The 63882-nt window shown below is 36.5% G+C and overlaps 4 protein-coding genes and 1 long non-coding RNA gene across 7 annotated transcripts; 4 read left to right on the top strand and 1 right to left on the bottom strand.

The window, feature by feature from the left end:
* Window positions 1-1571: 1571 nt before the first annotated feature.
* On the top strand, window positions 1572-3829 carry LOC141431611 (uncharacterized). Its single transcript, XR_012451734.1, has 3 exons — window positions 1572-1835; window positions 2531-2612; window positions 3532-3829. It is a non-coding gene; the product is annotated as an uncharacterized lncRNA (long non-coding RNA).
* Window positions 3830-10021: 6192 nt separating this feature from the next.
* Window positions 10022-26620, top strand: LOC141432085 (kelch domain-containing protein 3). The gene is made up of 5 exons (XM_074093476.1): window positions 10022-10390; window positions 11716-12181; window positions 14858-15053; window positions 21717-21884; window positions 22883-26620. The coding sequence occupies exons 1-5, from the start codon at window positions 10148-10150 to the stop codon at window positions 22944-22946; spliced, it is 1137 nt and encodes a 378-aa protein (XP_073949577.1). The 5' UTR covers window positions 10022-10147; the 3' UTR covers window positions 22947-26620.
* Window positions 26621-27820: 1200 nt separating this feature from the next.
* LOC141432084 (DDB1- and CUL4-associated factor 13) lies at window positions 27821-31618 on the bottom strand. Its single transcript, XM_074093475.1, has 5 exons — window positions 31422-31618; window positions 30396-30940; window positions 29417-29583; window positions 28744-29044; window positions 27821-28091 (listed from the first exon to the last, which is right to left on the bottom strand). Exons 1-5 carry the CDS (start codon window positions 31498-31500, stop codon window positions 27840-27842), a joined length of 1344 nt encoding a protein of 447 aa, XP_073949576.1. The 5' UTR covers window positions 31501-31618; the 3' UTR covers window positions 27821-27839.
* Window positions 31619-34119: 2501 nt separating this feature from the next.
* Window positions 34120-51565, top strand: PH4alphaEFB (prolyl 4-hydroxylase subunit alpha-1). Of its 3 annotated transcripts, none has more exons than XM_074093487.1 (12): window positions 34120-34329; window positions 41712-41909; window positions 42302-42447; window positions 44073-44229; window positions 44944-45128; window positions 45677-45816; window positions 45936-46060; window positions 46828-46981; window positions 47309-47533; window positions 48406-48465; window positions 49072-49237; window positions 49849-51565. In XM_074093487.1, exons 2-12 carry the CDS (start codon window positions 41722-41724, stop codon window positions 49965-49967), a joined length of 1665 nt encoding a protein of 554 aa, XP_073949588.1. In that variant the 5' UTR covers window positions 34120-34329; window positions 41712-41721; the 3' UTR covers window positions 49968-51565. The 3 variants fall into 3 exon arrangements, with proteins under 3 accessions (XP_073949588.1, XP_073949590.1, XP_073949589.1); XM_074093489.1 differs by lacking the exon at window positions 34120-34329 and adding an exon at window positions 37213-37556; XM_074093488.1 differs by lacking the exon at window positions 34120-34329 and adding an exon at window positions 37214-37561.
* Window positions 51566-52990: 1425 nt separating this feature from the next.
* LOC141431755 (prolyl 4-hydroxylase subunit alpha-1-like) lies at window positions 52991-63243 on the top strand. The gene is made up of 9 exons (XM_074092932.1): window positions 52991-53113; window positions 53650-53858; window positions 55029-55174; window positions 56895-57048; window positions 58145-58329; window positions 59192-59331; window positions 60928-61049; window positions 62773-62926; window positions 63217-63243. Exons 1-9 carry the CDS (start codon window positions 53093-53095, stop codon window positions 63241-63243), a joined length of 1158 nt encoding a protein of 385 aa, XP_073949033.1. The 5' UTR covers window positions 52991-53092.
* Window positions 63244-63882: the final 639 nt, after the last annotated feature.

Consider the following 63882-nt stretch of genomic DNA (forward strand, 5'->3'; position numbering starts at 1 on the left):
CAATGTACATAGAAATAAATAAAAAATACGGCGTTACCATTACAACTAACGCAAATTTTATAAAGCCTAGATCAAATCTGGTAAAAATTCCCATAGATAACCGTATGTATGAAAAAAAAAGTAATGTCATATAATAAAGTGAATTTTAGTTTTATAGAATTCTGACGATACTGATCTTAAATCTGTCCTATACTGAGTCTATAGAGCTAAACATGAGATGTGGAAGTAGAAGTACCCCTGTTGACGAACAATCTTTCCAAAAGTGTATCTTACATGCCTCTCTAACACTGACAATAAGGTGCAATTTATATAGCATAACGAATTTGGATGTGGTTTTTTTTTATTCGACTGGATGGCAAAACGATCAAATGAGTTAAGAGATCACCACCGCCCATAAAAATCTGCAACGCCAGGGTATTGCAAGACGCGTTGCCAACCTAGAGGCCTATGATGGGATACCATCGTGCCAGTAATTTCACCGGCTGTTAACTCACGCACGCCGAAACAAACACAGTGCAAGCACTGACTGCTTTAAAGCAGGATTAGCGAGGAAGATGGTGGTAGCAATCCGGGCGGACTTAGCACAAGGTCCTACCACCTAGTTGTGGAGCATGCTTGTGACTTTCGACTGTACAAGCTATAAATACCCTCAAAGAATGGCCAAAACCTAAATCACAGGTTTACCAATTTAGGAAGTAGTATCTTGTTACAGTGGACAATGTAAAAGATGTTTTTGGAAATAAAGTAAGTAAATAAGTAGCATAAGATGAATCTCTCCGTTTGTCTCTCACTTTAAATACGCTATGCATGTAGCAGGACGTGAAGCACATGAACTCGCCACAATTCTCTTGTGCCATCCTGCACCTACAGATTTAAATTTATTTAACTTCAAAATATCCATCTTACTTTAACTTACTGTGCGTGCAGTCATTGGAAACCTAATAATAAACGGTGTAAGTTAGAATTTTTCTGTGTGAACTTCCCTTTACCACATTTTTCGACTTATGTACAAATATGTAGCATTTTGTAAAATGTAACGTAAATCGTAAACGAAAGATGTAACGTAACGTTTTTAACAAAAATCGTTTATGCATGGTGAATAACGACATTTTGAACATAATAACAATCCAATTCTGGAAAAGATATACTTATCGTATGAAAAAACAACAGTTAAAAATAATCAATTTAACTTACATACCCTTAAATCAAACAAGCCTTTCGCGACGTTTTTTTCGAAAAAAAAACCTCCGCGTCACTTTTGATGGCTGTTTGTCAACAAACGCTGAGATTTTTTTTTTTTTTTGGAATTTTATGGCCTGGTTACTAGACCTTTAAGCCAAGTCTTTATTTTCATGTTGTCATATCAGTTATTTGCTCATTGGTAACACCATTTATTAAACGTCACGTAAGTCATTCACTTCACAACTTTTAATTTTCACATCAGAGTTACTAATCGTTGATCGGAGCATCAGAGTATGTTTCACATTTCACTGTAATGTCAAAGGTCTTTGAAAGTATTTTTAATATATTTAAAGATTGGTATAAAACAGTCCACATTTTTCAACAATCACTGAGGCGGCGGGAGGGGTCGTTAGCTGATGATAACACTTTAACTTCACTAGCCAGGATTAACCTATCCAAAGAGTATGCCGGACAGGAAAAAATCAAATGGTCTATATCGCCGATACCTCCGCAGTTGTTGCATTTATTATTATGTACAATTCCAAGTCTGGTCAGATGTGCAGGTGTCTTAGTATGGCCAAAACGAAGACGATTGATTGTGGTGATAAAATCACGGCTGGGTGACTTGAGCTTATTATACCATGGTTTGACTGGTAAGTCTTGCTGAATGCTTCCATACCATTTCCCCTTGACTTCCTGATCCTTCTTCCAAAATTCTTGCCACAATTTTTGTATGTCATGTTTAATGGCGGCATAACAATCAGTAACCGGAATATTTACAATTAATGACACATCTATCGCATTGATTCCATCATATGCAGCCTTATCAGCTATTTCATTGCCTGTTATTCCTTTATGTGACGGTATCCACATAAAAGAAATTTCCAATCCTTTTCTTTTATAATTGTTAATGATTTCTATTTTAAAAATCATGTATGATGTTTTAAAATGAACTTTAAAGCTTTCCAGAGCTTTAATTAGACTTAAAGAGTCAGTAAGAATCAAAAATTTATGGTAACTATTAGTAAATGCAATTAACTTGAGTGCTTCTAAAACAGCATATGCCTCCGCAGTAAATATACTACAATTACTATTCAGAACAAAGCTTTGAACAAATTTATTTTGAGGGTTATAAACAGCACTAACGAACATAATTTTCTCCCTTACTGCCATCTGTATAAAGTTTGTAGTAATCTTCATTTTCACTTAAAAATTCTAACATATCCTGATTAGAGGTGATGGAAGCCCTAATTACTGAAACTTGAGGGAATAAAAAACTGAATGAATGTGAATAACATGGCCAAGGTGATATTGCATACAATGATGGGAATTTCTTCCTCATTTCCAGCAGGATGCGAGAGACTTTGGGAGCCTGGCCATTGAGAAGATCGCACCTGTAGTCATAGGATCATGGCAGTCTAATTCACAAGGTATTATTTTAATTATATTTTGATTGTTTGAAGCTAATAGCTTCACACTATGTCTTTCTGCCAGTAGTAATCTTCTCAATACAAGAGGCATGATTGTTGTTTCAACCTCCATTGCTCTAATGGGAGTTGAGCAGAAAGCTCCTGAAATCACCCTCAAAGCCTTATTCTGAATAATGTCTAGTCTATGTACATAATTACTATCTAAGTAAGCTAAACAACTATAGTCAAAATGGCTTCTAACTATTGCTTTATACAAAATTGAAAGTATCTTTGGGTCTGCCCCCAAGATACTCCCGCTAGACACCTCATAATATTTAGCCCTTTTGTGGAGTTTTGAGATATATATTTTAATATGTTTTTCAAAAGTTAAGTTATTCTCAATAACTATGCCTAAAAATTTATGATGGTTAACTTGGGAAATTACTCATTATTGAATATAATATTATTAGAAGGAGAGTCCTTACTAAAAATCATAGAACTGCTTTTAGTTGGATTAATTTGTAGGTGTAATCTGTTATGGTAAAATAAATGTAGTTCCTTAAGAGCATAGTTAATTTTATGGATGGCTATGTCTACATCATTATTGACACATATATAGGTATCAGCAAGGTAAATATTTACAAAATCTGTATTTACATATTTACAAATCTCACTAGTATACAATTATATAGCAAAGGTGACAGAATTGCACCTTGCATAGTGCCTTTAGACACAGATCTTGGGCCATGTATTATATTATTATGTTTCACATATAATGTTCGGTTAACTAGAAATTCATGCACCCACTTGGCAACTAACCCGGTATTCCCAAGTTAGTTAACACCTTAACTAATATTCCAGGATGAACATTATCAAATGCTCCTTTGACATCCAAAAAAACACATGCAACACTAACATTACTATTTTTTGCATATTTCAGATCTGTTATAAGGGATAAGAAGCTGTCTGCGCAGCTCCTACCTCGTCTGAATCCATATTGCACATGCGGAATAATGCTATTTGATTCAACAAACCAGTCGAGGCGACATTTTACCATATTTTCAAAAACTTTACCAATGCATGATGACAAGGAAATAGGCCGATATGAATCAGCACAATCTGGGGACTTATCTGGTTTGAGAACTGGAATCACGCACTGGGTTTTCCACGGCTGAGGAATTATTTGTTTTGACCATAGTGCATTGAATATATCTAATAAAATATCTTGTACAGTTGAATCCAAGCTTTTAATTAGTATGTAGGGAAAATCGTCTAAACCAGGGCTTGTATTTTTACGAGATTGAAGGCTTAGTAAAAATTCATTTCTTGAGAAAGGTTCTAACAGAAACTTGGATTTCTCATTATTATTATTAAGATTAAAGTATACATCTAGATTGTCGAAACTAACTGTGCTGTCCTCTGACAACTTATCTAAAAAGGATGCGATAAACTCATCGTTGTATGATTTGTTTTTACTTTTTATTCATACCTTTAAACATTTTAATGTAATTCCAAATAACGCTTATTGGTGTAGTTCTATTAAAATTGTCGCAAAGTCTTTGCCAGCCATTCTTTTTTTCCTCAGCAATAGTCCTTTTTTTAATAGCATCAATTTTTTTGTAATGTATGTAATTTTCAATAGTAGGAGTAGCTCTGTAGCACTTTAAAGCCTCATAAGAGTTGACAACACTCTGTTCACATTTATCATTCCACCAGGGTGCCGGAGGTTTACTTCGAAAAGTTGAAGTTTTAGTAAATTTAGGTATGCATTCTTGCTTAAGTGTGTTGAGTCGAATACAAAACTGATTATATGATTCCAAAGGGTTCTCATTGTCCACAGTCAAATCGTTAAACATATCAATTGATAATTTTTTAAACTTTTCCCAGTCTGCCTTGTTATACAAAAACTTGTCAACAGGAGGGTTTATTTGATATCTGTCTATTGAGAGTGTTATGTCTGTTATAGTTGGGAAATGATAACTTCCCATGTTGTCATCATGTACTGACCACTCACAAAGAGGGGCAATACAAGGACTGATTAGACTAACGTCTATAGCAGAAGGATTGCGATTAGGATAATTAAGAGTTGTAAAGCTGCCATCATTTAATATACATAAATTACACTCGTCAATCATGTCGAACAATTGTTGGCCACGACCCTTAGTGGAAACGCAGCCGAAAGCTATGTGGTGAGCATTAAAGTCTCCTGCTACAAAAATGGGTTTAGGTAGGTCATTTATTAATTTCCGTAAATTATTAATACGCATAAGGCCTCCAGTTGGTGGACAATAGACACATAATATTGACATATTACCACTTTCAACAGACAGCGATAAAGCAATTGCTTGAATGTCCTCATAAAAATCAGTTTGTAATAATTTACACTTAAAAAATGATTTTATCAGGATGGCTACACCTCCATGTTCATTTTTCGCATTTTTATAAAATATATTGTAACCAGGAATGTTAAAAGTTTGATTTTCTTAAGCCATGTTTCATTCAGTAGGCAGATATCTATATTATTTTCTTTTAAAAACTTAATAATTAAAGGTTTTTTGTTTTTAACACTTTGAATATTATGAAGAGCGATTCTTAACTGTGAATTATGAGAACTAGAATCCATTTAAGATAAATTTTTAAAAAAGCATCTCTTTAATTGTTGTGGTAGTAACGGGAGTGTCATCAGCATTATTAGCCAATTGGATTAATGTACGAACAATAGCCATAGTCAGATCATTATTACCTAATAGCTGAGTTTTAACATCAGCAACAGAAGTGACTTTCGTTTGGTTCTGTGTCTTATTTACAGTGGTATATAAAGGCTTATTTACATCCGAATTTACATTTTGTACAGTTTGCTGAGTAGTTTTTAACGGGGGAAAGTCCACAGCGTTTTTGGTATTTACAATAGAAGAGTAAGTAATTTTACTCTTTTTCTCCATCATTTTTTGCATTTTTATTGGGCAAGTCCTTGAAATAGCCATATGTGGCCCGCTGCAATTTACGCAAGAAAGCTCGTTTGGTTTATCGCATTCTTTATAGTGGTGATCACCAGCACAACAACTGCAGCGCTGTTTGCCGCTGCAGATCTTGGCCGAGTGATTAAACTTAAAACATCTGTAACATTGCTGCAGAGGAGGAATATAATCGAATACCCTGTACGAGAACAGGTCATATTGAACATTGTCAGGCAATGAATTTGACAGAAACGTAATGCTCACAGTTTGCAAAGGCACTCGTTCTTGACCTACCTTTTTCGAAAAACGTCTGACTGAAATTATTTCATATATCGACGACAGCTTGGAGTACAAGTCCTTGTTAGAAATGTTCACTGGAACAAATCGAATAATTCCTGTTTTTCAATATGAGCTGCGGGATGAAAGCTCGCATGCCATTTTTTTCCAGAAAAGCCGTGTTGTTAATAAAGTTGTTGGCCGTGTTAAATTGTTTAAATACCACCACAATCTTACTAGCATTTATTCTGCGAATAGCCACTACACCTTTGATTCCATTTGAGAATATGTGGTTCAAATAAATTGGGCTTTTGTTTCCTAGTCTTTCGTTCGTACTAGATTCGACGAATACTTTAAATTCCGTGGAAGCCGAGTTTTCCGGATAGAGTCTCTTATAATCAGGTTTGTGATAAGGTAAGTAAAGATTGTCCTCACCGCCTCCACCACTTTTCTTTTCACTGTCCATTGTCCTGCTCCGTTTTGTGCCGGGGCGAGGGGATCGCCATACCCGCCCTCGTTACCCCACATTTTTAATTACGCCACTTAATATTAGATATTTACAACAAATGAAAAACGTAAAACACAAATTATACAATATTATGAATTTTCTTTTCAAAAAATTACAATTTGACGCCCTTCCCTTCAACCCGCAAAGAATTTGATGACAATTATTTCAGCACATCGATGTTGCCCTATTAGATATTAATTGCCATGTAATACTAAGCTATTATCTAATTAAATTTGATCGTTCATTAATGTAGGATTTCAATGATTTCAAAGGTTAGGGTCTGGTTAGGCCAGAAGATAGGTACATTAAAATCTCATCAAAAACATAAATGTGAAATGAGAGCCTAGTTGAATATTAAAAATTTGCGTCGCTATTGCCTTCGCCGACAAAAGAGTTGATCTATGTCGCCAAGTTATTTTGGGCCACGTGGTTGCGCTTTCTAATTGTCAACTACGAACTTCGGCTCTAGCACTGCGGTGTGGATGTGGAAGGCGGGGGGGAAACACCTTATTATTTTTCGAAGAAAGCTGTCATGGAGGTTTGCATTGCAACCGATCTTTTACCGACGACCACATCCTTTCTGTCAAGAGTGTAACAACTTAGAAGAAGTGAGAAGAAGTTTATTGATATGGACCTCCGCAAAGTAACGTCTGATTAAAAAATATTTAAACAATTTAAGTAGGTACAAAAAAACGGAACCCTTATAGGATCACTCGTGCTTCTATCTGTCTGTCCTTTCGTCTATCACAGCCAATTTCCTCCGAATGGGAAAGACGCGTGACTTTATGTGTGTATGTATGTGTATAAAAAAAATTGTAACGTATTTTTTTGCATAACACAACGTTTCGTCGAATGATTGAAATGTCGAAAATTGTTTGGTCGAAATTGTTTTTTATAATATTTCTTGGTCGAAAAATTGTTTAGTATAACATTTGTATGGTATAACATTGCTTTTTCAAATGTATTATAGGTATAAAATTGTTATTCCGAATATTGTTACCACTAATTTTGTCTGGAAAACTATTATGAATTTAACGACTCTGAGACGAAGTCGACGGAGCTCCGCTTCGCGGACAACCAGATGGCCTAGTGGTTAGAGAACCTGACTACGAAGCTTGAGGTCCCGGGTTCGATTCCCGTGTCGGGGCAGATATTTGAATGAAAAATACACTAACGTCGATAAGCCAAAGGCAACTAGAAACACAGGGAAGCTTAAAGTTCCATCTTACAGACTGGCTAAAACCAAAAAGTCGTTTCTGGGAAGTTGCATACGTTATTATAATAAATTTCTAAAAAATATTACAAATGATACAGATACCAAATACAGATCTACTTATTGTCAAGAAGAGAAGACATTATTATCTAATGCGTATTATAAAGTTAGTGATTATATCATGGACAGGCATATTTGGAAATAATTCCGATCCGCATTGGCGATTCCTTCAAATAGCGAACCTACTGTGTTAAAATAAAGTTGTGTTAAATACTTGTGATGTATAGATATAATTTAATAATATTGTAAATCTGTTTAAAAAAATATACCTCGTTGAGTTTCTGGCCGGATTCTTCTCAACAGAAGTTTTTCCGAACCGGTGGTAGATTTTTTTTGACATTCATAAGTGCTTGAGCCTAAATTGAATAAAGATATTTTGACTTTGACTTTGACGTTTTGAAATTTCGTAGGTTGTCACTACTTATTTTCTGCGTAGTGATGTGACTGAATCAATTTCAACGTTGATAAATTTAAATATCGTCACTACTTTAAAAAAAAACTTACTTACCTCAAAATAGATAATTCTTCTGATTGAACTTTATGAACATTATGTCAAGGTTCAATTTTGTTGACATTATTGATTTTAGATACGAGATTTTTCAAAGTAGTGACAATATATAAAAATAAATATTAATAAAGTTTTTTCTTGTAATGGAAGAGTGGAGTCTCCTGACAAGTATTTTACACTTACTAGGAGATTCCAACCGTTGTACCGTGAACCATGTACTTTTAACATAATAAATATTTTTCATTTTTTTTCATCCACAAATAAATCAACAGATTCTCAGAGAGAAGTCAGAGAAAAGTCCAAAAATAACAATAAGTATTTTAAAACCGAGATGAGTTTATCATTCGAAAGTACCGTAAGCACAGCAGTACACCTACAAACTAAATATAATAATACAATCATAGGTTAATCTATGATTAATGTTCATAGTTTGAGTACAGGCCCTACTAAAGTCAAAGTCAAAATATCTTTATTCAGTTTAGGCTATAACAAGCACTTATGAATGTCAAAAAAAAAATACTGCCGGTTCGGAAAACCTCTGTTCAGAAGAATCCGGCAAGAAACTCAACGAGGTATATATGTTTTTAAACAGGGTTCATATGTTGCATAAAATTGAATCTCATAATTTCGTTTCTCATAACAACCTTGAGCAGAATCATCATATCACCGAATTACTTTTCGCATAAGTATATTTTTTCTCATACTATCATTTCTCATATAATTTTGTAAAGCAGAATATTAACATCACATAATATCGATGAGAATAATATTTATATGTTCGAATAGTTGCTACGCAGAAAGACATATCTCATAATATTACTTTGCATAAAGATAATAAAAAGCAATTTTAGACAAATCTAAATTTAAGTGAAGTGGCAGAAAATTATAGTTCGCTTATTGTTCTGAGAAGTATCAAAATAGTTGTTGTTGTTGTTTCTTTAAAAAAAATATGGCTCTGTCCATTCGAGGACAATTTTGCCAGTAGTTTTTGCCGTTGTACGGTAAAAAAATTCTAGAAAACGAAATATGAGAGGTAATAGGTGAGAGGTAATGGTGGATGAACGATGACAGCGCGAACCGCGAATATAGTTGTTGTTGTTTCTTTAAAAAAATATGGCTATGACAATATGACAATGTTGACAGTCTCAAAAATGATACCAGATTAGTTTCGTAAAAAATGCATGGACAGTTGCGGTCCCTTTGACACTTACACTATTTAATACGAGAGCGAGAGAGACGGTACGATTCGAGTTGCGAATTTCGTAGTAGCCCTGCAGTCTATATCGTATTCTCGCAGTGGCGATAAACTACTAGTGTAGCCAACCCTACAGTTTTAACTGTAGATCTAGTTTTTTGGAAATTCTGTCAGTTTTTAGTTTTGGCCTCGACATCTACAACTTTTTATTTAAGATGCTGGCGTCATCCATTTTATTTGCTACGTAATCCGTAACTGAGTCAGCTCCAGTAAAATTTACTACTTATCGGACTGAAGGTAATTGTCAAAGTGTACCTTTATTGTAATAATAATACCTAAGTATAGACTATTTTTAAGGCAAGCTCCTCAAAAATCGCTAGTTGTACATTGTCTGAGGTGCTGGATTAGCATGACAAAACTATTTTTAGATAACACTAAACTTGACGTAGAATAAATGTATCTTTTGAGACTTTTTACATTTAATTTGATTAAAACTTTTTATGATTACATGTTTTTAATTCTTTCCCTATGATGTATTTTATTTATTACTCCGTATATCATTAAATATTACTAAATAACAAAAAGATGTAGTTTTACTGTTTTTATTTGCTATTTACAGTTTTCTAGTTTTTATCAAGCATATCTACAGTTTTACTCTATGATGGGGTTGGCAACACTGTAAACTACAAAAAAAAAAGTAACTGTCAGTGTCAATGTTATTGTTATTAATTGTTGTCAGTGTCAGCCGTCAGGTCAACATTTTCGTATAAAATTCCGAAATTGATCAATAATATTCGCTGAGTAGAATAGATTTGCGTTAGTCGGTGTTTGAAGTCAAAATGAAATGGACCGTTCGACTTGAAGGCGGGCCGCGGCGAGTTAATCACGCCGCGGTCTGCATCGGAGACAAAATCCTATCATTCGGAGGATATTGTTCTACCGAGGACTACAAGGATTGGGAGCCGATTCCTATCCATGTACTAAATACGGATACCCTAAGATGGTCAGCGGTTAACTATAAGCAGCTAGATGTTGTGCCATTTCAGAGGTACGGGCACACTGCGGTAGCTTACGGCGATAAGGTATGTGTTACCTATTTATTTTTAGATGACTACCCTGGCTGGCTATTAAACGGGACGAAAATCATAAAGGTTACCATCCATTCGGATATTCCCTGCTTTCGATTTTTCTACCCACGTTTCCCCTCATGGTATAAATTTAATTTTAGTGTCTAAATTGTGTGTACTTTTTGAAATGACAGTTTATTTGATCAAAATACCTACATTGATACATCTAAATAAATATTACCTCTTTACAAATAAAATTAAATACCTACTCATTTATAAAACATAAAACAATATCAATAAAAGCAAATGCCGCATAAGTTGACTATCATAGTTTAGGTAATAATTAACTGTGTAAATAAACCTGTCTAATAAACTAATTTCAATAGATAGTATCTATTAGATACAGATGACAAACTTTGATACAGAAGCAAAATAATGTGACATGCACATTATAACCACTAGCTTTTGCCTACAACTCTGTCTGTGAAAAATCTTTAGTTCCCATAAACGAGAACTGTGCAATTTTATCCTATGTAGTTCCCTGTGGTCTTAAACAATCTCCGTACCAAGTTTTATCTAAATCAGGGCAGCAGTTTAAGAGTCAAGAAGTAGCAGACAGTTACTTTTGCATTTGTAATATTAGTAAGGGTGTTGCCCAATACTCAAGAAGTTTGCCAGCTATTGTACTGTTAAGATTATCTAGATAGACAAAGTTTCTGTTTCCTTCATAAGCTTGCTTCTTGCTAGTAGGCTAACTTGTTCCCATCATATCATTTTTAATACAAATAGGCTGCAGAGGATTTATTTACATTAGTGTAGGTACACTTATGTCAATGTCTTCACAATAAAAATGTGCTACATGAAACCTAAAACTAAACCAGAATAAAATTAAAAATTGAATGTCTTACAATAAACATGTCATCAAAAACACTTGACAACATTTCTATTTAAACAATTTTAAATTTGCATGCAAAACAGATGAGTTTGCAGTTGATTTTCAACAAATAGTGAAGGAATATATTATAACTGTCATTTAATCTAATAGTTATGGCAATTCAAACACCATTATTTGCCCAGTAGATGTGAAAATTATTGTGTTCAGAATAATAATGAAGCATACATGAATCCATAAACTTTAACTACATAAATTTTAGGTGTTAATACATATACCTATAAAGAGCAGGTGACCTTTGCTTGGCTTGGCATTTGATCAAAAAAGTAGATAACTTCATCACAATGTTTGAAAAAATCATTGATGATGAATAAAAATTTGTTCAACAAATCTTCTACTTAATAACAAATTCCCTTTTCTTATTTTAATTTTTTTTTCCTCTTTTCAGGTGTTCATGTGGGGCGGTAGAAATAATGCTGTAGCTTGTGACACACTGACAATATTTAATACTAGAACATTAGAATGGTCCACACCCCCTGTATCAGGAGTAATTCCATATGCCAAAGATGGCCATTCTGCATGTGTCATAAAAGATAAAATGTACATTTTTGGTGGTTTTGAATATCTTACTGACCAGTATTCACAAGAAGTTCATTGTTTGAACCTGAAGTCTTATGAATGGCAGTTTATTGATGCTAAAGGTACACCACCGTCGCATAGAGATTTTCATACTGCTGTGGCAGTTGGCGATAGAATGTACATATTTGGTGGTAGAGGCGATTTGAATAGCCCCTACAACTCACAAGAAGAAATCTATTGCCCACAAATATACTATTTAGATACTAAAACGGAAGTATGGGTAGCACTTAATCCTACCAGTGTTTGGCCGGAAGGAAGACGGAGTCACTCTGCATGTAAGTATTATAGCTTTGACTGAATTGCTTTCATAAAAAAACTATAATATTTGGCCCACTTGTGCCCATGCACTTCCTATTTCAGCATATTTATTTTAAAGTTATCTGAAATCGAGTATTAGATATGTTCATTTCAGAGGTAGTGGAGATAAATATAAAAAATATTATGTTGTATTACATACTAGCTGTTGAGTATAATACAATACAATACAATGACTCTTAATTGTACACCCCCATCCCCATGTTAAATTTACAAATTTCCAGGTAGTTTTAAATTATCCTATGTTAATTCTGATTAGTTATAAGTTATAATGTATCTGTGTGGCAAATTTTATCCAAATTCTTCAGCCATTTTCACATGAAAGAGTAATAAATACGAGTATACATACAGACAGACGGACTCACAAACTTTCACACTTAATATTAGTAGAATAGGATGTAATTGTTGTAAATTAGGAAATTAAAATAAAATGTACAGTCAAGGTCATAAATATAATGACCTTGATGTATGTGTTACCAAGACGTTAAAAATATCTAGGTACCTACACTTTTATGTCACTAACCATTAGGTCAATGTAGACATATATTTGACGCTACACTTGATAGATATTTATGTCCTTGAATACCTACATTCTTATGTCCTACTTTATTTACATATTGTATGTGTGGTATATGTTATGCCTATCCAATTTATTAAAAGTGTAAACAAACCGATTTTATCAAAATTCTTGTATAAACACTCACTTGTATCAAATCAATAACACATTTTATATATAATTCGTGTCTTAACTAGATTTCTAATCACTTTTTTCACAAAAAATCACTTGATTTCAATATTTATTTTTCATTTGAAAAATCTTCGTCGAAATCTGAAGTTTTTTCTTGATTGAAACATGTGTATAATCTGTAGTAGCATAGACTAGCATAGATGGTGGAAAATTTCACATTTTAAAAATCGATTAATGCGCCGCGTGGATGTATAAGCGAATTTTATTTACTTTCCTTAAAATTAAAAAGTAGTTACTGCTATTATAATTGAATAAACAGTCTTTGGAATGAAATCAAGTATTGTAAATAATAAAATAGACAAAAATACTTTGATCTATTCAATTAATAAATTAATCGATTTACTGAACAGAAAAAAAAAGAAAACATCTATTCTTGAACAATGGATAAAAATATTGGGATTATAGTTTTATGTATGTCACGAAATGGTCCCAAATCAGCAATCTGCCGGTCTTCCGAACGGCGCTGGTCTTCCTTTGGGACCAAACAGATTAATTATTTTGCAATAGGTTCTAGGTTTTCACATCATTGAATGTCTGTGGTCGGATAAATGGCGTCTTTGTTTACACTTTTCATAAATTGGATCGAAAGACAATATAACTTAATTTGTCTTAACTTGTATCATTAACACAACATTAAACAATTTCAATGAACCTACTTTATTTGCGTACGTCATCACATCAATGTCATCATCATCATTTCGAGCTATGTGCGTCCCACTGCAGAGCACAGACATCTCAGAATGTGAAGGACTGCGTCGTAGTTCCCAGACGGGCCCAGCATGGATTGGGCTCTTCACACTCTTGTGGTAAATTTCGAATGTAATTTCGCATGTGAAGGGGTCTTATCAAACTACTCGTAAACCAAATGACATCTAAATCAAGTTAGCGGTTTAAGCGTGAGGCTGCCACAGACAGACAGACAAAGTTATTTTCGAATTTTTAATATTAGTTTGAATTAATGACACACGGTATCTTCGAATTCTTTCGGAATATTTCATTTTGGCATTTTGGGGAAGGTTTTTTCAGATTTACTTTATTGTAGTTGACCAATGTTGCCATATATTGATCTATTTTTAATGTGTAGGTACCGCGTTGCAGACGTGATTATATTATGACTATAAAATTCCGATGAAAAACCTTCACAGACATATTATGCAGTTTAAGAACCTTTGCACACCGCGTTTTATAAACACGCCTTCAACGCGAACGCGCGTTTGTATCGATGTCGGCGGCCGATCGTAAAATCCGCCAGATCACGAAATCCCTAGGCATATCGTGAAATGGCGCCATTTTATGAATTGGATAAGGGACATCCGCCATATCGTTCAAAACTCACCGTTTAACGATTTGCCTAGAGACATGTAGGCAGATCATGAAATTCCTAGGCATATCATGAAACGCCGCCATTTCATGATTTGGCCAGTTTAGACAGATCATGAAATTCGTAAGCATATTATGAAACGCCGCCATATCGGTTCTGGCACTGCGCCGGCCGCTGCCACAACGCATTGTGTTGCATCGTTGTGCTCATGCGTTGTGATCACAATTCATACTAACCACTCCTCGCTTCGCTCGTCGCTCCTAAGTTATTATTTTTTTCGGCAAAATCACGAGGTGCCCGGTATAAAGCTAGGAATATCGACGAATGCATTGTTCTAATCGATCTGCCGCATTGTTTCTCAGGCACATCGTGATACCTATGCGTGGCCAACATTTCGTGATCTGGCGGATTTTACGATCGGCCGCTGACATCGGTACAAACGCGATACGCACGCGAGTCGTATAGCTGCTCTATGGAAAAAAAACGCACTATCGACGCGCTTTTCTACAGTACTAGTTTCGTAATAATTATTTAGATTTATTGTGTACTTATTGTTTATTATTCTAGGGTACTACAAGGGCTACATGTACATCTTCGGCGGATATAATGGCAACACAAAGACTCATTTCAATGATCTCTTCAGATATTCAATACAAGATAATTATTGGGAACTAGTAAATGTAAAAGGCGTGCTGCCGACGAAAAGGAGACGGCAGGCTTGCATCGTTCATAAGGACAAAATGTTTTTATTCGGTGGCACAAGGTAAGGTGTTGTTTACCTTCTATTCTAAAGCTTTTAGGCGGAACTTTTAGTCGCCGATGTTGCCATATACACTACGCATATACACGATGATTTCAAATCGGTGATCAGGAATTGAAAAATATTAATAACTTGATAAATTATTGCAGTTTAGCAGGTGAGATTCTCACGCAAATAGCTCACTGTTAATTGCAACTAATGATGTTGTTAAAAACAATAACCACGTGGTCATCCTACATTAATTATTATTGAGGTCAAGTAGATACCTATAGGGAATTCCCCGTAGGTATGTCTTGTATCTTACGTCAATATTCACGACTTTGTTATGCATTTGATTTGACAATGACATCTTATTTTTAACCGACTTCAAAAAAGGAGGAGGTTCTATGTTCCAATGCTTGTATTTTTTTTTATGTATGTTCACCGATTACTCAGTCAATTGTGAACCGATTTTCAAAAATCTTTTTTTATTCGAAAGAAAACCTCTGAGGTGGTCCCTTTGTCACCAAGTCAAGGTGTGATGATGGGATCCTAGGGAAATCGAGGGCAAACCTCAAAATTTATACGCACTTCTATGGCGATTTTGGCATTTTTAACCGACTTCAAAAAAGGAGGAGGTTCTATGGTCCAATGTTTGTATTTTTTTTTATGTATGTTCACCGATTACTCAGTCAATTGTGAACCGATTTTCAAAATTCTTTTTTTATTCGAAAGAGTATTCTTCTGAGGTGGTCCCATTGTCACCAAGTCAAGATCTGATGATGAGATCCTAGGGAAATCGAGTGCAAACCTCAAATTCTATAGGCACACTTATGGCGATTTTGGCATTTTTAGCATTAAGATAAGCATTTACATTCAGAAAGTATAATTTGGTAACCTGGATCTGATGAAGAAGACCGTAGATGACCAATGGAACTTGTCAAAGCTAAGTAATGCTTGCTCGTCTATAAACGATCATGATTAATAAACCTAGATAAGCGACTAAGAAAAAGCTTTAAGTTAAGGATTCTTTTGAACTGATCTGATGCAGAAGCCGGAAGGTAGGTACGTAACGGAACTCTGTTATAAAACAATGTAACTAAGCCGTGTTTGGGCTTAATGGAATCGTTCTGAGATGAACTTTGGCTTCAAATCACTAAAAAGTGAGAAATAAAGAATTTTTTTAACATAAAAGTAAAACCGACTATAAAAAATAAAAAATAACAAAAAATGCAACCGACTACAAAACCCTTCAAAATATTTTTCTAGGTAGGTAGGTACCTACTAGCTCGAAGTCGGTGACTCAGCACGACCCAGCAGGAGGGATTTGAGGTTGGCATTTATGTAGGTGAGGTAGACAACTATTGTTCCACTCCTGCTGGCTCTTGCTGAGGCACCGACTTCGAGCTAGTAAGTACTACCTACCTAGAAAAATATTTTCAAGGGTTTTGTAGTCGGTTCCATTTTTTGTTAATTTTTAATTTTTTTGGAGTCGTTTCTACTTTTTTGTTAAAAAAAATCTTTAAATTAGTCATAAACTAAGTAGATATAAAACTGAGGTTGTAAGCTCAACACTAAACCATTAGTGGTAAAAAATTAGAAATAAAAATTAATAACGTATAAAAAACCTTTGTTCCATGTTACTGCGACTCAAACATGACCGATATCAATTACCGAATTAGAATAATAGGTACGTGATTTGATTACCTACCGATAGAAAAAATCGCGTTTAAAAAAATACCGTTCGATGATAGATCTTTTATAAAAAAATTAATTGCGGCCCCGCAGTGTATTAACATTGGGATATTCTCGCGACGTGTAAATAAGGCTTTAGTTGAGCTCCTATCACGTGCATGCATTTTGTTTATATATAAACGAGTTTGCTAGAAATGACATTGAATTTATCGACAGACGTAAGCTGTTTTGGAGGTCAAGTTAAATTAAACTTGGCAAGGGCACGACTGTGCCCCATGATATATTTTAATTTTCTTCCTGTAGCCAGAAGAATGTGTCCCATCATTGTTCCAAAGCTTTTTTTTATTTTCGCCTCTACACCTGTCTGTCCTTCAGCGAAGAAGGTCTGCGTTAGAATCTTAATTTAAACAGAGAAGGCGTCACAATATCCGTCTCATAAAATAACAGGAACTTAACAGAGTGTTGAAACAGATAGGTACCTCAAGGTACGGCCTCATGTAGCCGCTCGACGCTCGTTTCCAGCGACAAATCTGGTCACGTGACCCTATTTTGAATTTCCCGCGACTCAAAAAAGTAGCGTCAAGTCGCCGCGTGGAACAGCACCGTCAAGATGGTTGCTTTCAGAAATGATCTTTGTCTTGGAAGCTGATTTTCTTAACCTTCTTTGGTGGCAATCGTGGCAGTGGTATCTACAAATAAAAGAAGTTGAACTGAATGAAAACAAAAAACTAACAAACAGTGTTTTTTTCGAAATTGAAGAGGTTTTTTTCCAGCGATAAAGCTCAACATTTTCAGCTTTGTTGCTTTAATAATATGTCATGTGAACAAATTTATCGCTGCAAACGAGCGTCGAGCGGCTACATGAGGTTAAAAAAAACCTTTATTGCCACAACTTATAATTAGGGTTTATTCAAATTATTTTGCAAATTATTTGCTCTCAAACTATTTATCCCATATTTTTATTTAGGCGAAATGTTAATTCTCAACTCAACGTTTCGCACTGATACCATTTCCCAACTAATGATTTGATAAATTATTATTATGCAAATTATTACCTGGTTTTTTTTTAAGATGTCATTTATGTTTTCGTCAACTATATTGATTGGCATACGTTAATTTAGCAACATATTGAATGGCATCCAAGCTCCGATCAACGATTAGTACCATCCAAGCTACTTTCCTAGTGGCAGTTATCCTGGCTGCTATAAAAAAACCTAACATCGAAGGCTAAGGCGGGAGCGAAACGGAGCTGAACCTAAACTATCCAAGAAGCTTCTGCTCCGAACCGGAGGGGGGCTATAATTCCCTGTGCATCGCCGCACACGGTTGCACCTGTAGTCTACGGATTTTTCAATCCATAGGGAAATAAAACCGGATAACTCACGTCTTACATCGAGTTTAGCTCGACATGTTACGGGCTAATTAACAAATCTGAAAGTAGCTCTGTCTATCTGTCCCTTTTCACGCTTCAACCACTTAACAGATTTATACAAAATTCGGTATAGAAATAGTTAGTCCCGAGGTAGGACACAGGCTACTTTTGATCCCGGAAAAATTCATAGTAGGTACCCACAGGAATGCGAATTCTACACAGACACAGACGGACTCGCTGGCAATAGCTAGTTTAACTATAAGTGAATCTCACGGTAGTTTCATGTTCAAACATTTCGCAATCCACTTGCTTATTTTGTTATTTTAATAAGGCATGTTCATCGTGTGATGTGTCAGGAAGTCCACATCGCGCTGTTGTTTGCGTTTTCCATACATTAACATCCAGTTTACGCACAAACGATTCCGTTCGTAATCACTCACATAATTAAATAATATTCACCGAGTTGCTACGAATCACTACGGAAATAGGTGTTGATTGCCTTGACTTTTCAAGTACGTAATGGTTAATTGACCGATTTTGAGGTTCCGTATTAGTACCACTACCATGAGTTTACAGTGACCGTACTCGATAGCGACTTGTACAGCGCCTCTACAAATAATTTACGCCGTCGCTAACGAGAACGGTCACTGTAAACTCATGGTAGTGGTACTGGTTTCTCCATCTCTCCGTCTGGCCTCTCGCGTGTCTGTCTGTCAGAGACCTTTTATCTCGCATAATTTGACCTACCCACGACTAATGTAACTAATAATCTACGCAGTGTGAGGTCATTTTATAATCGTTGGCTGGGTCCTCCTTTATTTTTTACTTACATTTTATCTTTATTGTTTGTTGTCGTGGGAACTATGGCCCAAGCCCTCTCATTCTGAGAGGAGGCCTGTGCCCAGCAGTGGAACTTATATAGGCTGGGATGATGATGATGTTGTTATAGCGTCGACAGAAATACGCATTATGTCATTGTATAATTTTCAGCGATATAATCAATTATGGTTCTTGACAGACAGATAGACGGATAGTGTAGCGACATTAATTAAGAAGGTTCCGTTTTTGACCCTTCGTGTACAGAACCCTAAAAATATATTGACCTATTCTATTAAACTGGCTGTAGTAAATAAGAAAAGAAGTTACTTATGTATCGTTGCGATCCAGATCCAAATTTCTGGTATTATATTTCAAGATATTTTGTAATCGGATCATTCAAATATTATAGTAGATAATGTTGCGAAGTCACTTAGTTTATATCTTTTTGTCGAATTTGCGTCTTCACGAAGGCTACGAAACTTTGACTCTCTTCTCTACCGGATTTACTTACTACGCTCATGACACTAAATACTGTTCAGTTTAAAATTTATACCTCAAATATTTTGACAATGTTCTTTTATCAAACGATGGTGACAAAAATACGATGATATGTTTAAGATAGCAAACTACAGCTGTGTTGACTCTATTTGATAATACTTTCGAGATGTGTTTTTAAAATAATAGCATGTAGAGTCTTGTTGATACAGTTCTATAGGTAGTTCCCAAAACAATAGAATATGTACAAAATACAGACATTAGGTACGAAACTGTTACCGAATTTAATGGAAACATGCGGAATAATCTGAGTTGGAATAGACATTTTTTAACTAACGCGTTTAGGTTTATTAACTTTATCTGTATGTAACCCTGTATCTATGTATGTTACGGAATCTTTGAACTTGATTTTCATCCACTTCTTATTGTGGTATTGACGCGAAATTTAGCAATTATAATGTAGTTCTGATGACATGGAATAATATTATGGTACAGTCAAGGGCAAAGATATCGACACGGCCAAAGTTGCAAAAATATGTATACACGGCCTTAATATTAAGTGCATAAAGTCGTGTGTAGGTACATATTTTTGCAACTTTGGCCGTGTCGATATCTTTGCCCTTGACTGTACTATTGAGCTTATCTGATGATGGAGCCGGAAGCTAGGCACGTAAGTAGCCGTAGATATAATCGAAACCAATAGTGTATTGGTACCTACCAATTCTGTGCAGTGTGCCGATAAAAACTTTCTACAGTCGCGCATGCATAGTCAAATTGCGTTTTATAGTTTGATTGAAGTAGGTACTTAATACTAACTTTTGATACCGCATTTACACGTTTGGTGAATGATGAAGTAAGACGGAAAAAAGTAAATACCTAGTAGATTGTACAACAAGAGCATAAAACGAGCCATTTTACCCGTGTTGTTCATATAGCCACACGAGCCGGTACGGCGAGGGTGGGTAGACACGTCGAGGGGAAAATGGGTGTAATGCTTGAGTTTCACACTTTGCTTTTCACTTTGATGGCGAGGAAATGAAATATCAACAGTGGAAACAATTGTTCACTTACTATGGTACCTTTTATTGTTCATGCATTACTATAATAATTATATTTTTTTAGTTTTATTGATCTATTTTGATTGATTTTTAGTTTTATATAAATTAAAAATTATCAAAAAAAAATATTTAGAAACTTCTTTGTTTGTGGCTATTTACACCTGATTGCCTTGGTCTTAGACGAAGATTTTACTTTATGCACTAGAACATAAAAAGTCATTTTATGTCGCCTAGATTCAGCATAAATACGAACTTTACGAGCATGATAAGTGAAAAAGATTTTTTTAAATGACCTTTTTTTACTCTACCATATGACTATGTCCTGTGCGTTTGCTAGCGCTTACTATAAGTGAGGACCCAGCTTATATAAAATAATAAAAAATATCATGGGACAATTGACACCAATTGACATAGTCCCATTTTAAGCAAAACTTGTGTTATGGATACTAGGCAACGGATAAATATATTTACCTATTATATGTATAAATACATACTTAAACACATAGTAAACGGCCATGACGCGAGAACAAACATTCGTATTATTCATACAAATATCTGCTCCGGCCGGGGATCGAACCTGGGACCTCAAGCTTCGTAGTCAGGTTCTCTAACCACTTGGCCATCCAGTCCAGTGGCGTAGCGTGGGTATCAGCCGCCCGGGGCGGAAGAAAATTTTGCCGCCCTCTCTTATTTGGGGTTCTCATTCTAATCGGTTCGAATCGTAGGTGCGACATTTTTTTTTATGGAATTATCATCATCATCCCAGCCTATAAACGTCCCACTGCTGGGCACAGTCCTCCTCTCAGAATGAGAACACTTGGGCCGTAGTTCCCACGCGCGCCCAGTGCGGATTGGGAACTTCACACATACCATTATTTTTTTATGGTATTATGCCGCCCGGAGCGGACCCCCCACCCCCTTGGTTTTTAAAGTCTATTATAATCTACAGACGTATTGTTCTCTACTCAATTCAATCCGTTACAAACGTGCGACCCGTAAAAAAAGTTCAGAGGCCAAACGTGCATGAACTACCTATTTTGCTTCATTTGGAATTTCCAACATTATATACCTACCTGCTTAGTTATTTGCACACGACAATAGTCAATTTATGTAAATAGCAAATACGCTCACGTTTGAACTTGAAAACAAAATACAAGTTTTCTAAAGAATGTTTAATTTGAATAATCCAATTCTGCACCAACTTGATAGATATAATAAAAAATTAACCAAACTTTTTTTCCTTTTCAGCCCAGAGGCAAAGAAAAGTATTAGACCTGATAATCAAGATGACAATGAAACGTTGCTGGACAACAACGATCTCTATATTCTAGATCTAGCACCGACACTAAAAACGTTGTCGATACTAGCAGTGCTGGAATACAACCTGGACCAGTCCTCACTACCCCGCGATATTATGTGAGTTATATTCTATTTTAGTATTATAAGTTGATTATCACCTCATACCCGATCATCAAGCTATCGTGCCTACTTGTAGTCTCGTATAGGCACCTAACTGAGGTTTGTATAAACAGAGTCAAAATTTTATAAATAGAATTAAATGATCTTCCGTTTCATGTACGTACGTACATATATCGAACCGTGAATCGCTACCACAGTATAACAAGTTTCCCTCAACTTGTTATACTGTGTCGCTAACTTCCAATTCCTCTCCGTCACAGTTTGTCCAAGTCACATGACATGATATAAAAATTTATATGCAGCGAAGGTACCCTGTTTCTTTCTCTAATAATTATTTTCATTTTACCCGCGTATTTTACCAAATATCCGTGCAATCCGTTTCTATATACCTATCTAGGCTGAGGGTATAAAATGACAAAAATTAGGCCCATCAAACTTCGAAGGTGGAAAAGTTTAATATCTCAAAAACGGCTGAACCGATTTTGATAAAACATATCTAGGAACCATTGGAAAACCTGCTTTCCTCCTTGCAAGTATACCAACCAGGTACCGACCCAATATACTTGCAAGACTTGAAAGTATTTTTCCATTAAAGTAAGTACTACTACGTCAAAATTCCAAAATGCAAAATTATATCTTATATTCATACACATAAGGTTCAGATTGTGCTTATACGTGAAATAAAATACTTTCAAAGTATTTTACGTCTTGATTGGAATATTTTGAATCTTATCTGTATAACAACAAGGAAGCAAGTGTTCGACTCGTTGCGTTGGACAGAAAATACTTTGAAAGTATTTTGATACTTGCTTTCTGCACCTGGTATGAGAAGGTGGACGTACTTTTAAGCCCTGGTACGCGATTTAGCAAGTATAACCCATCCCTATCACCTCGGCCGCTCCGAAATATCTGATGGCGACTGTACCTGTCCTGTTTGCGGCAAACATGGCCAAACAACTAGAACATCGGATTTATTCAAAAACTTGTTTTTTCAGATTGGACATCCGGAGCATGTCGACGCCGAATCGCATCAGCAGGCCCATAAACCAAGCGGGCTAACACATTTCAGTGTCACCTTTGTCTTCACTTTTTGGGAGCACTATAACTAGATTCCTAGACTTAGAGCCTGTTTCACCACCTATTTAGATTGATAACTTTTATGTAGCAAATTCGCACAAAACAAACGGACGGCACCACACATATCTGTCACATAACATTTATTAATGAGTGGTGAAACAGGCCTTTAGTGTACCATCAGCCAAATGGTCTACCACCCTAAAGTTGATAATCGTTTGCATGTCACAAAACAATAATGCCAATAGACGTATCTGTCAACTTGAAAGTTCGACTTTAGCGACATATTCATTTGATAGGAACTTGTTTAAAAATTGATAGACCACTTATTTGGCTGATGGTACCTACAGATATATTGAATAATGTTTTGCTATCGTATTTTGTCGGAAAAGTTCGTATTTATCTTGCTTACTTAATGGGGAATGGATCAAAATTTTAGAAACGCTTGAAACTTTTTTTTATCGATAGGAATAACCTTTCTAATTAACAGAAAAAATATCAGATTTTTAAGTAGCATCAATAATTAAAAAAAATGAAAGACTTCTTTACCGCCACATTACGATAGTCCGGTCGGTTACGGGTTGTTCCATAGCCCAGAACAAAAAATTAAAAAAAAAGGAGTTGTGTGTCTTTGACTCGTTCGTTTTGACAGGTGACACTTTACCGGCCCGGATAATACCATCATGGAAATACCGACCCCGTTTTTCATGTACACGCCCATAGAAACTGACATGAGCTTCTATGGGTGTGTACATGAAAAACAGGGTAATTTTTTTTGGGTCAGGTCAGGGTTTTTTAAAGTTTTTGTTCTGGGGTATGGAACAACCCGTAACCGACCGGACTATCCTAATTTGTCTTCAAAGAAAACTCTTTATTTTTTTAATTAATTAAGGCTACTTAAAAATCTGTTATTTTTTCTGTTATTCAGAATGGTTATTCCTATCGATAAAAAAAGGTTTCAACTGTTTCCAAAATTTTCATCCATTCCCCATTGGCTTCAGTAAACTTCAGTAAGCTAGTTAAGATCGCTAGATAAAAACGAACTTTTCCGACAAAATACGGTGGCAAAACATTATTCAATGCATCTGTACTTATTTTAATGTATTTTGCCCACGACGAACACGAACAGTAGATATATGCATAGAAACTGCCGCCCGGTGGAATCTCAAACACTGATGATATTCTGAAGAAGTACTTAACCTGAGTGCATTAACGAACTGAGCTGTAACGAGTCGAAGTTACGGAAATGATAAAACAAGGTGTATAATACCGACACGAAAATCTATACAGCTAAATATTTTTAGAGAATCCACTCGTCAGAATTTGTCTCAAATGTGTCCTTCGAAGATCAGTGTTATCAACTCAGGTAAAAAAAATCCGTTAGCTCTTATGAATTATTGTGCTAAACCATACATAACGGAAGACCACGATTTAATGGCAGCATTTCTAGTGTAAATCTGCAAATGAAATCTTATTTACTTACGTCATATGTTCTCAATCTCAACCTTATTTTGCCCACCGATTCCTTTTTTTAAAGCTGCCCATCGGTATATTTGATAATTATAGGCCTCCGAAATGTATCTAAGCGGACGTGTGCAGTTAGAGTTGCTCATACTATTTTTAATAGGCCTCTGGTGCAAACCGCGTCAGCAACCGTAGGCCCTAAAAGCCTTCAATGCCCACAAGGGCACGTTATAACCCACATTGAAGACCTATGATTTACATGAATTTATTTGTAACTTTAAGAACTATTACACTGTTCAGTTTATTGCATTGTTGGGCGTTTTCTAATCTCCATTGTTGAGAATTTGATCACGCAAATATTCGTTTCGTCGTGGGTCTTATGTACATTTTTATTTCCATGTGTTTTTTATTTTTATTAGTAAAAAACAGATTATCACCTAACTGTAAAGGGGTCACGGTTTAATTAGTTCGGCGATACGAGAAAATAACTGGTGGAGTAGAAACATCGCTTATACATTTATAGATTCAGTACATAATGGTTTTACATCGTATTTTATCGGAAAAAGTTCGTACTTATTTGTCGCGCTATCTCAATTAGTTTTTCATTTTGACATTTGACACTAAATAGTAAAGTTCCATATTAATGGATATGAAAATGTCAATTGTTTAATACAATAATTGATTGACACTTCGGGTGCCGTCATGCTCCGATTGAGATCCGACTTTTACCGATAGAAAACCGTTATGCACTACATTCTGTATCAAAAGCATCAAAAGTAGCTGCATAGTTTTGTACTTTGTCGTTTTACAGCAACGTACTTAACACCGTACAAATTTGGCAAATGTTTTAAAACGACACATTGAAGTTTCTGAATATTAACAATATGAATCATACTTATTGTTATGCTTGAAAATGCAAAGATTTTTTATACAGAAAAATCTCTCGCTACCTACAGAAAAGTTCATTTAGATAGGTTACTCGAGACGAACGTTTTTAAATTGTAACTTACAGTTACCCTCAAACTTAAAACCAATAACTAAGTCCGGTGAGGTGCATTCATTCAGTTTTTTTTTTGTAAATGTACGTCCTGATAACTCGTGCTTTTATGGCAAATTATATTAGAGCACGAATTATTAGCTTGTGCATTATCGACTTAAATATACTGTAACTACAACAAAGTACAGAAGTCTTATTGAGCGAAACCGACACGCACTTGGCCGATTTTTAACTTAACTTGGAACTAACGCGACGTGACCCCCAGGTTCGAAATGATGCTTTAATTCGTAGCGATTAGATTTTTTTTTCTTAAATGGCGTCGCCAGCCGGTGGCCCATGAGGGGGCAAATTGATATGGAGAATGAGAAAAGTATGAATTGTCGGTAAAGTCGAGAGCACATGAAGCTCTTCAGTTATAGTACGAACCTTACATCTACGACGATTGTAATAGCTTTGGTTCGGTTGACATTTGGCAACTTCTAGCATTTGGCAGCTGCCCCTCCCTGCCCCTCCCTTGGCGACGCCCTTGTAGCTATTCATAACAGATTTTGTAATTACTGCAGTATGTAAGATTAGGTAACTATAACTTTCCTTGTTTTGTATAAGTAAAATGACAAATGTTTAACCTCTTAACTGCCTGAGTCATCTAGTCGTGAAAGCCAATGGAATGCCTTACGCCTTTCACGATACGGTCCTCTATACATGACCTGATGAATAAAATTAATCCTTCTGCAATGGAATTAAAAATGAAGTTGATTTGTCGCTGGTTTTTCTGTGGCGTACAGAGCACGTCACTTCGTTTGTTTTGTGGCGGTGAAGAGGTTAAAAGCAGTACCAAGGAATGCTATTTATCAATATCGGCAAAATAGATATTGGGTGACATTACTTACCGGCCGTACAATACCGACATGATATTTCGTGTACACGCCCATAGAAACTTGTCAGTTTGACACCAGTTTGTATGGGCGTATACACGGAATATCGGGTTGGTATTTCCATGTCGGTATTATTCTTGCCGGTAAATAGTGTCACCCGATACATTGTAACATCTTTGAGCAGACAAAGTCCTCAATATGTAGGTAGGTAGGTATGCATTTATCTTTTTTGGAGTATGTTGTATGCGCTCATGTTTTGTGATAATTATAATGATTATAAATAACTATCTATCCAATCCGCATAAACTTATGATTTATATAACTGTAGCGAGTTTTCATTTCTAATTCTTAAAAGATTCCTGACTTTTCCTGACCACTTTGTCAAATTAAATTACCTGAACAAAACTAAAGGTGCGGACATACTATTTAAAACCCGACGTCACACCACGCTTGCATACGCCATCCGCGTGTCAGTACTAATCAGTCACATATATTATAGTCAGGTGCAGGGTGCAGATAGAAACATGCGTTGGACGACGTGGCGTGGCGTCGCGTTGTTATAATATTTGTTATGTTTCCGCCTTTATACTTCTACTTCAGGGCAGACAGCCAACCAGCGTACAGTGGGGGAGCAGAGGTGAGAGCGTTCTCTGTTCTGTTCGTTCCGTGCGCTGTCCAGGGCCCGTTTAAAGGTCTCTCTCTACACATTACATCGTATCATGCCATGACCGTAATAGGAACGTGTCAGACGGAGTGTCGAACGCATACAATGGCACGCGACGGTGACGGTTGGTTACGAAAACCAAAATGCCTCTTCTCAATACCTATAGAAAAAAACCATACCTATGTTAAGAATTTTTCGTAGTATAGGATTTGAGTTTTTTTTTTGTGGATTGTTTTGTTTTATGTAGATTTTGGTACATCTCATAACTTTCAAGTCGCAAAATGATGACGTCGCTCCTAGTCAATATCTATTAAGAAAAAAAAATGTTCTAAGTATTTTTCCGCCGGCTGCTACCGTGGCACACTTGCTTCGTTCGCTTGGCTCGCGCGCTGTAAAGTCACAGTTCGTCCTAACGACTGCTCGCTTCGCTCGTCGTCGTACCTAACGGAGCTACAAGTGGATACAACGCAGTACTAGGAGGTACTTTTCTAAGTAAGATGTAGTCATTTAGAGATTCAGTTTTTCTGCGACGAAGCATATTTGCGATGCAGCTCTATGCGATGTGGTCATTTTGCGATCTGGTCACTCTATTAATGACCACCTACTACTATCTACTATGAAAAAGTGATGAACAATAAGTCAATAAAACTTCAGTTTTCCCTGACTTTTCAACTTCTCTGACTTTTACTGACTACCTTGAGCTTCCCTACCCTCCCGGAAAGTGGACACCATATCATTAACATTATAATATAGAAAGGTAAATTGAAAAGGGCAATGCAAGGCGAAGAATACTGACATTGGGAGTCAAATCCACATTGGAATTAGGGCTTAAAAAAAATTGTATCAAATAAAACACTAGTTAAAAACGCGTCTATATTTTATTCATGTTCCTTAACAACATGCTTTTGACGTTCAGCCACATGAGGCACCGCGCCCGGCTTGCTGTGAGCTCGTCGGTTCGCATCCTTCCTCTTGTTCTTTTGTTTGATAGTCTTGAGTTCCTTCTGTGCATTGAGTATGTGCTTTGGCACATGCCTGTGTCGAGCTATCCGCCGTATTTGCGGATGATTTGCGAATTTTTCCTTCAGAGCTTCAGAATAGTTCAAAGCTGTCCTTTCACGTGGTTTCAACTGAAATTATTTAATTATTTATTTAGCAGATGATTAAATGATAAAAGTGATTAGGGAGACTAGTTGTATTGTATTGTTTTTCATAAAAAGTAAATAACGGGTTTTGGCCAGACGTCTTTCATTAACTATAATTATTCTATTATATTATGGTACATTATTACTGTTATAGTAATTTTGAGCAACCCAGAATAAATATTAACATCTCTCACTCTGTACTTTTTTATAGAAACAAGATTTATACTTATTAATCTATCTAAGTTAGCTGGCGCGGGCGCACTTGTACATATCATACTATCATACTATTTTTAATAGGCGCCCATTCGCTCCGCTCCGTGCAAACTGCGTCAGTAAGCGTAGGTCCTTATACCTTAAAATTAGCAATTGTTGTATGTTTACTTCATTTGTTTCGAGATCTCGGAAACGGCTCTAACGCTTTCGATGAAAACACATGTGAGCGTTTTCGGGGGGCGTATCTTAAGTTACGTACGTAAACAACTACTATCTAATTACACTCAAACCAGTTTGCTAATGTCGTTCGAAACTCGAAACAAAAGATCAGTTTTCTATTTCTTTCTCATATTAATCTTCAGGAAAATGGACGAGTCCTAAGTGACATTAACATTCCAGTTCTACTGTAAAATGATGTACTTACAACGCCAAGTTTCTCAGAGGCTCTAGCCTTCCACATCCTTATATTCATTTCGTCAGAACCCGTCAACACATATTTGTCGTCTAAGGACCATTTAACACAAGTCAACCTCTGCATTCTCTTTGTATGATACACATCACGAGAGTGACCTTTAAGACTTTCAAATATTCTAACAGTTTTGTCATAACTGCCGGATACAAATTCTCTACCAGTAGGTGAATAGTCGACGTCAATCACAGCTGAGGTGTGGTCCATGTGGACATTTACTGGTTGCTTTAGTCTTCTCATGTCAAATGTGTATAAACTGAAAGGGATTACAATTATATTGATTTCTTATTATGTATGTGCTTATTATTATTTTATATGGATTTGATTTTTAATTTTGTTAATTTCTTTTTTCAAGCCCACATTGCAAAAACAGAGGTCATAAGTTTACCCACTAAGTATTTGTGTCTGTCGTGACATCACAGATCACAGCTCCACTGACTGATGGACTGAGGACTGATGTTGATGCAGGTTTTTTTAATCAAAAGCTAGTTTATTTAAGATTGTTCTTAGTTACATTTTATTAAAATCGATTCAGCATATTTAATGCATTGAAATTTGAAATGACAATGTCAGGAGTTTTTCAACTTATTTTCTTCTACATTGAAGTGGTTTTTAACAAAAAACTTACTTGTAATCTTCATTGGCCACAGTGAATATAAAAGCTTCCATAGGGTTCCAGGCCAGGGTATTTGGCCTCAACTCCATCACAACTCGCCTCAACGGCCCAGATTCACGACAATCATACAGAATAACACTTCTGTCACTAGCACATGAGGAGAGGATGTTAGTTTCTACCTGAAATGTAAAATTTTTATTTAAAACCAACTACAAAGACCTTGAAAATATTTTTTTAGGTACCTACTAGCTCAAAGTCGGTGACTCAGCACAAGCCCGCGTGGAACAATTGTCCTCTACCACACCTACGTACTATGGGTTTCAATCCCTCCCTTTTTTGAAGTCGGTTAAAACGAAAATTCTATACTGACTGACTCAACAATGCTCATTCCAGGTCTCAGCATACTTATAGAAAAATGAAATTTTGCATATTGAATGTCTAATATATTTTAACTCTATGGCACCCTAGAGTCCATAAAAGAAAAAGAGGTAGGCAATTTAAAAGGTGGACCAATGAAATCGAAGACATAACCAGAAAGACCTGGACCAGATTAGTACACTAAGGAAGTGTGAAGAAAAATGGGGGAGGCCTTTGCCCAAAGGCACACAGAATCGGTTATCCTAGATTAAGGGAAAACTATAGATATAATGTATAACCTGTATTTCTGACATAAGGCTAAATAAAAATATAGTTTTTAACAGCAAATACAACCAAATACAGATGAGGGTGAAGTTGGGGCACCAGCTAGTAAAGGCTAATTCTGTTACTACCTAATGCAAAACAGCTGAGTACAAAAATAAAAGTACCTAGTATCTATTATCAGTGGTGTGTAGCGCTTAAGAACTATATTCCCACTGGGTTGCCTTGCCACTATTTTTTAGATCATGACAAGTTGACCATGGTTGCGAACATTATTAGCAATCAAAGTAACTAATAAATGAAAATTACTCTTCATAAATAACATTTGAAGGTAATTTAAAAAATTACCCACCTGATTGAATGATACATGCTGAAGACTGTCTACGCCCCATTTAAAGACTTTTATGGGTTCATTTCTTGTTTTTTCCCAAAGCTGGCAATGTTCGCCACATGTAGCAAAAAGAGGTTTAGACCTGTGATGAGTTATCCCAGACACCACAGACATACTCAAGAGAGTGCTAACTGGATCCTCATCTTCTTCATCTTGTACTTCTGCTTTCCAAGTCTTGATGGTTTTATCATCACCAACACTGGTGAAAGTTTTGCCGTTTGGAGTAAAGCAAATGCTTCTTACCCAGCCTTCATGAGCTATAAACTGTCTTGTACACTTTTTTGTTGCCAAGTCCCAGAGACGTATTTCGCCATCGAAAGCCCCGCTAGCTAGAACTGCGAGTCTGCTGGGATGCTTGGCCATGCTTGACACACCATCTCTGTGGCCGTCAAGACTTCCTATAAAAGGTTTCGCGAAAACCCTCTCTAGTTTGACGGCATTGAGTGCTCTTACATATTCACGTGGAGCTTCGAGCGGATGTAAAGAAGGATCATAATTCCTTGGCACTGTAAATTAAGAACTTGTAAATTTATTTTATATTTAATCTATACTAATATTATAAATGCGAAAGTGTGTGTGTTTCTTTGTATGTTTGTCCGTCTTTCACGTCGAAATGTAGCGACGTGATTTTTGGACATAGGCTACTTTTTATGACGGAAAATTCACAGGCTCCCGAGGAAATAGCGCGCGATAACCGAATTCCACAAAGCTAGTAATGTTAAGTGTAGTAAAGCTAATAGTATTATAAATGCAAAAGAGATTGTTTGTCGCTTCACGTACCCAACTGATTGTAGTGAAATTTGATAGACCCTGACAAGAACATAGAGATTTTATCTCGGAAAATTATATAGTAGCAAAGGGGGCACGATAAAGAAATTCTTCACGGGCAACAGCCAGTATTAAACAATTTTTATTGTAGTGTAAAATGTTTCAAAAAACTTAGATAAACACAAGCACATAACCTAGCAATCAAAACATGATTCATACATTTCTGAATATCCTTTTTAGTCGCACGAAGATAATCTTCTGGGTTCCGGCTGATAACTTTTATTTTAACCTTAGACATACTGGCTTATTATAGTTATGAAACAATATAAATCACAAACAACAATTCCCAGGTGGAAATTTCAGATTTTACCAAAGGATTTTACACAGACAGAGACTAGACAGAGATCAAGTGTCAGTGTCAATGTGAGTTGTCAAATATTCGTGGAAACTGTTTAAGAACAATAAAAAACTTTGCATTTATTTATATGCACTTTTTATTATTACTAAACTGACATTTTTGAAACAAAGTAAAGAATCAGTAATCACAGAAGATAAACAAATCGCCTGTAATTTACATACCGACAGTAGGTGCATAGATGAGAGTGTGTATAAAATAGGTGGTAGGTACTATATAGGGTTCTCTTTTGTCACATTTCACAATCATAATCACGTCTTAAATTAGGTTAAAATCATTCTTTAAACATACATAGACGTTCTATCTATACTAAAATATGCATGTTTTGCAAGGATTGTTTAAATTTTTGAGGAAACGGCGTGTCCTATACTAAACAAAAATCCACTCTTAACATTAAAAATTTGAGTTTTTATTTATAAACAAACAAAATAAATAATTTATACAATTGTATAATAATAAACAAAAAACAAATAAAAATAGAACTAAAATTAACTTACTCTAATCCTAAAAATCTATTTACAAATATCACCCAAGTCGCGCTATTGGGCAGGGTGTCCTTAAGTACGTTAGTACTATTATAATATATTCTGTGCCTTAAGGCTGGCTGCGTTTCCTCGTTGTATGGCAATGCCAATACGTTGACTGAGGAAAGAGCCAGCCAAAGAGTATTGTAATGTAAAGGAATGCAGCCCTATGGTCACCAGTGGAATGGGAAAGCCTCTTTTTTAAAAATCTGAAGTTTTTTTGCTTCGTGACCCCACGGACCAAGCGTTTCAACAGCAAAAACCGCAAACAAAGACTACAGTATATATAGGGGCCGCAAATATGAAATTATTTGCCAGGGGTGGCATCTATTTGGCAAACTTTTTAATATTGAAAATACAAACCGAGACATGGATGCACAGAAAAACCAGAAAAAGAGACCAGCGCTGGGAATCGAAACCAGGTCATCAGCAATCCGTGCTGCGTGCTATAACCCCTACACCACCGCTGGACAGGAATCTAGACACGAATTTTTCCTACGCATACATATCTCAGGTTGCTTATTTCTACTACGCTACTTACGCTATGTATGCATAGGAAAAATTCGTGTCTAGATTCCTATCCAGCGGTGGTGTAGGGGTTATAGCACGCAGCACGGATTGCTGAGGACCTGGGTTCGATTCCCAGTGCTGGTCCCTTTTTCTGGTTTTTCTGTGCATCCATGTCTCGGTTCGTATTTTCGATATGGTTTCACGGGATACCCGTAAAAGTAACAAATTTGGAGTTGAAATAAAAAATACAAAAAGACTCCAAAAAACCAATCATAAACTTTTTAATGTCCAAAACTGATTACGCATAACAGGTTTCGCATAATTTATTTACGCCGAATCTTAAACTTGCCGAAATTTATTTCGGCGTAATTCTGTATAAGATGAATAATGGTTTACCCGTATTTATTTTAGCATAATATTAACATGGCCGAATGTTATTATGCATAATCTTATTTAATGATATTATAACGGATAACTCACGTCTTACACCGAGTTTAATTCGACATGTTTCGGGCTATTTCATAGCCCTTTCTCTCAGGAGCACGCGACTCGGCGGCTGCCTCAACACGCACACTACGCGCCACCGCTCTCCCAGAGCGCTCTTTCAGAGCGGTGGCGCGTAGTGTGCGTGTTGCGGCAGCCGCCGAGTCGCGTGCTCCTGAGTGGAAGGGCTACGAAATAGCCCGAAACATGTCGAGCTAAACTCGGTTTAAGACGTGAGTTATCCGTTATAATATCATTTTATATGAGTGAGTCTCACGGTAGTTTCATGTTCAAAAATGCATAATCTTGTTTGGCATATATGTAATTTAGCCGAATTTTGATAGGACAAAATCCTGTCCAAATCAATGTCCGAAAATAAATTACCTTATTACTATTAATGACTAGAAAAATAGGTTATTACCAGTAAAAGAGGCACGGGCATAAAGAAGGGGGAAGGGAGGGCGAAGCTCCCGCAAGGGGGCTCAAGGGCAGAGCCCCCCGCATGTAAAAACAAACAATCCTACGAAGGTTTTTGAAAAAAAAAATGAATATTTGATACTTGGATAAGCGAAACAGTAAAGGGCACGAGGACATTAAAGAAAACCCAGGTAACGTGATTGCTCAACTATAGGTTAGGTTAGGTTAGTATTTTGTCAAGGCGCGAAGCGATATACCTAGGCGGAATAGTCGTTAAATTTATATAAAGATTTGTTTTCCAGACATATAATTGGTGGGAACAATATTCAAAAGTTACGTGAAGTATGCGAAAGTAACTTTCTGCGTAACTAATTTATGCGTAAGTAATTTTCTGCCTAAAGAATATTCGGAATTCAAAAATTATGCGTAAAGCCCACCCACACCCACAACACTGTTATGCGAACCGTTTGCCAGATTCTCATATTATATCCACTCTGTCTTGAACCGTATAAAAGTAGTCTCGAACAGTCAAAAAAAATTTGGCAGCTGTCAATGTCAATTTTGGTAGATAAATCTTTGTGAGAAAAAAAATTCGAATTATGTTGTAGGCGTACAAGAGAGTGTACGTGTTTTGTGATTGCGTTCTACGCTAACTACCTAGTAACATTTTCATTATCACTTCAATTAAATCTAGAATTAATTGTTTTCTTTACTTCAAGACGGCTCCGCTATATCCTTCCAGTTAGAGCTAATTCTAATGGAGTATTGATATATTTTGGTAAGTTTTAGTTTTGTTATTAATGTTTGAAAGTATTAGGGAACTGGCGACCTCCTTCCGGCGTTATTTAAGGCAAAGATGAGTCGTTGACAGTAGATTCCCTACTGTATATCAAACTCGAAAGGTTTCATTCACATTTCAAGGAGCACCACACTACTTTTTTACAAACATAAACAATTAAAGAAAGAGTTAAAGGGAGACAAACATTTATTTCTACGTCTTCGACACAACGAAACAATCGACACTATACTTAAAAAAAAATGATAGGTGCCTTGTTATCATATAAAAAAAGGCATTGACTTATAGTATTCAGTATTCATTTATTTGGCAAAAACATAAAACATAAGACTTATAAATACTAGTACTTACAGAAATTATGCACCCTGGTAGGGTATAGCCACAATTGTTATGTATGAAATTATAATCTAATTCTATTACATATATTACATATAGTTTCGACTCTATGTCTCTATTTATACAAATCACCATTGTTCTGATGTTTTCGCAATGATTAAACATTGATTTAAAGGATTTTTTTGTAACTCAATAATATTATTATAATCCATGAGAAAATCTAGATATCAATGCTTGAAAGGAGAAATTGACCAAGCAACATTTTTTGACATAGTGAGTTATGTACATGTTCAGAATCAGTAAAATTGATCCCAAATATGTATATAACTCACTATCTTAAAAAAATGTTGCTTAGTCAATTTCTCCTTTCAAGCGTCAATATATATAACTAGTCTGTTGTGTTTCTTTATGATCACTATTATTATCATCACAAATAGTTTTGAATTTCTAATAGCAATGATACTGGATTTTAAAAGATATTTTGTATTATTTTTATTTTTTAGGGTTAGTAAATGGGTTAGTTTAGTAATAGAGTAATACTCTCACAGTAATATACTTGTAATACAGACAGTTGATTTTTCTTTGTACAAAATAATATTTTCAAATTGACACTGGTAGTACCCAGTTATCCTACACATGGGAAGTGTATATTGACTAAGGATAGCCATGAGAGGTATTTGAGTGATTTCAACCTGTTCAATGCAGCATGAATATACAGGTTCATCAAGCACTCCTTTGTAGCCAAAGAATCTGGACTTCGCAGAAGAAGTGTGTGTGGTCATTGTGTCCCCCAATGAGGCTGGCATAGTCACACAGGTCCACTTAAGCCTCGATAAAAAAAAATAGAAAAAAAAGACCCAGTTTTCCTACAATTTTTGCAACATTTTGTTTACTTAGCATAATTAAGCATTATTCTTAGAAGGCCTCATCATGTGCGTGGGTGTTCAAACATTGAGTAAGTGTTTGTCAATTTATATGACAACCATTTTACATGTATTTACTTTGCTATATTGTATTTTATATTTTAAAACCTTTTATGTATTTTAACTAAAAAATAAAAATATCACACTGTATACTGCATGCTAGAAAGGCAAACATGTGCAAGGATAGTTTTATGGGGTAGGCAGAGCGCACGAAACTTTTACAATTTTAGGTTTTAAGTTTGACAAAAACAGTACAATAGTGACAGGTTGCTAGCCTGTCGCCTATGGTATACCTTAACCTATATCCTCTTTAGTTATAGAAAGATCTTTGTAAATTGTTTGAAACATGTTTCTGATCATATTTATTTATTTGGGGCTTCCTAATACCTGAATTAAATCAAGCGCTTATGAATTGTAATAGGACATTGACATCAAGAAAAACAATTATTTTCAAGAAGTAATTTACACTAAATGTAAGACTAAACAAAAATAAATTGAACCCCAGAACCTATTGTTTTTGACTCTACCTGGTGATGGAAATAATATTCTTTATTTAAATTTTATGTTATATCTTATCTAATGATTTTTGAAATTATATTACCCTAATCCCACTATAAACCCTTGTAATTTCCCACTAGAAGTTCATGTTCCTTTTATGTTGGTATCTTCTGTATTGTGTTATGAATAACTACTGTTATTATTATGACTAATCTTAAAAGTCCCTTAAATTGTTAATTTAAAGTTTACTCTGCTGAGTGTAATTTTTTACTACTCAAAATCCAGTTAATACTCCAAACTTAAAAGAGCCGAGCGATACGTTTCGTGCACTTGATCAGCTTTTGAACGCCACAGTCGGCAAAACACGAAAGCTGAAAATCGTGCCATAGGCACCACGTCGGCATTTCGTGGCGACTTTGGCATGATTTTCAGCCGTTTTCTCTTTGTCGTGTGTAGCCGGGCCGTCTGTGGCGTTCAAAATGTTAAATGCTTTGTACTTTTAGGCAAATCATATAATAAAAGGTAGGTAAACTTGTCGAAGATTGAGGTAACGTTATCTTTATTTGGATGTCCAGTAAAATCAAAAATAACTCGTAACCTGTCCAAGCTCCAGAAAAGTCTCGACTATAAAGTAAACAAATGCCGCGTGTGGGGCGACACGACGCATCGTAAGCTTATTTTGTTCATCACATCACATACCTAATGTTCGAAGCTTACAAAGTACCTATTATAACCGTTATAAGCATCTTATCAAGTCCCAAGTTAGCTTTTCGCTTAATAGATTTGTTAGACCCCAGATGAAATTAAGTAGGTATTTCAATAATAGATGGTAATAGGACATTGTCATTAGTCATTAACCATTATACTTATAAAATGATTATTTACTATCATCAAGTTTGGGCATCCTGATTCTCAAATAACCTACTAAAGTAGGAAATGTAGTTTATTCCCGGCTCATGTTCCAGAAGAATCTACTGTAAAACAAATGAACGCGTTAACTCTCGGCCCCTATCTGTCTCTATTAGCACAGTTAGCTGTTACGTTCTCTACGTATCTCGTATAGTCTATAGTCTATACGGTATAGACCAATCTCTATGTCGAACGCATAATAATTATTAATATTAAAACGAGTCACGACAATCATAAACGTTTGTGATAAGGTCATCGGCTCGACGCTAGCTTCTGGGCGGTAGTAATTTGTTCGTTGACCCGACAACTGTTCTCCTAACGCCGGTCGTGTGCGGAAAGTGGAAACCGACAAAATATAGACTAACCCGTGAAACTTAAGAACTAAGTTGAGCTTCTAGTCTAAGTCTATAACTGTTGGTACGCGACGCGCGTGAGTTACATCGTGTCCCTCGGGCGATAGGTTGGTTAGAAATGCTGTCGTAATTGGTTTGTCGTGATCCCAAGCTGGTGTTAGACGCGAAAGTGAAGATCCATCAATTTCACGTAAGGTAACTGATCTGTGGTGTATTGTATCCTCTTTTAACGAATTGGATATACCTATCTGTTTTTGCCATGCATATTGGTTGGGCTATAAAGAAAAGCGATCAAAAATGGTCTGATGGACGTAATCATGATCACGTCGTCATGTGCATATGCACTCCAAAATCACAAGAGATTATAAGATTTACTAATTTTATTAACATTTCTTACTTACTTATAAAAGAGTGAAGGACAAGAAATTGGGCAGACATAGGCATTTCTTGAGAATCTTAGAGCTGATTTAAGAAGTGATCTTTCAGAAATTTCTACGAGATAGGGAACCAGCCCATTTATTATTGTTCCATGGGGTGAAGCAACGGACAATACGGACATAAGCTAGTTGAACTTAAAAATACTGAACTGAAACGTTATATAATATTGATGGTAATCGAGGACTATCTACGTTTAAGTTTCGACCTATTCGGGAGACGGTTAGTGTAATTTATTTAAATACGGGTTGCTAGACTTTACCTGCGACTTCGCACGCGTAAACGATTAGATCTGACAGACAATTCGACATTAGAGGATTTTACTAATAAATATCCCACTAACAAATAACCAAATCTATCATGGGTTCCATTAACGTTTGCATTATAAGTCGCCCGCGCAAAATTTCCTGTCTCTGATCGGTTCTCATCGTGTCTCATCGGTTTTTTGAATTTCTCAAGTTAAAAGTTTTTTGGCCTTCGATAAAATTGTATTATTTGCCAATTGTGTACTGTACACGCATCAGGGAATAATTAGGAACTGGGTTCAATGTCCAGCCTGAACTATCACTTTGTAGCTTTTCAATGTTGTCTAGTTTCGTTATATTATATATAACTTCTAAAAAACTATGTATACAAAAAATAATTCATGCGGCAAACGTAATTAATACTGTTGACGATCGTATACTACCTACTCTTTTGTACATTAGACATCACCTAAGTATTAAAATAACACATGTAACCTATAGATAAGAAGCATAGTTTTGCTCCATTCATTTAGAGCATCTGCGATAGCCATTCCACCGGGAGTGGGGACGCGACAATGTCTCTTCATTGAATGATTGATAACTGGATGCGTACGCGCAACTTGTCACGTACATTATTAATAAAAACACAAATACATATAGCGAAATCATCTAAACGGAGAGTTTGTAAATGCCAAGTCTTGTCGGTTGTCTATTCGTACATAAACACTGATAGTCTTTCATTTGGTATAAAATGATATAAAGTTACAAACATGTCTTGTTGCAAAACATAGGTTTAGTCTAGTAGGTCTGACAAAGGCAAACGTCAGTGTCTCTTATAAAAATGTGTTAGAAAAAAATTAAATAAATCGATGACCTCCTTTTTTGAAATCAGTTAAAAAACCTACAGCTTGTGATGATCGAAATCGATAATTATTAACCATCTCACTTTAAATTATGCAAACAACTCACGAGCATCTTTACCGCAATAAACAAATACCTGTACACTAAAATTTAATTAATAATTAGCCAATAAATGCTCAAAAATTGCCCACTGAAGTTTAATTAGCGCTTTTAGAAATCAGTTTTTATCGCAAACAATGCGTGTTTATTATTAGGCGCATATGAAGTGAGTCGTTTTTACACATTTCATTCTTAAACTCTGGTCCTAATTTTTTCTCATTATTGATAATGGGACATAGAACCCCTGCGAGTCATTTAGTGGCTCATATTTCCATGGTATTACCATTACCATACGCTACGCGAATAAACGTTCGCCGATGGAGTCTTATTTTTATCGCAAAATATCTTCTTCTTACATGAAACTTAGTAAGGTTTTCTTCTAATACCTAGGTTTCAGCTTGGGAATAATGCTTTCTTATGTCCAGCGGAAGTAGCGGATGTCCGGCTGTTCTCCACTAAATACAGATCACTTTTATCAAACTGTCCTCTTGAAAGTTTGTGAGTAGGTTTGATAGTTAAATACATTTTTAACCATGGCTGTTGCGACTGCTACGTAAAAAAAACATATTTCACTTGCAGTACTTGTACTATTAGGTATTTATTCTGTGCTTGCAGCCATTTCGAAAACTTCGCGAGGCACAAGCTATTTAAGCTTCACAGAGCGATTTTTCCAATGTTTCAGTCAATGATCTTTATGTTTATATCGATTATGCACATATTATAGTAGCGTCAGGATAACTACATCGGTACTGCGGTACTGCCTCAATACAATAGCTATCATTGTAATACAATGTGGAAAGGTCTAATGAACTTTGAATGCGAATTTTGAATGGCAAGTGCAGTTCGCAGATTGCTCCGAAAGCACACAATGCCAGGGACAAATAAACCTTAAAGTCAATGCCCCTGACCGTTCATTCTGCAGGAAAAATAAAATACCTCAAAATATACCTACCTTTCTCGATTTGACCGGTTCGGCCGAAAAACGGTACGTTCATGTCTTAAAATCTCAATTTATAAACTGGGGATGTCTGTCGTCAGATTAAGTGACGTCCGATGTAATTTGGTGCCGAAAGCTTGCTGATAAAATATTTGAACAATATTTTTGTACCGGACTGCTGGTAACTAGTATTAGCACAATATTATTTTATCTATTGTTAGCTACTTCCAATTTACATTTCCTTCTTTGAAATGTTACTTTACTTTATTTAGGTACTTTTGCTATCTATAAAGTTGCCCTTTGGGTATGTTTAGCCGTATTTGTTTGTTTTTAACCTATTCCCAATCAAGGCGCTGAAATAAAATTTTCATAAAATGATAATATTCACGATCATTTTCAAAACCACCGAAAACATTGAAAACATTTTATCCAAAATATTTACTTTACTCATATTGTAGCTATTGTCTAAGACTGTGTTGAAGCGTCATCATTATCCTCGCCCATCTCTGGTGGAAACGCAGCCTTATCGTCAAAAAACAATTTGTCAACACCATAAATTTCATATTAAATCAAACTGGTGAAAGTAATAAATAATGTGTAAATCTAAAATAAGTAAATTTCAGCAAAAACATGTACATATTAAAAATTGCGCGTAAAAAAAGTAGGAGCAAAAAAGTAGGAGCAAATCGATGACAATTCCAACTCTGAATGTGTAATGAGCATTTCATTTATTTTTATTTTAAGTATTTATTTATTCAGGAAACCAACCAGCCTTAATTAACAACAATTGTACACTTAACTAAAATGTTACATGGCGAATAATAGGTTACCACAGTAGATACGTAATAATAGTAACTAGAACATTCGTTTATGACAATATAAATACAGTAGGTATGGATTCACAACAATGTGTGTGTGTGTGTGTGTGTGTGTGTGTGTGTGTGTGTGTGTGTGTGTCTGTGTGTGTGTATATTTGTTATTTCAAAACACATCACATGGAACTATCGATTGATTAAAGTAGTCAGGTTACATGTAATCGTAACTACTTGTAGGTAGTTAACTACGTGTCATCGTAATCACAAATCAGATTTCAAGATAGCAAGTTGTTAACTACGCCCTACCTGTAGTAGTTATTACCGACCGAGTGGCTAAAATCACTGACCTCAGATTTTCACATCAAGGTAGGTAGTATAATATGTATACACCTATGTAGCCATGTATTCCTTGTGAATAAATAAATATTTCATGTGATTTTTTGGTGTAATATTCCATCCACAGTTAGTCATTACATTAGTAAAGTTCTGAAACCTAAATGCAAATATACATGTACATATTTTTATACATCCACTTCACATAATACAGACCACTTAGGTATGAAACTTGATCAGTGGCGCAAAAACATGCACCAAAAGAAATTCTGTACTTGCATGTCGATGTTACTTGCCTTGGTCGTTTATTACTTTGTTAACGACTATATTGTCTCCATGTGAAAATCCCCAGTAATATTGTATAAGCGGTTATTCAGCAATTCAGACACTTACAGTAGGTAGATATGGTATGTCTGGGTTAAAATAAGAATTTAAAACGCATTTTTTAAGTTTTCCACATTATTGTAATTATTCATTAAAGTACCTACGGATTGTGCAATTTTTTTTACTGTCGTCGAGTGTATTGTCAACAACACAAAACATTATATGCGTGACCGAATTAATTTTAAAGTTTTTTTTTGACACTTGCCGCCAAATAAATAATATATTTTTTGTTTCAGCACGTTGAAAATGGTTCCTAATATTCTACACATGTTTAGCTTAAGCTTACTCCTATTACACTACAAGTCATGGTCCAAAGCGGAGTTGTTTACCGCAATCGCACAGATGGAGCCACTGCTCGAGACACACAAGAGAATTATAGACGATCTAGACGATTATATTATGAAGGAAGAGAAGAGAATAGCCGTCTTGAAAAGGTAAGTTTAAGCGACGCGTTTCTTAAACACTGCGTAAGCAAGGGCGTAGCCACTTTGGAAAAGTATACGGCACTTGCACCTGATCTCCTTGAATTCTCTGACGTTACTGATTTAAAAAAAAAACCGCTCCTTATCAAAAGACACGAATCAGCTCACATAAGTATAGTCGCGTAGGGCGCGCATGAAACATACATAGAAATCTTTTAATGGATATTGCGACGACTGCTTTTCTTTACTTTACCTCATCTTGGAACTGATTCTGGCTCCGCCCTTATGCGTCAGCCGTATTGGAAATCCTGTGACGTCATTTTTTTTTTGTTTTTCAACACGGCGAATATATGCAACAGAGGGTCTATCTGTGTATGCTGTCAAAAAGAGATTTTTGTTTTTAGTCATTTGCAACTCTACAAGCTTGAACACGAAAAGGCAATGGAGGACATTCCGAATTACTTGGGAAACCCCATTAACGCATTTACCTTGATCAAAAGACTCACGACCGATTTGGATGACATTGACGACAGCATCAAAGTTGGAACAGGTACCTCTATTTTTCTAGTTGCATTTTGACTACTTTTCTCTCTACAAGTTCAAGGGCTTAACCTTTAAAATATGCGTCTATTTGGACGACTTCATGACGCACTGGCCCCGCATGGGAACTCTAGCCCGCGCCCTACTATTGTGGGAAGAAGCCAGTGCCCTATGTTGGCTGAGGTGATGATGTCCAGTCAATACAAGATCGATACGGCCAAAGTTACAAAAATATGTGGACACGACTTTATCGACTTAATATTAAAGTCGTATATGCAGATGTGGTGCATAATGATATTTTATTGGAAAAGTTCGTATTTATCGTGCTCTTTCAATTTTTCCGTCGAACAGCCATGCACTAAACAATAATGTTGAAAATGTCACTATGAATTGACACTTCGGATGCCGCCGTATTCCGTTTGAGATCCGACCTAGATCCGACTTTTCCCGATGGAACATTATTCAGTATTTAAATAAATATTTTTTAACTTTGGTTTTATATTTGTAGTTGACTATAGGTACATGCAAAATGTACCTAATGTAAAATGTATGGCTGAGTATAAAAATAAGACATCGAAGCCCAGGGCCCTATTTCACCAACGTGACAATTGACAATGACATATGTCGACTGACAATCTGTTATTTGTATCTACCGGGTGTGGCCTGTAATATGAGAAATAATTAAAACATAGATCATACTCGTCAAACTGAACAACATTAGTTCAGCGACTTTTAAAAATAATTATTTTTCTAATTTTTATAACACTTTTAATTTTATTCGAAGAAGCAATATAAAGCAAAATGCTTGATGTTTGTAGCGTAACAGCACAGGCGACGTCAGTTGTGTTCTAGGATGGCGTACATTGATAGCAGTATTTAATTTGTATGAAAAAAGGAAAATTCAAAGACTCCATTATTTTTAAAACTCGCTGAACTAATGTTGTTCAGTTTGATGAGGACTATCTACGTTTTAATTTTTTGCTCGTATTACAGGCCACACCCGGTATAAAAATTGTATGATAATTATTTTGTGAAACAAGAATTATTTTTCCTATACATGAGATTAAAACTTTGTCAGGTTTGCATTACAATTGTAGTGTTTCGTCAGGTACCGGAAAGCCTCAAGGTCACCAAATATAGCTGTCTCGGCGCCCAATATCATTTCTTTGCTTTCGGCGTCGAGACTCTAGGTCCTTGGGGTAAGGGTGCGCTGGAGCTACACAGGGAGCTCAGCAATAGGTTAAGGGAGGCAACAGGCAACCCTCGCGCCGGCAGCTTTCTCGCGCAAAGAATCTCAATCGCAGTTCAACGCGGGAATGCTGCCTGCGTGATGGGCACCATGCCAAGAGGCCCACCTCTCTTTTTTAATTAAAGTTTTAGTTTTAGTTATTTTAATTTAATAGTAGTTTTAGTCTTATGGATATGTTGTATTTTCTTAATAAATAATTTCCTATCACATAGGTACGCATATTTTTTAAATGGCTCTAGTAGTAGTAGTTCTAGTAGTAGTCGGCTCTAGTAGTACTAGTAGTAGTCGCACATGTCAGCGTGGTGAAATAAGGCCCAGGGATCAGTAGGCTCGATTTTTTAGAATTCAAAGTTACAATTAAACATCAACGATATTGTTGATTCCAGAGTACATCAAGAACATAACGATGAGTCACGATGACGTGAAATACCCGACTCTGGAGGATCTGGCGGGCGCGGCGCAGGCGCTCACGCGGCTGCAGACCACGTACCGGCTCGACGTGCGAGACCTCGCTGAAGGGGTACTCAATGGGATCGTGTATAGGTTAGTTTCATTACTAAACATTACTGTCTAAGTTACCTACCGATCTTATTGCGTGTGAAAATTTCACAAAGATACATTATAATTTGAAAACACGCGTTTTCCCAGATATAGCACCAAGTTAGATAGATTGGTCGCCCCCTAAAGTCCCCACATAGCAAATTCGTCGAAACCGTTAGAGCAGTTTCCAAGATAAATAAATTCATACAAAAATACAATAATTTTACTATTAAATTTCAATTTCATTTGCTAAGTTTGGTGACAAGAATCTGACCATTGAACGCTAAGATCGCGGTAGAAAGTGATGGCGAATGCGGTGCCAGCGAGATAGATAATACGGCTTTTAGCGTGAGATTAATGGAATGTAAATGTAATCTTAAGGAATTTTGGATTCCATCCAAATGTATACTGGTTTCAAACCGGCCCCTTTATCTACAGAATATTGACCTGATATGCATAAAAGGAAAACATTAAACAGGACAGACTTGGCACAAGCGTTATGCCCGCTTGCCATCGCGAGTATAGTGGATTATGTATGGACCCAGCTTAACTCACAACTATAAATTTCGGAAAAATTCAGTGACAGCACTTCCATGGTATTTGATCGTTACGTGGGGTGCGCCTGATGTAGGCATGAATAATGTAATACTACCTACTGGTACAGCAATGTATGGCTTGTGTAAATAGTCCATTTGTTATTTATTAATTATGTTTTAGTCATCCCATGAGCGCGGCTGATTGCTACGAGCTCGCCCGTGCCGTCTACAATCTGAAAGACTTCAAGAATGCGATAGCGTGGAGTATGGAAGCGCTGAGAAAGTATAGAGATGAAACAGATATAGAGCACACGTTCACCGAGAGCGATATACATGAATATATCGGCTTCTCATATTTCCTGACAGGTTAGTTTCTAAAACTTCTGACTGGGAACAGAGGCTATATCGTCTAACACTTGGAATCACAATCGTATTCACCACTTCTTTCTGTCATGCGTTATAAGATGGGGACAGAAAGAGATGATAAATGCGACCACGAAAGTCAGCGCGTTAGACAATACGGCCTCAGTTGGGTAGGATGTATAAATTGCAGTCACATTGAATATACCATCAGCCAAATATGTGATCACCACCATCTTAAAGTTGATTTAGTATTCATTGAAAATACAAGGAAGTACAAGAGTCTTTGACATATAACCAATAATTAAAAGATAAAGCTCTTATAAAATACCATTTCAAATAAATTTCATTTCAAACCAGAAAATCATATTGATTTTCAATCAAATGTAAAATTGTTTTTGAAGTAGCTTACGTAAGTAGCGTATCCCGCAACAACTAACACTAAATGTAATTCATGTTTAATTGTTTTAAGTTAAATAAATAAAAAAAAACCGCTCTCGGCTTTAGTCATTCATTACCGAAACGTTTCCAATCTTTTTGTGATTTGTTCACAGGAGATGTGAAAAGCGCTTTGGAATGGACCCATAAGCTATTAGAAATAGATCCCAACCACCCCCGAGCCCGCGGTAATATACCGCACTATGAGAAGACTATCAAAGAACAAGAAAAACAAAATAAGAAGAAACAAAGAGGGGTATGTATGTAAATAGTGGATTGGATGAAAAATCTTTTAACGTAAATATTTTGAACCAAAGTATCGCTTGGTTCTGAGCAAACGTAGAGTATATATTTCATGATTTTTTTTTAAATCAGGAAGTGGGAGAGGATAGTAATACAGAAGAGCTCTCCGAAGATATGAAGAATTATGCGAATGAAAGAGCAAAATACCAGGCACTCTGCCGAGGTGAGGTGGCAGTGCCCAGCGATATCGCGAAAAGGTATTTATAAGTGTTGTTGTATATGTTAAACATATGCAAACGTTTAGGAGCGGCCAGACTACAGTCGAACAAATTGAATCATGGCCCAGGATGGAACCTTTGTGCTACTAATGTCATGTTGACATCTCATAATTTTGTTTAGGAAATCATAGTGAAATTGATTATTAAAAGGTTCCACCCTGGGTCATGATTCAATTTGTTTGACTGTACACGCTGCGGCTAGTCCAAAGATGTGTGAAGCCAGCCATACACCCTAGGATATAACCAAAAAATATCAATGCTTACCTTTTTCAAATTTTGCTTACGCAGGCAAGGAGTCATGTCATACACACGTTCAGATATATTATACCTGCACAAATGAACTGTGCAGGTGCAGGCATAACCCTCGGTTATAACCTAGCTTACACAAGCTTTACATGAAAACCGCACGTCCCGTCCCGCCACGCGCTAAACTTGAGTGGGCACACAGGCTGTATACTCGAGACTCGATTTAAGACTCGATGTTGGGTCCATTTCTTCTCGATACTTCTTGAGGAAACAAGCGATACCTATCTAAAAAAAATGTACTTTTGAGTTATTTATACTATCTGATGCAAAATGTGCCGGCGGCAATATGTCAACATATTCGGGCTCATTTTTTGGTAATTTGGTCTTTCGTTTCTTTTTCTTGGGCTTTGTTGTATAACCTATAATATCACAGTACTGGAGCATTGCTCCCAACTGAGCTACTGCTGACTTTATAGTTAAATTTACTAATTTTTCTATAGATTAAGTTGTCGCTACTTGACGGAGCACCATCCGTTCTTACGCCTGGCGCCGATCAAAGTGGAGCAGGTGTACATCAAACCGGATGTGTACGTGTTCCATGAGGTCATCAGCGACGAGGAAATTGGATTCATCCAGGAGATGGCCTTGCCCAGGGTAAGTGACTCTTATTCTGCCTTCGGTTTTAGGTGAATAACGCACGAGCTGTGGTTGCGAAGTAGATTTCCCGGATCCCGACCTCGGCTCATCCGTGCGTTGTCTGCTGTATACTCGTACTGTTTCACTACTCTAATAAGTTCTTAGTATATGTGACTAATATTAGTGATGCTGTCTCTGGTTTTTTTAAATGTTTAAATAAAGTATCATGAGAAAATGTACATCAAGCACTAGACAGCGAATTAACATACATGTATTTAGATAAATACATACTTTCCGCAACCTTGAAGGCGACATTATTCTCAAGTATATTCTTACCTCTCACAGTTCAAGCGCGCCGTGGTCCACGATCCCAAGACAGGCGAGCTGGTGAAGGCGCACTATCGCATAAGCAAGTCCTCGTGGCTGCACGACTCAGAGAGTGAAGTTATCGCGCGCCTGTCGCGGCGAGTCGCGGATATGACCGGGCTCTCCATGCATTCAGCGGAAGAGCTGCAAGTGGTCAACTACGGGATAGGAGGGCATTACGAGCCGCACTATGACTTCGCTCGGGTGAGTGAATCAAGTGGCCACACGAAAGAGTGTACTTCGTTTTTTTAGCAATAGAAATGTGGTAAACAATCTTAACTTTTTTTTGCATCATAATATCTATCTGCCTGAAGAAGAGTCTCTATTGTAGCCTCTCCCTATAAAAAAAAACATACTTCATGTTCATTTTGTTATGATTTCATCAGTAATTAATATTGATAACAGCGTTTTTAAATAAAAAGACAGTTTAAGATTTTTTCTTTTCAGGGTTCCGTACCCAAAGGGTGCCAACGGGACCCTATTACTGAGACTCCGCTGTCTGTCTGTCTGTCCGACCGTCTGTCACAGGGCTGTATCTCTTGAGCCGTTATAGCTAGACACTTGAAATTGTCACAAATTATGTATTACTTTGGCCGCTATAATACCAAATACTAAAACAAAATAAAGTTAAAAATTAAAGGGGGTCGTCATACAAGAAAAGTGTTTTATCAGCGTTTTTTGGTTGCTAGGCAATCTTTATCGTTGCTAGGTGGGCGAGGTGACAGCTAGCAGTTGCTAGGGGCTAGTTGATTCATCTTCACGAGTACTTTGGTAACCAGAGGGAAAAGTCCAGTCAGCAAAAAAAGCTTGTATTAGAATTTTTAACAAAAACTTATTACTAAACAATTTTTAAAATACTGTACGGAGGTACGGAACCCTTGAACCTTTCGTGTACCAGTCCGACTCGCATTTGATCGATTTTTTCTATTGCTTCTATTTATACAGCGTACTAACTTCACTCGACGCGCCGCAGACTTGCCAAGGCTGCCTATGTGGTTAACTGATGTTAAACCAATGAACACCACTAAAAACTGGAAAAAAATCGTAAAACCATAGCATTTCTCTATTTGTTTCAGAAATTTGAGAACGCATTTGCCAATTTTGAGGGCAATAGGATCGCTACAGTGCTGTTTTATGTAAGTTCAAGCTGATGTTTTTTTATTTATTAATATAATCCACATTCATTGCTTGACAGGTGGTACCTAATTATAGTTAGTAGGTAGTATTAAATTTACCTATAGTTTGTAGGAAAACAAAACAGTAAGTTTGACTGTCACTTTAACTTGTAAGTGAAAATAATCTGATGTTTTATACAATAAACCTTAGTGCGGTATAGGAACTCATCGATCTACCATTTTTCTGCATAACGGTTTTATACGATATAGCTGTTGAACCTTTCTTTTGCCACAGTTGATGATATACCTATTGAGTAAATGTAGAATAATCAATATTGGTCAACATAAATAAATAAATAATGGCCCCAGTCATCAGTCTCAGAAACTGTCACGCGGTTCTTTATTATTAACTCAGATTTTCCTTTAAATAACTGTGAATTTTGTGATAATCGTAGGATTTCAGGGAATGCGTGCTTTTATGCTTAGGATTTACGTATGTTAGCCACAATAGTGTTATTTTGTTAGTTCTCCAAAAGCTCATTCACATTCTGAATCCCATTTATGTGTCCACATTAATCATAGCCTAGTCGGATCCTGACTCTAAATCTTATCTTTCGACATATACAGATGTCAGAAGTCGCGCAAGGAGGTGCCACCGTGTTCACCGAGCTGGGGCTGTCAGTGTTCCCCATAAAGCACGCGGCGCTGTTCTGGATGAACCTTCACCCCTCCGGCGAGGGTGACATGGCCACGCGTCACGCGGCTTGCCCCGTGCTCAGGGGCTCCAAGTGGGGTAAGATCGCCTGTAAACGACTCGAGGTTATCAGTGTCAGTAAAATACGTGGAAGCGTAGGTGGAGGATTTGATAAATGGGTGCTGAACTGGTATTATTAATAGACGAGTAACCGCAGAAGTGGTAATTGGGGAGATGGGTATCTTATCTGTTCCTGCTAGGAGAGAGAAAAAAGCTTTTGTAAGGCAGATTCTGACAGGTGTAGCTTGAATTTACTTGATTGTTAGTTGACTAAGATAGTGGTAGTATGTACAGTCGAATTCTTATACTTCTGAGCAAAACATTGCTTTCATAGTGAGGTGTCTGAACTGGTATTATTGAGAGAAGAGTAACTGCAGAAACGGTAGTTTGGGAGAAGGGTATCTATTCCTGTTAGGAGATGAAAGACAGGTTTTGTAAGGCAGATTTGGGCAAACGTAGCTTGAATTTACTTGATTGTTTGCTGTCGGGTTCTTATACGTCTGAGCAAAAATTAAATTAAAAATATCTGAACAAGCTTCTACGCCGTTAACAATAGAGTCTTGTTCACATTTTTGATAAAATTTTTGCTCAAAAGTAAAGAAATGCGACTGTACTAACCATTAGTTAAAAATATTGTTTTCATTTTATAGTGTGCAATAAATGGTTACACCAAGGCGGTCAAGAATTGTTGAAACCCTGCAATTTAGATTACCAAGAAGAAGGCATCATTCGTAACATCCCTCGTGGCATTCCTAAAACATCCAGGTAGGTATAAACCAGTGTTATAGATTACCAATTGACTGAATTAAATCAATAAATCAATGAGTAAGAATAGTAAATGATAGCCTTAAGTAATTGACAATCAGTGTTAGTCATAGTCATATTCTAAATTTAGAACGGAACCCTACATCGATATACGCTAAGCACGCTCCATTTAAATTATTACTGTGTTAAAAAAATATGTTTATCGTGAGACAACTTTTTGTATTTCGCTGTAGGATTTCTGCCTTATTATAAATAAATAATTGGAGACTTTAAACAAACCCGTATAAATAAATTAAAAAAAGATTATAACATAACTTGGTTGCAAAACTATCCTGAAATGTAAAATGACACTTATGTTTAATAAATTAAAGAGCAAATTTCTGTTTTGCAATGTTTGTGTATATAAATTAGTAACAAAAATTGTTTAAAAAATATTAAAATTAAAGGGGTACAGTCTCTTCATGTCCATTGTCCGTTTGATATCCGTGTAAAGTATTCAGTGTTGTATTTATATATCTTAACTTACTGTTTCAGTAAGCGAAATAAGTTCTGATAACCACCATGATATGAACAGGAATGTATTAATGGTAGTGCAAATTAATAATACTTAGATTTTAAGACAGTACGTTCATTTTATTAGCATAAATTGTAACGTTTTCAGTGTCATTATCCAATGATTAAAGATAACATAACTAATCTGAGCTTCTGTTTGATAGTTGGCTTCGTACAAGTACACCAGCTGACAAATCTTTCGCGTAAGTTTAAATAATTTGCTAAGAAGAGAAATGATGAAACATGTTTGAGATGGTTGTTTTTATCTGTAATCCGAGAAGATTGGAGTAAAGTGTACTGCGCACCGCACGGCACAAACACGCTGGCTAGATGACAAAAAGAGACGAATAACAATTAAGAAGCATCTTTGTTTTAACAGTTGTTATTTAAAACAATTCATCAAATAATTTTGAACTGGCCATAGAAAGCAAAACCAGTAATTTATATACTCTAGTTATTAATTTTAAGAATCTTGCCCTATTTCGTTTAGCCATGACAAAAAATTAATTAAGTAGCATTTTATTTTAATTTTTTTGCCAAAACAGCGAGATATTCCAAATATAAAGAAATTTTAGAGGCTGTCCTGTGTGGGCATGTAAGTATCTATGTTTTAAAGAAGGACCTTTTGGTACTTGAAATGTACCAAAAGCCACCACACAGCTGTGGTGTGTCACACAGTCGTAGTCATTGTTGCCGATTATGCTGTCCATTCTAGCGTTTGCTGACGCATACGTTAAAAATTTCTACTAAACGTGAGGTATAATATGAATTACAGCCAATCCCGATAGAAATATTTTTAGTACAAATACATTGTGTGAATTATAATCTTAACAAATATTGTTTTGTTGTAAAATATTTTAAAACGCCATAAAAATGCATTTATGTTTTTGTTTAAGCTTCGACTATATGAGCGTAAGTAATCTGTTCACATGACGGGACAATGTAAGTAATATGTATTTTTAAGTGATTGCTTTTTACAATTTTATATCTGTCTGTATTAACAGAGATTTATTTTATGTTATTGCAAATTACAAAATGTTCTAACAATAATTTCGTGTTTTTTTTTAACCAATTGTTAAAAAATATTCATATACTTATAGTTTTTTATTGTATAAATAAAAAAAACTGCGTTTGTCTTTTTATGTGAACGATTTATTTATTGGGACGTCCACCAACGAGATGGACGGATGACCTAGTTAAAGCCGCGGTTTCACGGTGGATGCAGGCCGCTTCCAACCGAAGCAGCTGGAGGTAGTATGGGGGAGGTCTATGTCCAACAATGGACGTCCTACGGCTGATAGGATGATGATAATGGCGCACCTGGTGAGATGACAGCGTAACTGTGGTCAGCAAAAAGTACACTCGGCAAAAAAATTTTGAGCAGAATTTGTTGTTGGAGCGGTGAAAGAGTTCAAAACAATTCGGAACGCGCTATTACACACTCAGATTCTTGAACACCTTCACCGTTCCGACTGTTACTAAGCGCTAATAATACCACAGCATTCTATTGTTTTTTGCTCTAGGCTCTAGGACCTGGGGGTAAGGTACAATTTTAATACGACTATATAAACCTTTGGGTTTTACTTGAATTGATAATCTTCAGAGAGCAATTTAGGCCAGCGGGAACAAAATAATTACAGGAATAAGGTATACGTAAAGTATACGTAAAAAAAATAAGTAATATTTTTCTAAGGATTTCGTATTTTATACGGAATCTTCCAAGTTTAGGTATATTTTATACCTTAGGCTGCTATTTAAGAGTAAAACTACTAATAATTCTCAAGAAAACTTAGCCGTTATAGTTTTCCTTGAAAGTTTGATATACTTACTACCATCCTGATTTTTTTTTAATTTTTCCGCCCCCCGGTTTAGATTTTAGAGGGGAGGGGGACAGACAGACAGACATGGCGAAACTATAAGGGTTCTGTTTTTGCCATTTTGTCTCCGGAACCCTAAAAAAGGACTGGGCATGTATTTCCGACTAATTCCGACAGTACATACTAGCCTAAAGCACGGTTTGCACTGCGAGTGAAGCGGGCACCGTAGCGATTCCATTTGACTCGCTCGCTATTGTAGTGTAGTTTTCTGTGGTGAATTTGTTTGTGTCATTGTTTAAATGATTTTGCTTTACGTTGTAGCAAAACATAATTAGAACATATTATTTTATTATATCTATCTAGACACGCGGCAGCGTGCCAAGCCAAGTTTAAAAGAAGAGAACTGGCGACGCAGCGGCGTTACACGAACCATTTGGAGCCACTTTTGACCTCTACGTAACTCAACATCTAAGCAATCTAAGTAAGTAGGTATTTAACATTTTGTTTTCTCCGTGCCCATTTTGTAGTCGCACCGTAGCTTTAGGGAGTTAACTCCTCGCAGCGGAAATCGCGCTTTAGCAAATCAATTCTCCTCGTGAAATCGAAAATTAACTGTTTCAAATCTAATTATTTATCGCAAAACGACTGCTACAGGACTTGTGCATGGGAATTGGCCAAGTTAGATTAAACCGTTACACCTATTGGGAACCAAAATAATTGCCTTATTTTCTGAGCATTGTTACTTTTTTTAAACCGTTAGATGTGTAAGTATGTATATAAGGTAAGTTGTTTCACTTATACAGCTATTAATTATTCTCGTGTACCTAGTAATTTGTTTCGTTACGAGTCGTTAACAATCATATTTTTTAGTTTTGTTTCAGTTAGTTTTTAGTGGTACGGTAATCCTTCCAGAACCGATATCATTAGGTACTTTTTGCCTCTCCGACTATAAACGTGCATACTTCTTTTTGTGTCTAATATGTATTGTATATTGACGACCGGATGGCCAAGTGGTTAGAGAACCTAACTATGAAGCTTGAGGTCCCGGGTTAGATTCCCGTCCGGGGCAGATATTTGTATGAATAATACGAATGTATGCTTTCGGGTCTTGTATCCATAGTACAAGCTATGCTTAGTTTGGGACTAGGTCAATTAGTGTCAAGTGTTTGATATTTAGACGGTTAAGAACCAATACCGTCTATCTACCATCTTTTAGCGTGATAGTTAGGTGTTATTGATTCTTAACCGTCGATTTATTTATTGTACTGGCCTCATTATGTTAACGGCACCAAACGTGTCATAATTATTTTGTTCCAGAGCATTTGCTTATCAAAAATGATTTCTAACATTCTTTACACGGCGTGTGTAAGCTATTTCTTACTGTGCATGCTCCAAGCATGGACCAATGCGGAATTTTACTCCGCCATCGCACAGATGGAGCCACTGCTCAAGACACAAAAACAAATCATAGAAGTTCTAGATAAATATTTAATGGAAGAAGAAAATAGAATCGCCGTTTTGAAAAGGTAAGTAAGTTAAAGAATCATCTATCTAAGTATATAAATAAAAATGAATCGTAAAATGTGTTGCTAAGCGCAAAACTCGGGAACGGCTGGACCGATTTCGCTTATTCTTATTTTGTTGTGTTCGTTTTTGTCAGGAGAAGGTTTTTATACGACTGGATGGCAAACGAGCAAGTTATGGTAAGAGATCATCGCCCATAAACATCTGCAAACCAGGGGAATTGCAGATGCGTTGCCAACCTAGTAAGATGGGATACCTCAAGAGTAATTTCACTGTCTTACTCTCCACGCTGCAAGCACTGCTGCTTCACGCAGGATTATCCTACCACCTGCAAAAGAAAACTTAGAAAAATTTAGTGATAGATAAACTTCTGAAATACAATTAACTTGTTATTTAGTAGGTATTTATTTTGTTGGATAGTGTGTCTGCAACTAGTATATAGGTAACTACCATTTTAAAATTAAAAGATTATTAAAAGCCCTCTTATCTTATAAAATGCTTTATCATTACTATGGGGACGTGTCAAAAGAACACTGGACATTGCTTCGGGACAGGGAACCTGTTATAATAACCCCCACGATCAAATTATATTATATAGAGAATGTAAATTTAAACAGAAATCAAATATGTTTTTAACTTAGGTCTGGGTTTCTCAAACTTACCGCTCCACGTACCCCTGTTAAAGTTTCTAAACGATAGCGAACATAATAAAATTGACTGTTGGAGAAACTATGACTTTTAATCATCTTGCAAGTCTTGCAGCCTGGTAACGTAAACAACCCTACCGTTGAATAGCGAACCCCTAGGGGTTCGCGTACCCCACTTTGAGTAACCTTGACTTAGGTAATCACCCTTTATTGATTATTAATCGAAGCGAACGACGAAGCGACCTTCCCCTACGCTGTCTTATTGAGACTGAGGTTGACTGAAGTAGCATTACAAATACGAACGTTTTCGAGAAAATACGATGGCAAATTATTATTCACTACATCTGGTGGCTACTATGAAAAACGAAAATCGAAGTTCGTATCGTACCGTCCCTCCCACTCTCGCATTGAATAACATAAGCGTCAGCGGGACGGCAAGAGACTAAGTTCGAATTTTGTAGGTAGGTACTTCGAAGTAAAGGGCCTGTGCCAGATGAAATGAATCAGACAGACATTATTTTGTAGCCATTTGCGAGTCTACAAGGTTGAACACGAAAAAGCTATGGAGGACATTCCCGATTACTTGGGGAACCCCATTAACGCGTTTATGTTCATCAAAAGACTTACGACGGATTTGGAAGACATAGGCCACAACATCAGAAGGGGCATAGGTACGTAGATAACTTTATGTTACCTAATTGAATAAATTATTTTGCTGGCTGACTATTCGCCAGTCATTAAAAAGTTAAAAAAATATACAACGAAAAAAAAACTATGTAAAATTAGTTTTTTATTCTTTTTTTATTTGTTGAGTGTCGGTATGGAATTGCAAGCTTTAAAAACATAGTAAAAAATACTAGTATAAGGTTCTATCTACGCCTATCGACGCGGAAACTGTTGAATCCGTTCTAAAAAAACTTTATGTAAGTACACTTGATTTACACACAATGAAAGCGAATAAAACGGGTGCGTCCCATAAGTTATATAAAAACGTTAGATATAATTTCATATTATAAACGTTCATTATGTACATATAATTACATTATGTATAACATGAAACACTATAAAGTATAACGTTCGATTAGTATAACAGTTGTTTTATATACTTTCATAAGAAATAACATGTTTATGGGCTAAATTCATATTATTTAATATACATAAGGTATACCGCTTATAATACGTAATAACTTCTTATATAACATTAACATGATATAATATCAGGTGATTACTTTGTTTCTAAAACACTTGGTAAATTTTAAACTTTTGAAACCAGAATATTAGGTGTTTATGGCCCTTTAATTTTTGTATTGCAAATTTCAGATTTGTGCGAGCGAGCGATGAGAGCGAGTTCGGAGCAGAAGTGACTTGGATAGTTTAGGTTCAGAAGGCTAAGGCGGAAGCGAAGCGGAGCGTAGCTCCCGCCTTAGCCTTCGATGTTAGGGTTTTTTTTTATTGCAGCGAGGAAACCGTAAAAGAGAAATAATTTTTGAGCGTTCTGTTTCCGTTGTAAGATTAAATGAATGTTATTATGTTTTGGTTGTTAGAGGTTGCGAATATTATATATTTGATCGTTATTCTCTATATATTTATGTCCATAGCTCATTATAAATAATTAAATTAGGTATATATTTTATCATTATACGCTATGAGCATTACAGCAAACCTATGTTACATATATTTAAAAAAATATAGAAAGTGAAGTTACTTATACGTAATTAATATTATATGTTTTGTTTTTATATATTCTTTAGGTACTTACCCGAATAAAACGGCGAACGCCTCTCGTGATTTCGGCGCGGTTGGCCAAACAAAGCGGATCGCGAAACTACTGCATAGATAGACTCTATGCACCATAGAGTTGCCATAGAGGAACGGTGCGCCACGTTATAATATAAGAAAGTGTATACTTAGGTATCCGGCAAATATTAAAAATGCGAATAGTTTGTGAGTATGTGTGTGACTGCGCACGTGCGTCTGCTTTACAGCTGAATATTCCTTCACTTTAAAACGATTTGACTGATTTGATAAAAATTTGGCTTGTATGTATACTATGTAGATAGCTATGGGCCTCTGAAAATGCAATAACGCACTGGTTACATTTTATCCTAATATGTCCACAGAACATATAATAACATTTTGGGAATTCACATTATACCTAGATTTAATAAAATCCCGGAATTTCCGTTACACTAATGCGCAATCAAAAACTAGTTTTGATAATGCTATGTAATGTACTATGTATGTAATGTGTAGTTACTATTTATTACAAATAAAATAGTTAGGTACACAGAAAAAAAAAACAAAATTGAAAATTATTTATTTTCAACAATTAAGAAGTACAAAGGCGAACTTATCCCAATACTCGTAATAAAAAAAGCAATTGAATTCCAGAAAACTCCAAGAACATATCAATGAGTCACTACAGTGTGAAGTACCCGACTCTGGAGGACCTGGCGGGCGCGGCGCAGGCGCTCACGCGGCTGCAGACCACGTACCGGCTCGACGTGCGAGACCTCGCTGAAGGAGTACTCAATGGCGTCCAAGGGTGGGACTTCTTAATCGGGTGTCTTGGCGTTGGTCAACGTCAACGTATGACCAACGGCGGCTTCGGAGTAAAATACACAAAACGCAAAAAGTACCTACAGCTACACGCAAAACAAAAAAGTGCATTCGCAAATTTTTTTGATTTGTACATTTTGCGAATGTACTTTCTGCATTTGGTACGTTTCGCGTGTTTCACAATATGCGTTGCGTAGGTACATTTTGCGTGTTGTAGATTTTGCCAGTGTTTACATTTTGCGTTTTATGCAGGTATATGCAGGTATGTAGGTACCTATATACTAATCTGTGTTTGAACGGTCAAGTTATGAGTGAGTAAGAACTACAATTTTACCTTGCCTCTCTGTTATCAAAATTTGGTAGATTCGTAGCTGTGATGCAAGGTAAAAATATTGCACATAATTGATTAAATGGGTTGATCAACTATTTCTTGTTGTTATTCTGTCCTGTCAGCGAGGGGACAAAAGTAGTAGGTACAGTTTAATAGAAGAAATGTTGTGTCACATTATACTAACATGCTTATTAGATGACCAATTAATTATAGAAGGGACTTAATACCACAAAAATGCATGTTCGGCAAATTTTAATCCTATAAACTTACAGTAGGTACAAAGAGTGACACAGAAGAAAGTAACTGTAGCAACGAGTGATAAGTAAAAAATGATCGACCCTGATATTTATATATCGAGAGCAATTTTGATAGCGGATGAGATTCGTTTAGGGTCCCGTAGTAATATAAGGAACCCTTACAATTTCACTATGCCCGTCCATTTGTCCGTGGCTGACCTTAGAAAATCTGAAAAAAAAAACAGAATAGTAGTACGTAAAACTTCTCTTTTACTAATCAAGCAACGCCCACTTATTTGCTTTGAGCATTCTAATGCCATTGAATGACTGTCCAATCCCCCCTTTAAAGCCTTCAATGCCGACAAGTGTCGTCATCTATGCTGAGAACCTATGAGGTAGAAAAAGCGCCCCGATTGTGCTAATTGATTTTATAGATTCTAGAATGCTTCACCTCGCTCAGTTTTCTTCCGTAATGATTTCATACCATTCTCTCGAAAACTTGTTCTTTATTCCAGTCACCCCATGACCGCGGCTGATTGCTTCGAGGTAGCCCGCACTGTTTACATCTTCAGAGAGTTTAAGAACACGATAGCGTGGAGCATGGAAGCGCTGCGAAAATTCAGGAAAGAAAGCAATATTGCGCACACGATGACAGAAAGCGAAATAGTTGAATACATCGTCTTCTCGCATTTCTTCATAGGTTAGTTTACGCAGGGACAATGAACAGTCGAACAAACTGAATCATGTACCTTTGTGTTACATGTGATGTTCATATCCCATACTTTTGTCAAGAAAATTATAGTGAAACTGATTATCAAAAATATTCCACAGTGGTACAGTCGGTTCCCTAACTTACGTATCCACTTTTTCATATTAGTTGTTAAGAAATGCGGATACGTACCTATGTGTGTAGTGTACCTACCTAAATCAGTTTGTTCGACTGTACCACCTATCTTACGCCTATACCGGGTGGCCCATTTAGATGGGTCATTATAGATAAATCTGAAGACATTGTAAGATCTGTTCTGTGGGGCCATGCCATCGATTTTGAATCAAGAAACAGCACTTATAAATTTCAAAAAATAAGACTCAGTTCGTGAATCGAATCGGGAGACGTGTTAAATAAAAAAAAGAAGCAAAACTTTTGTGTAAGTAAATACAAATTATGACAGAGTTCGACTCCCGACCAATGTTTTTACAAGCTTTTATTTGGTTTTACCTGTCCCGTAGTCTGTCTGTCTGTCTGTAGTCAAATCTTGTAAGTTAAATTCGACCAGCTTCCAGTACTTGTGTAAATTGCGTGACAATACAATGATCTGATAGTGACATCCCGGTAGTCCGACCAGGATCGTCTCCGCAGGACGGTACTCTTCAACAGTTAATGGCATCGACTTGAAATTTGCTATGCAAATGTAGTTTGGGTGACAATGCTAGTAATGTCGACAAAAAAACAGCAAAAAAAATTACTTTGACTATTTCTGACACAATGGGAACAAAAGTGGGTAGTAAATAGCCATACCTATATCCTCTTATCTTAAATGTTTGATGTGATTTGTACACAGGAGATGTAAAAAGCGCTTTGGAATGGACCAAAATCCTGCTTGAACTGGATCCCGACCATCCCCAAGCTCACGTCAATATGCTACACTTTGAGAAGACTATCACAGAACAAGAAAAACGAAAAGAGAAAAAACAAAATAGTGTATGAATGTGCTTATTTAAAACTAGCAGCTGTTGTCCTTCGTTATACCGGGGGAATTTAGGAAAATCCAGAAAATAGCTGACTGTTATGTCAAATTTCAAGTTTTTAGGAACAATAGTTATAGGTATATTTAGTTAGGTATTAGCGGGCTGTTCTCTGCAACTCGACGTCTATGTGCGCCTATTATGCGTAGCTGTTGCCGACTTCCTGGAGCGACTCCGTTATCCGAGTTGTAGCACCCTGTAGTTCGCCACGCCGCCTGTGCACTCCAGCACAATGTACACGATCGTTTCTTCTTCCACCATGCATGCTCGGCACAGGGGGCTGTCTGTAACACCTAGATTATATAAGTGTTTATTGAGTAAGGCATGTCCCTCCAGTGAGGACTCCGACTAGCAGTCTGAGTTGGGGTCTCCCATAACCTTGAAGTTTGCGTGACAATCCAGAGTTGATTGTCGGGAGGGTTGCTCTGGTCTGCCTGCAGGTATTTAGGTTTGTCTAATGTTGTTGATGCATTACCTTGGTGTGGTTTGCCGCGTAGCCATCAAAAAGGCAGGGTTAGAATGAATTCGGGTCTGAATAACTTCATCACCGAGTCCCCTCTCGCCAATCGGTCGGTCGCGTCATTGCCTCACGCACGATCCACTGTTTCCTTTTATCCATTACAGAGTGATGGTGTTTGTCTCACTTACCCTAGTCAGAGCTCGATGGTATTCGTATATTAGCCATGATGTAATCGTGTTGCTCTACAGGGCTTGCAGGACCGATCTGCTGTCAGAAAGTATTTGGATGAGGAAATCCTGTACCTTCCTGGATTCAATCAATGTTGTTGTCATTATGATTCCCATGCATTCCGCCTGGAATGAGTACATTCCCAAAGGCGTTGAGATATTGCTATTCAGGCCTCTGAGTGAGTTCCCGAACCTGTCCCTGTTGAGGTTTTTGACCCATCTGTGAAGATCCTTAGCTCCCTGAGGATGAGGTCCTCACCTGGAACAATAGTTACGGAGATAGAGTCACATTAAATCGAAAACATAAATCCCTTTCGTTCCCTATCTCCATACTTCCATACTGATATTATAAATGCGAAAGTGTGTGTTTGTATGTTTGTCCGTCTTTCACGTCCAAACGGAGCGACAGATCGACGTGATTTTTGGCATAGAGATAGTTTATAGGCCAGAGTGTGACATAGGCTACTTTTTATCCCGGAAAATGCACAGTTCCCGCGGGAACAGCGCGCGATAACCGAAAACCACGCGGGCGAAGCCGCGGGCAAAATCTAGTTTAAAATAATTCTTTCTTAGTGCACCTCTATAGCTCTCAATGTTGCCCCACATAGAAGACTCTAGCTAGTGATTGAGGTTGTGCGTTGTCTGTCAGTCAGTCATACCTTCAGTAATGTTACTCTCTTATAATTACCTAATTACCTATTAGATTTCAACAACACATTTGAAAAAAGCTCCAACCTCATCTAAATCAATTTGGCCATTTAAAGTTTGACACTTTTACCATAACATTCTCTTTTAAGTCTCGAAAATTTGAGTTACTTATTTCAGTCACTTCATTTCTGATCATACTAATTCATATTGTTATCAGGTTATGGGAGAGCAAAGTATGGTAGACCATACCAATGATGTGAGCCCGTATACATATGATACAAAGAAATACGAGGCCCTCTGCCGAGGTGAGGTGGAAGTTCCTGGCCAAATAGCGAAAAGGTAATTAACAGGTGGTCAAACATATTTTTTGTACAATATCATAAATCCTTTAAAATGCGTTCAAAAACCGTTGGCAACACAATGATCAGGTTCAAATAACCGATTTTACTATGACAACTTTCTTGTCTGTGGTAGAAGGTAACAAACAGTAACGTAATGTTTATTAAAGTTTAGGTAGTACGTCCATGATTAAAGTATAATATTTGGTACTTTAATGTAATAAGTTTCTTAGAACAGCTGTCAAAATCAACACTATTTAAATGGGCCTCTATTCTTGTATGTTTAATAGACACAACATTTTATCGATACAAAATAAAATATCACTTTGGTATGTTTTTAAACATAAATCGCACGATCTCAAGCGAGTAAGAATAAGGACTTTACTGGTTTGTCTATGTCTTAAAAAAACATTCGTGACAGAGATTTTCTCTTACCGCCATTCTTACCTTTGTTACTTACTACTGTCATTTTGTTTGTTGTTTTTAGGGTTTCGTAGCCAAAATGGCAAAAACGGAACCCTTGTAGATTTGCCATGTCATTCTTGCTTCTTTGGAAGACTCCGTAACCAATACAAAATCCTTAAAAAATATTACTATTTTTTTCGTAATGGCCCTATCTTGGGCGTGTCGGACATTCTCTTGGCCGGTTTTTTTGCTGTGTTCTTGCTTAAAAGTTTATTGCATTAGTTTATCATCTGTGGATATGTTACTGATATAACTAGTAAGTAATGCAATGGCAGGTTATTTCATTTATCATCGGTTTCTGAACCCATCTTAGAGTACTTATACCTAATTGGTAGGTATGAATGCAGATAACTAAAGTAATGTATGCAACTGCACATTAGTAGGCCTTAAAACACCCATATGATCAAGATTGGTTTTTTGGAATCTTTTTGTATTTTTTTATTTCAATTCCAAATTTTTTGTTACTTTTACGGTCATCTCGTAAAACCCATATCGAAAATACAAACTGAAATATAGATGCATAGAAAAACCAGCAAAATAAGAGCAGCGCTGGGAATCGAACCCAGGTTTGCGTAAATGTAACAAAAAATTTGGAATTGAAATAAAAAATACAAAAAGATTCCAAAAAACCAATCTTAATTTGATTGCTTAATAACGACATCTCTTGTCCGTTTGAGCGGTTAGTTCCAATGGGGCGCTGAAAGTTTCTCGATGAGGGCTACAACATAGATGTCGCTAGTGTCGCTGCTTAAGTGACTAAATAAGGAAAAAATCAAGTAGAGATATGTTGGTGCATTGCATAGGAGAAATTCGTGTCTGTATCACTGTCCAGTGGTGGTGTAGTGGTATACGTGGCACGGAATGCCGAGGACCTGGGTTCGATTCCCAGCCCTGGTCTTATTTTTCTGGTTTTTCTATGCATCTATATTTCAGTTTGTATTTTCGATACCCATATGATCCTTTTATGAAACCGGCTGCGCCTCGTTTCATAAATCCACACTCGTGTTTTAAGGATTCTATTATGTAACAGTTGCATAAACTACTAGGTATAAGAATATGAGGGCCTCCGCTAAGGTGCGCGCGCGGGTGCACGGCATGGCGCCCGAGCGGCGTGCTTGTTTCATGTCGTCTATCTAGAGCAGCGCTACGTGAGTTGGAACTTTGCTCTATTGAAACCTGTCGCGTGAGTTAGCAGAGACCCTAAGTACATATAGCAAACATATATCACCTGAATTAATAAATGCTCACCCGTCCTATAGATTACGTTGCCGCTACTTGACGGAGCACCATCCGTTCCTGCTCCTGGCGCCGCTCAAAGTGGAGCAGATGTACATCCAGCCGGATGTGTACGTGTTCCATGAGGTCATCAGCGACGAGGAAATTGAATCCATCAAGAATTTATCCTTGCCCAGAGTGAGTGCAAAAATAAGTATATATTCGAACCACTCATAAATATACGGCCTAATTGCGTCGGAATAAGAGTCTGTGGTACTTATTTTTTAAACTTTGAATAAGTTCATATTTTTAAATTTTGACTGTACTAGTACCTACTTGTGCATGTTTGGCAACTTCACCTTTTTTAAGGTTAAGGTATGTCACAAATAGACTCTCCGGCAGATGCTGTCAGAGGAAAAGAGTTGGAAGTTGTATTTTTGTCGATAGCCCGATGCAGTATTATAGTGGTTGATCTATTTGATGACTAGGTGGCTCTAGTCGCTAAAAACGATTGATCAATTGACACAGGTCCATTAATTAATCACATTAGTCATGTTGTCATGTCATGAGCTAAGCAACCCTACGAGTAATCAATTCGTGGTGAACAGACTTGGGGTTGGTACAGTCAACAGCAGAAGTGGATGAACGGTGATGGTCCTTAAAATGAACCTACCCATGACTCCAACACCAAGACTGCCAAGTTAATTAGTGTTCAGATCATTTTGAGCACCACAACCGCCCATCTACTTTGCTTTTATTAAGTTTCACCTGTCCCGTTGTCTGTCTGTTAATCAAATCTTGCAAGTTAAATTTGACCAACTTCCAGTAGTCAGATTGACTTAAAATTTGAAATACTTATGTAAATCGCGTGACAATACAATAATCTAGTAATGACATCCTAGTAGTCTTGCCAGGATCGTCTCCGCAGGACGGAACTCTTTAACGTTAATAGCATAGACTTGAAATTTGGTATGCAAATGTAGTTTGGATGACAATGCAAGTACAGTCAACAAAAAGTACAGTCAGCAAAAAAAGCTTGTATTAAAAATTATTTTTTATGGTTAGTTTATTCATTACTATACAAGTCTCACTTAAAATGTTCATCGCTGCATGTTTCTGTTTCTACGTCCCCGAAGTCCAGTCATCATTTATGG

Source organism: Choristoneura fumiferana, chromosome 10, assembly GCF_025370935.1.
Source record: "Choristoneura fumiferana chromosome 10, NRCan_CFum_1, whole genome shotgun sequence".
Classification (NCBI taxonomy): domain Eukaryota; kingdom Metazoa; phylum Arthropoda; class Insecta; order Lepidoptera; family Tortricidae; genus Choristoneura; species Choristoneura fumiferana.

Coding starts and splice junctions, on each gene's coding strand:
- LOC141431755 (XM_074092932.1), top strand. CDS start 53,093: ATGTGTAAGTATGTATATAAG. Junction 58,330..59,191: donor CTTCTCGCATTTCTTCATAG/GTTAGTTTACGC, acceptor ATTTGTACACAG/GAGATGTAAAAAGCGCTTTG. Junction 62,927..63,216: donor AGAATTTATCCTTGCCCAGA/GTGAGTGCAAAA, acceptor TTTGATGACTAG/GTGGCTCTAGTCGCTAAAAA.
- PH4alphaEFB (XM_074093487.1), top strand. CDS start 41,722: ATGGTTCCTAATATTCTACACATGTTTAGCTTAAGCTTACTCCTATTA. Junction 44,230..44,943: donor CTCAATGGGATCGTGTATAG/GTTAGTTTCATT, acceptor ATTATGTTTTAG/TCATCCCATGAGCGCGGCTG. Junction 49,238..49,848: donor GCTCAGGGGCTCCAAGTGGG/GTAAGATCGCCT, acceptor TTCATTTTATAG/TGTGCAATAAATGGTTACAC.
- LOC141432085 (XM_074093476.1), top strand. CDS start 10,148: ATGAAATGGACCGTTCGACTTGAAGGCGGGCCGCGGCGAGTTAATCAC. Junction 10,391..11,715: donor CGGTAGCTTACGGCGATAAG/GTATGTGTTACC, acceptor TCCTCTTTTCAG/GTGTTCATGTGGGGCGGTAG. Junction 12,182..14,857: donor AAGACGGAGTCACTCTGCAT/GTAAGTATTATA, acceptor TTATTATTCTAG/GGTACTACAAGGGCTACATG.
- LOC141432084 (XM_074093475.1), bottom strand. CDS start 31,500: ATGTCTAAGGTTAAAATAAAAGTTATCAGCCGGAACCCAGAAGATTAT. Junction 29,584..30,395: donor AGCATGTATCATTCAATCAG/GTGGGTAATTTT, acceptor TTTACATTTCAG/GTAGAAACTAACATCCTCTC. Junction 28,092..28,743: donor CCTCTGAGAAACTTGGCGTT/GTAAGTACATCA, acceptor AAATAATTTCAG/TTGAAACCACGTGAAAGGAC.